General features: G+C 45.6%; 4 protein-coding genes across 18 annotated transcripts in view; 2 read left to right on the top strand and 2 right to left on the bottom strand.

The window, feature by feature from the left end:
* Positions 1–2469: 2469 nt before the first annotated feature.
* On the bottom strand, positions 2470–3420 carry LOC123928358 (olfactory receptor 10C1-like). Its single transcript, XM_045983477.1, has one exon. The coding sequence runs from the start codon at positions 3418–3420 to the stop codon at positions 2470–2472; it is 951 nt and encodes a 316-aa protein (XP_045839433.1).
* A 5970-nt stretch (positions 3421–9390) lies between these two features.
* On the bottom strand, positions 9391–34411 carry LOC123927666 (olfactory receptor 6N2-like). Of its 12 annotated transcripts, none has more exons than XM_045982369.1 (6): positions 34346–34411; positions 34196–34259; positions 27947–30882; positions 13707–13912; positions 12107–12228; positions 9391–11025 (listed from the first exon to the last, which is right to left on the bottom strand). In XM_045982369.1, the coding sequence occupies exon 6, from the start codon at positions 10545–10547 to the stop codon at positions 9603–9605; it is 945 nt and encodes a 314-aa protein (XP_045838325.1). In that variant the 5' UTR covers positions 10548–11025; positions 12107–12228; positions 13707–13912; positions 27947–30882; positions 34196–34259; positions 34346–34411; the 3' UTR covers positions 9391–9602. The 12 variants fall into 12 exon arrangements, with proteins under 12 accessions (XP_045838325.1, XP_045838323.1, XP_045838319.1 ...); XM_045982367.1 differs by having other exon boundaries at positions 27947–33528; XM_045982363.1 differs by having other exon boundaries at positions 27947–33986.
* A 90-nt stretch (positions 34412–34501) lies between these two features.
* On the top strand, positions 34502–45770 carry LOC123927665 (myeloid cell nuclear differentiation antigen-like). Of its 3 annotated transcripts, none has more exons than XM_045982357.1 (8): positions 34502–34688; positions 38059–38118; positions 38959–39243; positions 40357–40490; positions 40917–41150; positions 42129–42551; positions 44139–44327; positions 45554–45770. In XM_045982357.1, the coding sequence occupies exons 3-8, from the start codon at positions 38979–38981 to the stop codon at positions 45686–45688; spliced, it is 1380 nt and encodes a 459-aa protein (XP_045838313.1). In that variant the 5' UTR covers positions 34502–34688; positions 38059–38118; positions 38959–38978; the 3' UTR covers positions 45689–45770. The 3 variants fall into 3 exon arrangements, with proteins under 3 accessions (XP_045838313.1, XP_045838315.1, XP_045838314.1); XM_045982359.1 differs by having other exon boundaries at positions 38072–38118; XM_045982358.1 differs by lacking the exon at positions 38059–38118.
* A 21080-nt stretch (positions 45771–66850) lies between these two features.
* The window catches only part of LOC123927664 (interferon-activable protein 203-like), a 19250-nt gene continuing 15119 nt past the window's right edge, over positions 66851–70981 (top strand). For both annotated transcript variants that reach the window (XM_045982355.1, XM_045982356.1), the window contains exon 1: positions 66851–67079. The gene's annotated coding sequence lies outside the window, so the exon portion shown is untranslated. The remainder of the gene's footprint in view (positions 67080–70981) is intronic.

Here is a 70981-nt window from a genome sequence, read left to right on the forward strand (position 1 = left end):
TCACTTCCTCTGACGTGTGGCGCTCAGTCAAGGCCACAGACCTTCTGCTTCAGGTCAACATGGCAACTTAGAGGCTGTGCCCTGGCGATACGGTGGGAAGGGTTAGAAACCCTTGGTACTGTCCATTCCCAGCCTGTTTCTAAATTCCCATGTAACTTGGTCAGGTTATTTCCCACCTACTGACTTCACTCTTTTCTTCTGTAAAGATAGAGGGATTTTGACAGATGGAGGGTTAGACCCTGCCTAACCCTGAAGTTCACCTACTTGCAGGCAATATCTGTTCCAAGTAAGTCTTCAAACGTTCTATGTTGGCTTAACCTGGGCTTGAACCTTGTCCCCTTATCTCAGCAGGATAGACCCCTCCGCTCCCCCATCCACTCCCACAAGGAAGCAACAGTCACTTTGACTGGGGATGGGATAGGGTCACAGTTCGATTTCTGATGTTGTTACTCCCATAAGATTAACCTTCATGGTTTAATAAGATTAAAATGAGTTTCTTCTTACTGAGGAGCCCCCCACACCCAAAGCTCGGAGCAGATAATGTAGTCCCTATGCAGGCTGGATGGTCAGGGAAAATTGACCCGAGACCAAGGCTACATTGCCCTTAGAAAAACCTCAAGTTGGACCGTCCATCTTCATTTACTTAAGTGGGGGTTCCTAAACATTCTATAGCTCTAGTGAGGATTACTGATTAGGGAATGAGGCCAGTGCTATGATATGTCACCCCACATGCATTTTCCTCCCAGTAAAATAAGTTAAAATAAACACCAAGTCATCCTTGCATTATAAATAAAGTATCTCAACATCATTAGGAAAAAATAGGAAATCCAAAACTCGTTTACTCTTATGTTTTTTAAAATGCTCCCCAGAATTATTTTAAAAATGTTTTCTTTTTGTATTTTCAATAGAGCTGCTGCCATGTTATCCTGAGACAAGACATCTCCTATGAGGATCCTACAGTTCCTCATCTGGTCTGAAGTCCCATCTACATCCCCAGAGGATTGGGATTCTGAGGTCTGAGAGTTGGGAAAATATCAGAATCAACATCTATGAAGCTACTTTACATTCCCTCAGTCCCTTTCTGCCAATCCAGGCACTACTTCCCCCCTTTCATGACCTCCCACCACCACAGAGGCACATAGAGCAAAACACAAATGTTTATTTATTGATATTAGTCCATATGTCACTCTTAGTGATGGAGGTGGTGATGGTGGTGGTGGTGATGATGGTGATGATGATGATGGTGATGATGGTGATGATGATGATGATGGTGATGATGGTGATGGTGGTGATGGCGGTGGTGATGATGGTGATGGAGGTGATGATGGTGATGGCGGTGATGATGGTGGTGGTGATGGTGGTGATGGCGGTGGTGATGATGGTGATGGTGAAGATGATAGTGATGGCGGTGATGGTGGTGGTGGCCGTGATGGCGGTGATGGTGGTGGTGATGGTGATGGTGGTGATGGAACTGATGGTGGTGGTGGTGGTGGTGATGGCGGTGATGGCGGTGGTGATGTTGGTGATGGTGAAGATGATAGTGATGGCGGTGATGGTGATGGTGGTGTTGGAGGTGATGGAGGTGATGGTGGTGATGGAGGTGGTGATGTTGGTGATGGTGAAGATGATAGTGATGGCGGTGATGGTGGTGGTGGCCGTGGTGATGGTGGTGGTTTGACAAGAAGGGGAAGGGGAGGGTGGGAGAGAGGGAGAGGGATGGAAGACCAAACCTTCAAAACAAAATAAAAATTCTCTGAAAACAGAAATCGTGCCTTCTTTTTATTTTCTCCTCTTGCTTCCCAGAGCTAGCACCAGACTCACAGGACACTAACCATGATGTTGCCCTGACGACTAACTGACGATCTCAAGCTTACAGTGCCAGGCGTATTTCTCTGACTCTCTCCTAACCAGCAGCAACCCCAGCACCCTCATCTCTAAACCCCACTCTTCCCCTCTAAAGAAGAAATTCCCAGCTCCAGCTTCAAATTTTTGTACTGTAGGATTCTGGGAATATGGAGATGTGCTTCTACAAGCCATCTTCCCAAGGTTTTACAAGCCACATCGGAACATTCATCAGAGAATCCTTTCATTTTTTTGTTTGCTAATGACATTCCCCCCCTTTCTCGGAGCTTCCCCAGGAATCCCGTCCTGAGCGTAATTCCACAGCCAGCTTTGGTTCTTCCAAGTTCTTTCAAACACAGTTCCATCGCTCTAAGTTTGTCCAAATAGATGCACCTACGTCCTTACTTTTGGTTATTTTTTTCTCATCTGCATCCTTTCACCCATGTTATGTAGATATGGGTTTAGAGGCCATGTCTCTCCGTTCTCCACAATGTTCCCAGTTTTTCTCAATCCAAGAATCAGTCAACTTGAATTGGAATATAGAGTGTGTTTGAAAAAATTATTCAATTGATTGTTTTATCAACTAACCAACTAAATTCTACAGTCACCAAATGACTCTATAGATCCTCAGGGTCCCTTCAACTTAGCCCTGATCCTCTGGATGACCCTTCTGACAACCTCCTTCACCTCCTTGTTGCGGAGGGTATAGATGATGGGGTTGAGGAAAGGGGTGAGAAGGGCGTACACCAGGGCAATACGCTTATCTGTGCCCTCAGCATGACTCCCAGCTGACCCGACATAGACAACAAAGGCAGAACCAAAGAAGAGGGCCACCACGGTCATGTGGGAGGAGCAGGTGGAGAAGGCCTTGGCCCGGCTGGTCGCTGATGGCAGCTTCAGCACAGTCCTCAGGATACTCCCGTAGAGTCCTAAAATGAGCACAAGGTTGCATATGTTGATCATGCCAATCACTACAATATACGCTCGAGCGTGCCAGCCTGTGTCCACGCACGCCAGCCGCATCAGCGGGGCCAGGTCACAAAAGTAGTGGGCCACCTCTTTCCAGCAGAAGGGCAGACTGGCCGTGAGGCCGGCTGGTACTAGTGCCGCGGAGAAGCCGGCCCCCCACGTGGCCCCCACCAGCCACAACCGCACCTTTCTGCTCATGAGGGCGTGGTAGTGCAGCGGGCGGCAGATGGCCAGGTAGCGGTCCAGCGCCATGACCCCCAGCAGGTAGCACTCGGTCATGCCCAGGGAGTGGAAGACGTACAGCTGGATGAAACACGCAGCGGCCGGGATGGGTGAGGGCCCGTGGAGCCACGTGTGCAGCAGTGTGGGCACCGTGGTGCTGACGTACCAGAGCTCCAGGAAGGAGAGGACGCTGAGGAAGAAGTACATGGGCGTGGACAGCGCCGCATCTGCCCGCACCAGCACGATGATGAACAAGTTCCCTGCCAGCGTGAGGACGTAGACGCACAGGGTGCCCAAGAACGCCAGAGGCCGCAGCGTCCTGGGGGCCGTGAAACCGGCAAGAAGGAAACTCAAACTCGGGGTCCAGGTGCGGTTCAACAGGTCCATGACTCCTAAGAATAAGGGACAAAAACAGAAGATTCACTAACTTTGGAATTCTTCTTTTGAAAAATTTCCCCAAGCCAAAAGTATGGAATGAATAAGCCTGACAATAAATGAAATGTCATCAAGAACACTTTTCAACCCCTCACTCTTCGAAAGAGGAACTGAAGGCGGAAGGCAGAAGAAGTCTGCAAGTCACAGGCTTGCTGACAGCTGGAGTGAGTCCAGGTTCCTGCTGCTGTCGGTGCTTTTTGGATGGACAGAATGTGACCCTAGAGTCAGGACCCAGGGCTTCCTCCCACACTCCCCACCAGGGAACAGTAGAGACAAGAAATCCTCAAGGTCATCCCCTTATGTTCCAGATGAAACGTCCCTCGATCCTTTAAAGCATCCACACCTGGACCCCCATACCCAACAGTCAGTCGTGCTAACCTGTGCAAGAAGGGAACACACCTTCTCAAAAGTGCCTGCTGAGTCTGCTGGGGGGAACTCTCTGGAGTTTGGGGGTATTCTCAGCAGAGGCTGGAGGAGGAAGCAGTGAGAGAAGTGTTCTCTGAGAGCGCCCTCAGAGCTCAGAATGGTAAGGCCAGAAGAGGAATCAGTGAGTAGACTCGGTGCATTCTGAGGAAGGGTTGTCACAGAGAATTCTGTACCAGGAGGTCCCTAAGGCAGGTACGTGTGAGCAGATGAAGTCAGGACTCTATGGGATCGGTCTAGAAGAGCTGTAGCATAAGATAGAACTCGTTCTTTTTTTGGAATTGGCTTTCTAAACTTGTGTTACCACCAACTCAAAATGAACATCGAGCCTGTCCATTTCTCCTCAACTTCCTCTTCTCTAAAAGGTTAAACAGATGTCGTATAAAGGCCTTACAGCCTTGGTATCTGTGATCCCGTAAAGCTACTGAAAAATATTTTGAGAGTGAGGGCTGAGCTCGGTGCTCTACACTTAGGTCCCCAGAGTTCTCCTCCCACACCCCACCTCCTAATGAGTCTCCCCTCGGAAAGACCAATGCCTTCCCTTTGTCCTCCACTTCCCTACTTCACCTCTGCTGCCTCCTCCCTGCCCATTACCTCTCAATGCTCACAGCATCTTCCTCAGCATCCTCTCTACCCCAAGACTCTCCCCTACTTATAGCTCATGTACCCAGACACACGAGTCTCCCTGGGCTCCTTGCTCTGTGCTCCCCGGGGTTGCTGGGTGTGACTGGATCTCCCCGGGGGTTCCTCTGAGGCAGGAAGTTGGGTGCAGGGAGATGAGGCAGATCTTCTCCAATTTTCAAGCGATTTTTCTCAACTGTGCACCCCTGGCTGCTGGACTTGGAATCCAGTCTCAGGGGCGTTCCCTCCAGTGGGTCACCACAAGTCTGTGCGAGTTCCCTGTAGCTTTCTCTGAGGAGAGACAGCCCCTCTCACATAATTCTATGCACACGAGGACGGTAATACCTTGAGCATCCCGGAAGTTTGGTCTTCTCACATCTTCCTTGCAACGAGATTCCTCATCCAACCTCTCTTCCTGGGCACCCCTCACCTTGGCACCATACAAGCCCAGTGAATACAAGCACTATGATCACTCTGTGCCCAAGATCACCACCTCCATGTTGTCATGTTTGGTTTCCCTGTCATTCACGGGTCCAGTCACGGTTCACTGCACACCCACTCTGCTGCCCTGAGTGCACGTTCGCAGTCTCCGTCCAGCACGGCCGCCGTTACTTACACTCCATTATGGCTACCCAGGACTTCCTTGTGAGGCTTATCTACTCCTTCACGATTACTTTGTGTTTATATCCTCAATATTTTCACCAAAAGCCTTGAGATTAGCGTGTGAGCCCTGACCTCACCTGAGCACTATCTGTGAGTATATACATGAACGAATATGGAACTCAGAACAATCATAGAAGAAAAGTATTTATCTAATGAGAGCAAAGCGTTTGAATCATTCATAGATCCAAATGTACTTATACTTGGAATCAAAGGTGGGGACAAGACAGTTGCTGATTTAAATGTAAGGTAAAGGGATAAGCATAGAAGATGAACAAGGACATCAACCCTGAGGTGGACGGAGCCATTAAATGTTCTAGCTTCCTTCTGGGACCGAAGACTTTGGAGCAAAAGGAAAAGAAGATATTTGCCTTTGAGTGTGCTCATGCAATTTCAGGATTGGAAGAGACTCTGAGGGGGAAATCTCAAGTATCTGGACAATCAGCCAGCACCGAACCAGCATCCCGCTTCATGAGAAGGACTGACCTTTCTCCAGGTAGAGAGTTTTGCAACTGGCCTTTTACTAAGTTATTGTTTCCTCTGCAGTCCCAGATACGAAAACACTCTTCACTGTTATCTTCATTTCATGGGTCCATATAGACCAGTCATCTCTCTAACCTCTTCAAATGAATGGTCCTGCTCTACCCAGAGCGGTCCTATTAATACTTATTTCTTTGTTGTCTCTGTATCACATCACATGGCATCCCTACACCCCCTTTCAGGAACCAGACTCTGAAACCAACGTGCACGTTCACTCGCAGAGCCTAGTTGTACACCCGGATGTCTTGGCATTGACTCAGGGTTAGAAGGCTGTCGGTGGGATGTAAGGACCCAGGTATAGGACTTGTAGACATTACCTGGAATCAGTAACAAAGAAATAAAAATATCTATGAAAGAGCCAAAGGCTTCCACTTGGCCTTGCCAAGCTAAGAAACTGTTTCTTCTCCTACCTGTCATCCTCTTGTAGTAGAGAGTGCTTCTCCAGCATCTATCCTGCATCAGGGATGGAACGAGAGAAAGACACAAGAATTCCTGACTCTCTTACGTCATTCATGATTCAGGCAGGGAGATGGCATCTAAAGTTATTTATGCTTAAAACACAAGTGAAAAAAGTAGGACTCAATGTGTGAAAAAACTCACAGCGTCTTGTTAATGTTTGGAAAAAGTGTCTGCTTATTAGAAATTGAAAGTGAACCGATGACTAATCATTTTAAGGTGATGGTATTGAAAGTGATTTAAAAATTTTATTCGTCTAAACATTTTTATGTGCTGTATTTCTGGATAAGGCCTTCTTAAAAAGCATGATTTAAAAGTTGGGAAATGGTGTCAAGTATCACAAAAATAATGTGAGAAATTTGGGAAATCACAGTCATTCATTATATCCCTTTATTTAATACATCTTTCAAACATCCTTAATTCCTAGGCCTTACGTAGAAAGTCGGCAAAATGAGATGCATGAAACACAGTCCTTTCCCCTACGGTGCATTTAGCCGGTAGGAAAAACCATCTGCGGGATAGAACGTCAGCCCTGATGCCCATACAGAGCCGACAGCCCAGTTATAGTGTAAGTGCTGGCTTGTTCTCACCCACTAGTCTCTCCTGATGGCTAGTATGTCAGCCGGGGAGAAACAGACAAAGTCAGGCCTTGCCTTGAGCCTCACCCCAGCAAGGCATCACCTCTCAACCATGTTTCTCACATGGCAGCACACAGGAAAATTGGCAATATCTGCAGAAAGCCCTTCGGTGAACAGAAAGGCTGCTTCTGCTGGGCAGGTGGCAGGGGTGGGAGGCAGCCCCTCAGCACCCCAGTTATTTGTATCAGTCGGGAAACTACACTGAGGGGACCTAAACTTTCTAGTGCAGGAGAGTGGGAGAGGGGAAAGGTTGTAAAATGAAGGTGAGGGGGAATTGGGAGCAGTGAAGAGACCTAAGTAAGATCCTGTCTCCTGGGGTTATAAGCAGGCGCCGGTCTCCGTGACACTCATTTGAGTGAGTTCACTCAGGAGTTCATTCATTGCTCGTGTCTTGGTTCATAAATCCACTGGAATACTAAGTACTAGAAACCAACGGGGCTGCCTTGAGCTGTTCGTTAACTACGTGTGTCTCCAAAATGGGAGGGTGAGTCCCGAGGTGCACCACGCACTTAACTTAACCCACAGAGACGGGATCCACGGGGCTTTGACTTAGTATGACTCGAGCCATGGCAAGGACAAGCAACCCTGAGCCATTCCTTGGTGCTGCCCCCACAGGGAGCAAAGTTTCCATTGCGCTCGCCACCACACCGCACACGGCTGTCTGAGTGAGAAGAGGTGCAAGAAGAGAGGAAAGACCAGAGCACGGAAGCAGGGCTTAGCCGGTCAGCAGCGCGGGATGCTGCCCCTTGCATTTGGGAGGCAACGTGGACTTCACGCAGGCAGGGGCAACTCCTCAGATTGTGCACGGTGGGTGCTGGACATGGATCAAAAGGAGATGCCTCCTTTGGAAAGTTACCTGTTCTACTGGCTTCACACAAAATAAAAATGGGAGATACGTGTGAAACGAAGCATTTTCACAGAAAGAAATTTCCACTGCAGAATGGATGTGGGAAATCTCTGAAGTGATAATAATGTTTATACAGTGCTCAGGGTTCTATGACTGTCCTCATATTACAGATCAGGAAACTGAGGCACAGAGAAGTTAAGTGCATCATCGAAGGTCACACAGCAAACAAATGGTAGAATTCATGTTCAAGCTCAGGCAGACGGGTCGTAAAGGAGCTCGTTGTTTTGTTTTGTTTTGTTTTAAAGATTTTATTTATTTGACAGACAGAGATCAGAAGTAGGCAGAGAGACAGGAGGGGGGCGGGGGGGTGAACAGGCTCCCGCTGAGCAGGGAGCCCGATATGGGGCTCGATCCCAGGACCCTGGGATCATGACCTGAGCCGAAGGCAGAGGCTTTATTCCACTGAGCCACTCGGGTGCGCCGGAACACTTTGTTATAGGATTTTTTTTTTTTTTTTTTTTAAGAAAACAAAAGAAGTCCAAGAGCAATTGCTCTTTTTTTTTTTTTTTTTAAATTTTAGGATCTTAGTCAAAAAGCCAGCAAAACTGGGGTTTGGGCCAACACTCCTGCCCCCCCACCCCATTCTGGATATGCGGATCTCAGGCCCTCCTGTCTCTAGGAAGTGTCACAATCACAGGATCAAAGCTCCTGAGCAGGAAGGCATGTGAGCAGCCAGACGCTGTGGTTCTCATTGGTCAGAGAGGATGAGGCCACCGGTCTCGTCAAGGTCATGCCCACCAGAGAGGACCCACCAACTCTCAGACCCGCAGACCTGGGCAGGGTCTATGACTCCTCACAGCAGCTCCAGGAACGTTTCTATCCTCCTCACATAAATGTTGGGGTGGTTCTTCCTTCTTCAGGGTAATCTCACAAAGATGAAAGAAAACATTTGAAAGCAGCTGTCACTGTTCTCCGGCCCAGGGCAGACGTTAACAAAAAGTCATTGGATTGACTTTTTCAGTAGTAATTTGTATAAAACTGAAAAGGAGGGAGGGTATTCAAGACCCATTCAGTGGCCTGGTCTCCACCAGGGTTTGGGGGCCGTCTCTCTCCCTAGGTCTCTGACACCCTTTTCCAGACACTGGACCAACAATTCACGCATCAGCAAAGTCCAGAAGCTGAGCCTGAGCGTTAGTTCTCCAACGTGGCTCAGCAGAAGACGTGGGTGCGGGGTGGAAGGGAAGGGCTGGGGCGGGAAGAGGGCGCAGAATGGAACCCGACTTCCTATTTCGACCTGTTTTCTGCTTGGCACGTGTGTGCCTAGCGTACCAGACAGGCAAGGCTCTTTGCTGCTTGGTTTCTGTTTCTGTTTCTGTTTCGAAACATGATGCTCGGTGAGAACGCAAACAACACCCTCATCGTCCCTACCTCGCTCGTGCCCCAGGGGAGAGCAAGCCCTGACGTCCAGCTCCCAGCCTCACCCACAGGGCCGCCTGCTCTGCCCGTGCTCACCGCCTCACATCGGGGTCAGAGCTTCGGGCCGCTGCTTTCTGCCGCGAATCCCTTCCTCTGAGACACGGCCCCCCTTAGCTTTAGATGGTCTCCCGCCCAGGGCTGTGCTCTCTCCCCAAGTTAGGGGTTCAACAAAATCATTTACATTGAGCCCCTGTCCCCCCGCCCTTCTCTTTCGTGGCGTTTCCCCCCCCCCCCCCCCCCCCCCCCCCCGTGAGACTGGAATGGAATCAAAGACACATCTCCCTTCCCTCTACATCTTCCGAGTCTGATTATCCCGGACTACGTCCTCCTGAGTCGACCGTCTGCTGCATGTCTGACAAATAGACCGAGGGATTTGCTCCCTGGTATTGCCTGTCACTCTGACCAGATGACTGACTCAGCGATCAGCTGCTTCCCACTGTGGCCAGGCAGCTGGGCTCTGACAATACAGATCCTCAGTGTCCCTCCAACATAGCCCTGATCCTCTGGGTGACCCTTCTGACGGCCTCCTTCACCTCCTTGTTGCGGAGTGTGTAGATGATGGGGTTGAGGAAAGGGGTGAGAAGGGCGTACACCAGGGCGATATGCGAGTCCATGCCCTTGGAGCGGCTCTCAGGCGGCCCCACATACACCGTGAAAGCAGAGGCATAAAAGAGGGCCACCACGGTCATGTGGGAGGAGCAGATGGAGAAGGCCTTGGCCCGGCTGGCCGCCGACGGCAGCTTCAGCACAGCCCTCAGGATACCCCCGTAGAGTCCTAAAATGAGCACAAGGTTGCAGCCAGTGGCCACACCAATCACTGCTCCATGGACTCGAGCGTGCCAGCCCGTGTCCACGCACGCCAGCCGCATCAGCGGGGCCAGGTCACAAAAGTAGTGGGCCACCTCTTTCCAGCAGAAGGGCAGACTGGCCGTGAGGCCGGCTGGTACCAGTGCCGCGGAGAAGCCGGCCCCCCACGTGGCCCCCACCAGCCACAACCGCACCTTTCTGCTCATGAGGGCGTGGTAGTGCAGCGGGCGGCAGATGGCCAGGTAGCGGTCCAGCGCCATGACCCCCAGCAGGTAGCACTCGGTCATGCCCAGGGAGTGGAAGACGTACAGCTGGATGAAACACGCAGCGGCCGGGATGGGTGAGGGCCCGTGGAGCCACGTGTGCAGCAGTGTGGGCACCGTGGTGCTGACGTACCAGAGCTCCAGGAAGGAGAGGACGCTGAGGAAGAAGTACATGGGCGTGGACAGCGCCGCATCTGCCCGCACCAGCACGATGATGAACAAGTTCCCTGCCAGCGTGAGGACGTAGACGCACAGGGTGCCCAAGAACGCCAGAGGCCGCAGCGTCCTGGGGGCCGTGAAACCGGCAAGAAGGAAACTTGGGGTCCATGTGCGGTTCAGCGGGTCCATGCCTCCTAGGAACTAGAAGCCAAGGCCCCCAGCCCCAGCCCAATCCTTTCCTAATTTATAATATTGGTTTCTAGAGAGCCGGGCACCTGGATTTTGTATCCATTCCACCATCAGGAAATAGGACACATAGGAAAATTCCTACCTGTATCCTTCCTACACTTTCCAATGATGAAAAGACCAGCAAAACTGGGGTGTGGAAAAGAAAGGAGTCATCCCCCAAATGTGACTGTCAGAGATTCTTTCTGGAAGCCCCGCTGGTGCTTATGGACTGTGCCCACAAGCTCTGGAGGGAGAGGTGGGGAATGACGGAGCTACGGGGGCTCTGGGAATAGGCCCTGACATCTCAGGTCCGTGGTGCCTGAAGGTGGCTCCTTCAGCAGACACGCTGGGTCTTTTGAAAGATGATCTCCACAGGAGAAATGCAACAGGAATTCTCATGGAGGAAAACCGTGAGGTCAGAAGTCGCCAGCAAGAAGTCCTGTGGTATAAAAAGAAGAGGCATCTCTGAATCGGGGATTTGGCTTTGGCGCGTGCTCTATCGATGACCGGATACGCACACAGAGCTAAGCAACTTCTCACATATGCTTCACTTCTTCTCTAAAATAAAAGAAAAAAAAAGTTTGAGCAGATGTTTTCTAAGACTCTTACAACACAGAAAATGTACGGTTCCCTAAAATCACCGAAAAAGGTTTTTGGTGTGAGGGTTGAGATAAGTGACCTACACTAAGGTCCCAGACTTCTCCTCCCACCCCCGACACCCTAACGGTCTCTCCCAGGAAAGGTCAGTGCCCTCCCTTCGTCCTCCGCTTCCCTATGTTCACCTCTGCTGCCCCATCCCTTCCCATTACCTGTCTGTTTGGATGACATGAACACTCACGGCATCCTCCTCAGCATCCTTTCTACCCCAAGACTCTCCCCTACTTATAGCTCCTGTACCCAGACACACGAGTCTCTGGGCTCCTTGCTGTGTGCCCCCCGGGGTTGCTGGGTGTGACTGGATCTCCCCCAGGCTTCCTCTGAGGCAGGAAGTTGGGTGCAGGGGGGTGAGGCAGATCTCCGTTTCTCAAGCAATTTTTCTCAACTCTGCACCCCTGGCTGCTGGGCTTGGAATCCAGTCTCAGGGACATTGTCTCAGTGGGCCACTACAAGTTTGTGCAAGTTCCCCATAGCTTTCTCTGAGGAGAGACAGCCCCTCTCACATAATCCTGTGCACACGTGGACAGTAAGAGAAGTGAGTGTCATCTTCCTAAAAATTGCCTTGTAAGACTTCTTGATCAGCTTCATTGCCACCAAGGAAGACTGAACCATCAGTTTGTCCACAATGAGTCTTGGCATGGTTTGAGAAAGGTCAATAGCCACGACATTCTTCTTTGGCTCCCTTCTTGTCTGTGACGACCATGATGACCACCAGCAATGGCTGTCCACATCCGCTATCGCCCATTCACCGATGCACTCGTCATCATGTGCCAAGTGCTGGCCCAGACCACCGCCACCACCTCCACCACCCCTGCCATCCCCCTTAGACCACCGCCACCATTACTACGAGGCGGGACACCTACGTGCTCCTGGTCCAGCTTCCTGTCATCCCTCTCCGGTTATGGCCATCAGTATCACCTTCATAAAGGTCCTGCGGTCAGCATCTGAACCCTGACCTCAACGGGGTACCATGCATGTATGTGCCCTGGGTGGATATAAAGTCCATATAAATAACAGAAATCATTAATCCATTGGAGAATAACAGATTCTCACTTGTAGATGCAAATGTGGTTTAACATTTAGGAATCAGAGACACGGGATAAGATTATAGCAAAACTGAATGGGCCCTGAAGACATTAACCATGAGAGATTTGCACATAGACTATATAGACCTAGAACCAACCATCGTATCTCTTTGGGTCAACTGAGAAAATCTTCCTGCGAGAGCTAGTGTAGTTTACTTGTTTTTGACAATTTTACTTTAGAAAACAATGTAACCTCAAGATCAGAAGAATCTCTACCTGAGTAAATATTTCTCAGATCGTTGGGCAGTTAGAGGTTCTCAGTCATTTCTAGCCCTGACCCTATACTCCCGGTCACCGGAACACCTGCCCTTCCTCCAGGATGGATGTTTGCTACTGCCATTTGGCAACGTTGCTGCATCCCCCACAGTCCCAAACACCAACACCCTGAATTTGCAGCCTCATTTATGGATCTGTGAGATTCTGAGACGGACTTGCCCGTGCTCTGAAGTGCCTGATTCTAAAGCAACTGTCTGGGCAATGGAGTATATTATATTGACTGCATTTGCCTTCAGAAAGTAATCAGTGAGACATGTGCATTTATAAGAAGCTTATACACAAACCCAGATCGATGCAATAATTTGTGCTAAAGATTTGGCAGTGATTAAGTTAAAAGTAGCAAGAAGAAAGAATATGAAAGTTGGAGTGTTCAAAGTACACGCTTTGCTTGGCTAAGGAAGACACTTGTTTTCTCCACGTCATCCTCCACCAGCCGGCTCTGCTCACCTAATATTTATTCTGTATTAGCAGCAGAGCAAGACCGAGAGGTACCTTCTGATGCCTCCACCAAGCATTTACAATGTAGCAAAAGGGAACAATGTAGCAACTGAGGACCAAGCCAGGGTGTTAAGTGAAGAAAGTAATATTTCCAAAGTGTCAACATTTTACAATATGATTGTTAATATTTGAAGAGAAAAAAAGCCTATGTACGGGAAGCAGTCCGAAATAAAAGATGAGTAATTGTTTAAAAAGATTGTATAAGTGAGTTTTCATTTTTATTCAACTAAATATCCTGTATTATGGACATATTTATATATAATATTGTTCTTCAAGGGGGGAAAAAAGGGATCCAAAGGTTAAAAATGGTGTTATCAAAAGTAGCTTAAATGGTATGAGGAGAGGGAAAACCACAGTGATTCTGTTCTTCATGAATTAAATGTTTTTATTAAGTGTTTTTTTTTATTTTCCACACTATTAAGAAAAGTATGAGATGTATAAAATACAATCCCTTTCCTCAAGATGCTTAATTTGGAGTGAGTAAGACACACCCCAAAATAGACATTTATAAAACAATGGGGGCACTTAAATGTATGAAGAGATATTCAACCTGACTCATAGTAAGATTCATACAAACTTAAAGACATTGAGATGCTTTCCTCACCTTTGGATTGACAAAGATCCGGAAGTTGAAACATACCCTTTGCTGGCGGGGCTGCGGGGAAACATTCTGGTGCATTGGTCATAGGAGGACGGAATAACTTGATCCATTTGGAGGAAAATCTAGCAATACTTAGGCTCACTGCACATCCTCTCTTATATTCCCCCAATGAGTCACATGGATGTGCGGCTTCTGACTTCTTTCCCTCTCTTAGTGGAAGAAAAAAAGCAGTATTTGTAAGATGCAATGAGGTGTACAGAAAGGCTGCTTGCTGACCCATGCACGTGGCCCAGGGGGCTGATTTCCTGGGGCTCTCGTTTCCCACTCAAAGGGAGAGGTGCTGGGAGAGGAGTCAGACTCTCCCCTCATGTCTGCATCTGGCAGGAAGCCCTGCTCTAGGGACGACCAGAATGGAAAGACCTTGAAAAGCCCATGAATTAAGTGGGAGGGTGAACCCAGCACACTGTCCTGAAGTCCAAGAGAGGAAGGATTGCTGGCGGGGTTGGGAAGGGGACCTCCTCCCCGTCCTCCTCACTAGGTCTTCAGAAATTCTAATCATTCATTCATTCCTTTTTCATTTACTGTCAATGGACAGATACATAGGCTCCATATGATGAGTCGGGTGGGACGTGGACTTTCCGTAGTTGTTGGGTCAGCACATCTGTCCCCACGGTGGTACTGCAGTCCCAATGGCTTGCTGTGTGGTACTGAAGAGTAGGACCCAAACATTCGCTGGCGGTGATTTTGGCCTGCCACTGAGCAATGCCCTGACCTGTGAACTCCCCTCAGTAAGAGATACTGAGGGAGCATAGTGCAGGCCAAGAGAAGGACCCCAGAGCCATGCATTAGAGCAAAGGGTTAATTTTGCAAGGGCAGGGAGAAACCCACAGGAGGCTCCAGGGTGATTTTGGAAACCTAGACCCAGAGAAGATGCTTGATTTGGAGTCTTACCAATTCTACTGACCCACACATGATGGCCATGAGAGGTTCATGCAAAACGGGGCTCGCTCGGGGAAAAGAATTCCCACAGCAGAAACCTATGTGGCCGATGTTAAGCATAGGAGGAGTCAAGATGGTGGAGAAGTAGCAGCCTGAGACTACATCAGGTAGCAGGAGATCAGCTCGATAGCTTATCTAAACATAGCAAACACCTACAAATCCAACGGGAGAGCGAAGAGAAGAACAGCAACTCTAGAAACAGAAAATCAACCACTTTCTGAAAGGTAGGACTGGCGGAGAAGTGAATCTAAAACGACGGGAAGATAGACCGCGGGGGGAGGGGCCGGCTCCCGGCAAGCGGCGGAGCAACGGAGCACAAAATCAGGACTTTTAAAAGTCTGTTCCACTGAGGGACATTGCTCCAGGGGCTAAACCGGGGTGAAGCCCACGCGGGGCCAGCGTGGCCCCAGGCCCCGCAGGGTCACAGAAGGATCGGGGGTGTCAGAGTGTCGGAGAGCTCGCAGGTATTAGAACGGAGAAACCGGCTGCAAAGACAGAGCCGAGGACTGAACTCTCAGCTCGGGGTTACCTTGAACTGGTCGCGGGCTGGGTGAGCTCGGAGCGCGGCTAGAGGCTGGGGATACGGGAGTGATTGGGTGCTGTCCTCTGGGGGCGCACTGAGGAGTGGGGCCCCAGGCTCTCGGCTCCTCCGGGCCGGAGACTGGGAGGCCGCCATTTTCATTCCCGTCCTCCGGAACTCTACGGAAAGCGTTCAGGGAACAGAAGCTCCCAAAAGCGAACCCGAGCCGATTACTTAGTCCGGCCGCCGGTAAGGGCGGTGCAATCCCGCCTCGGGCAAAGACACTTGAGAGTCACTACAACAGGCCCCTCCCCCAGAAGATCAACAAAATATCCAGCCAGGACGAAGTTCATCTATCAAGGAGAAAGCAGATTCAATTCCTAAGACAGCAGAGCAATTCCAGAGGAGGAGAAAGCAAAGCACGGAACTCATGGCTTTCTCCCCATGATTCTTTAGTCTTGCGGCTACTTCAATTTTTTTTTCTTTTTTCAATTTTTTATTTTTTTTTTTTTCAATTTTTTTTTCTTTTTTCTTTTTTCTTCTTCTGCTAAATTTTTTTAAAAACTTTTACCCTTTTCTTTTTTAACGTTTTTTGACTAGTTCATCTAAATATATATATTTTTTCTTTCTTTTTTATATTTTTTTATTTGTTTTATTTTTTAAATTTTTTTTTTTTTCTTTTTTTTCAGAACCTGTTTTTTATCCCCTCCCCCCCCCCCACAATTTGGGGTCTCTTCTGATTTGGTTACAGCGCATTTTTCCGGGGTCTTTGCCACCCTATTAGTAGTTTATTTGCTCCTTCATATCCTCTTATCTGGACAAAATGACAAGGCGGAAAAAATCACCACAAACAAAAGAACAAGAGACAGTACCGAAGGCTAGGGACCTAATCAACACAGACATTGGTACTATGTCAGATCAAGAGTTCAGAATGACGATTCTGAACATTCTAGCCGGGCTCGAAAAAGGCATGGAAGATATTAGAGAAACCCTCTCTGGAGATATTAAAGCCCTTTCTGGAGAAATGAAAGAACTAAAGTCTAACCAAGTTGAAATCAAAAAAGCTATTAATGAGGTGCAATCAAAAATGGAGGCTCTCACTGCTAGGATCAATGAGGCAGAAGAAAGAATTAGTGATATAGAAGACCAAATGACAGAGAATAAGGAAGCCGAGCAAAAGAGGGACAAACAGCTACTGGACCATGAGGGGAGAATTCGAGAGATAAGTGACACCATAAGACGAAACAACATTAGAATAATTGGGATTCCAGAAGAAGAAGAAACAGAGAGGGGAGCAGAGGGTCTATTGGAGAGAATCATTGGAGAGAATTTCCCTAATATGGCAAAGGGAACAAGCATCAAAATCCAGGAGATGCAGAGAACCCCCCTCAAAGTCAACAAGAATAGGTCCACACCCCGTCACCTAATAGTAAAATTGACAAGTCTTAGTGACAAAGAGAAAATCCTGAAAGCAGCCCGAGAAAAGAAATCAGTAACATACAATGGTAAAAATATTAGATTGGCGGCAGACTTATCCACAGAGACCTGGCAGGCCAGAAAGAGCTGGCATGATATATTCAGAGCACTCAACGAGAAAAACATGCAGCCAAGAATACTCTATCCAGCTAGGCTATCATTGAAAATAGAAGGAGAGATCAAAAGCTTCCAGGACAAACAAAAACTGAAAGAATTTGCAAACACCAAACCAGCTCTCCAGGAAATATTGAAAGGGGTCCTCTAAGCAAAGAGAGAGCCTAAAAGTAGTAGATCAGAAAGGTACAGAGACAATATACAGTAACAGTCACCTTACAGGCTAATAATGGCACTAAATTCATATCTCTCAATAGTTACCCTGAATGTTAATGGGCTAAATGCCCCAATCAAAAGACACAGGGTATCAGAATGGATAAAAAAACAAAACCCATCAGTATGTTGCCTACAAGAAACTCATTTTAGACGCGAAGACACCTCCAGATTTAAAGTGAGGGGGTGGAAAACAATTTACCATGCTAATGGGCATCAGAAGAAAGCTGGGGTGGCAATCCTTATATCAGATCAATTAGATTTTAAGCCAAAGACTATAATAAGAGATGAGGAAGGACACTATATCCTACTCAAAGGGTCTGTCCAACAAGAAGATCTAACCATTTTAAATATCTATGCCCCTAACGTGGGAGCAGCCAACTATATCAACCAATTAATAACAAAATCAAAGAAACACATCAATAATAATACAATAATAGTAGGGGACTTTAACACTCCCCTCACTGAAATGGACAGATCATCCAAGCAAAAGATCAACAAGGAAATAAAGGCCTTAAATGACACACTGGACCAGATGGACATCACAGATATATTCAGAACATTTCATCCCAAAGCAACAGAATACACATTCTTCTCTAGTGCACATGGAACCTTCTCCAGAATAGATCACATCCTGGGTCACAAATCAGGTCTCAACCGGTATCAAAAGATTAGGATTATTCCCTGCATATTTTCAGACCACAATGCTCTGAAGCTAGAACTCAATCACAAGACGAAAGCTGGAAAGAACCCAAATACATGGAGACTAAACAGCATCCTTCTAAAGAATGAATGGGTCAACCAGGAAATTAAAGAAGAATTGAAAAAATTCATGGAAACAAATGATAATGAAAACACAACAGTCCAAAATCTGTGGGACACAGCAAAGGCAGTCCTGAGAGGAAAATATATAGCGGTACAAGCCTTTCTCAAGAAACAAGAAAGGTCTCAAGTACACAACCTAACCCTACGCGTAAAGGAGCTGGAGAAAGAACAAGAAAGAAACCCTAAACCCAGCAGGAGAAGAGAAATCATAAAGATCAGAGCAGAAATCAATGAAATAGAAACCAAAAAAACAATAGAAAAAATCAATGAAACTAGGAGCTGGTTCTTTGAAAGAATCAATAGGATTGATAAACCCCTGGCCAGACTCATCAAAAAGAAAAGAGAAAGGACCCAAATCAATAAAATCATGAATGAAAGAGGAGAGATCACAACTAACACCAAAGAAATACAGACAATTATAAGAACATACTATGAGCAACTCTACGCCAACAAATTGGCCAATCTGGAAGAAATGGATGCATTCCTAGAGACATATAAACTACCACAACTGAACCAGGAAGAAATAGAAAACCTGAACAGGCCCATAACCAGTAAGGAGATTGAAACAGTCATCAAAAATCTCCAAACAAACAAAAGCCCAGGGCCAGACGGCTTCCCAGGGGAATTCTACCAAACATTTAAAGAAGAACTAATTCCTATTCTCCTGAAACTGTTCCAAAAAATAGAAATGGAAGGAAAACTTCCAAACTCATTCTATGAGGCCAGCATCACCTTGATCCCAAAACCAGACAAGGATCCCACCAAAAAAGAGAACTACAGACCAATATCCTTGATGAACACAGACGCAAAAATTCTCGCCAAAATACTAGCCAATAGGATTCAACAGTACATTAAAAGGATTATTCACCACGATCAAGTGGGATTTATTCCAGGGCTGCAGGGTTGGTTCAACATCCGCAAATCAATCAATGTGATAGAACACATTAATAAAAGAAAGAACAAGAACCATATGATACTCTCAATAGATGCTGAAAAAGCATTTGACAAAGTACAGCATCCCTTCCTGATCAAAACTCTTCAAAGTGTAGGGATAGAGGGCACATACCTCAATATTATCAAAGCCATCTATGAAAAACCCACTGCAAATATCATTCTCAATGGAGAAAAACTGAAAGCTTTTCCATTAAGGTCAGGAACACGGCAGGGATGTCCATTATCACCACTGCTATTCAACATAGTACTAGAAGTCCTAGCCTCAGCAATCAGACAACAAAAAGAAATTAAAGGCATCCAAATTGGTAAAGAAGAAGTCAAACTATCACTCTTCGCAGATGATATGATACTATATGTGGAAAACCCAAAAGACTCCACTCCAAAACTGCTAGAACTTGTCCAGGAATTCAGTAAAGTGTCAGGATATAAAATCAATGCACAGAAATCAGTTGCATTTCTGTACACCAACAACAAGACTGAAGAAAGAGAAATTAAGGAGTCAATCCCATTCACAATTGTACCCAAAACTATAAGATACCTAGGAATAAACCTAACCAAAGAGACTAAGAATCTATACACAGAAAATTATAAAGTACTCATGAAAGAAATTGAGGAAGACACAAAAAAATGGAAAAATGTTCCATGCTCCTGGATTGGAAGAATAAATATTGTGAAAATGTCTATGCTACCTAAAGCAATCTACACATTTAATGCAATCCCTATCAAAATACCATCCATTTTTTTCAAAGAAATGGAACAAATAATCCTAAAATTTATATGGAACCAGAAAAGACCTCGAATAGCCAAAGGAATATTGAAGAACAAAGCCAAAGTTGGTGGCATCACAATTCCGGACTTCAAGCTCTATTACAAAGCTGTCATCATCAAGACAGCATGGTACTGGCACAAAAACAGACACATAGACCAGTGGAACAGAATAGAGAGCCCAGAAATCGACCCTCAACTCTATGGTCAACTAATCTTCGACAAAGCAGGAAAGAATGTCCAATGGAAAAAAGACAGCCTCTTCAATAAATGGTGCTGGGAAAATTGGACAGCCACATGCAGAAAAATGAAATTGCACCACTTCCTTACACCACACACGAAAATAGACTCCAAATGGATGAAGGACCTCAATGTGAGAAAGGAATCCATCAAAATCCTTGAGGAGAACGCAGGCAGCAACCTCTTCGACCTCAGCCGCAGCAACATCTTCCTAGGAACAACGGCAAAGGCAAGGGAAGCAAGGGCGAAAATGAACTATTGGGATTTCATCAAGATCAAAAGCTTTTGCACAGCAAAGGAAACAGTTAACAAAACCAAAAGACAGCTGACAGAATGGGAGAAGATATTTGCAAACGACATATCAGATAAAGGGCTAGTATCCAAAATCTATAAGGAACTTAGCAAACTCAACACCCAAAGAACAAACAATCCAATCAAGAAATGGGCAGAGGACATGAACAGACATTTCTGCAAAGAAGACATCCAGATGGCCAACAGACACATGAAAAAGTGCTCCACGTCACTCGGCATCAGGGAAATACAAATCAAAACCACAATGAGATATCACCTCACACCAGTCAGAATGGCTAAAATTAACAAGTCAGGAAATGACAGATGCTGGAGAGGATGTGGAGAAAGGGGAACCCTCCTCCACTGTTGGTGGGAATGCAAGCTGGTTCAACCACTCTGGAAAACAGCATGGAGGTTCCTCAAAATGTTGAAAATAGAACTACCCTATGACCCAGCAATTGCACTACTGGGTATTTACCCTAAAGATACAAACATAGTGATCCGAAGGGGCACGTGTACCCGAATGTTTATAGCAGCAATGTCTACAATAGCCAGACTATGGAAAGAACCTAGATGTCCATCAACAGATGAATGGATCAAGAAGATGTGGTATATATACACAATGGAATACTATGCAGCCATCAAAAGAAATGAAATCTTGCCATTTGCGACGACGTGGATGGAACTAGAGCGTATCATGCTTAGTGAAATAAGTCAATCGGAGAAAGACAACTATCATATGATCTCCCTGATATGAGGACATGGAGAAGCAACATGGGGGGTTAGGGGGATAGGAGAAGAATAAATGAAACAAGATGGGATTGGGAGGGAGACAAACCATAAATGACTCTTAATCTCACAAAACAAACTGGGGGTTGCTGGGGGGAGGTGGGATTGGGAGAGGGGGAGCGGGCTATGGACATTGGGGAGGGGAGGCGAACCATAAGAGACTATGGACTCTGAAAAACAACCTGAGGGTTTTGAAGGGTCAGGGGTGGGAGGTTGGGGGAACAGGTGGTGGGTGATGGGGAGGGCACGTTTTGCATGGAGCACTGGGTGTTGTGCAAAAAGAATGAATACTGTTACGCTGAAAAAAATAAATAAATAAAAAGGGAAAAAAAAAAAAAAAAAAAAAAAAAAAAAAAAAAAAAGAAACCTATGTGGCCAATTTGAAATAATAATGACAATCTCATATGTAGGGTTTATTAGTCTACATGCTTTCCAGGTATAAAATAATGGAGCCCTCACAAGATTTACTTAAGTAAGATTCCACTGTGGTGGAATTTTCATTTCCCAGATGGAATTGAGTGCCTCATGCAAGATCATGGAAAAAGAAACTGGTAGAGATAATGATTGATTGAATCAGAATCAGGAATCCGGGCTTCAAAGGCCCTTCCGGAGCCAACCCACTGCCCTGCCTCTGGGATATTAAGGCTGCTTATTATTTATGGACACCTCTGCACTGTCAGGAGCACTCAGGGTTAGGCAGCTTGTATGTAGTGTTTCCTTTAATCCTTATAAAACTGTGTGGAGATCATTATACACACATATAACATGATGAGAGAATGGGTGTTTGGAGAGAGGTTATGTGTTTTACAGGCATAGAGGTGGCAAAGTGGTTTAGACCAATACCTCCCCCACTCTGTTCTGGATACGCAGATCTCAGGCCCCGCTTTCTCTAGGAAGTACCACAGTCACAGAATCAAAGCTCCCTGGGCAGGAGGGAATGAGTGACCACGCGCTGAGGCTCTTAGAAGAGAGGACGAGGCCATGGGTGTTGCCAAGGTCAAACCTGCTGGAGTGAACCAGGACCTGGGTTTCGGTCCATGTCTCTCCACACAGCAGCTCTAGGAATCTTTGTTTATTTTTTTTTTTAATCTTTACAGAAAAGCAATTAAAAACAATTTTATGAGGACCGAGACCTGTCTCTGCCATGCCGCAGTCCTGTCTTTGTCACCAACAAGCCATGCACCCTCAGGACGGCCCGTCACCTCCCGGGCCCACAGTTCACTGGTCTGAAGAGCGAGAAGACAGAACTCTACGACCTCAGAGGAGGGGGAACTAGTGAGGGGTCAGGGGAAAAAAGCAGGTGTCAGGAGTGGCCGGGCCTTCCAGTCTCCATTTCTACTTTCTCCTGAGTCTGTTTTCTACTTTGTGCATATCTTCTTCATATATTATGGTTCTAATATTGTTTGTTCATTTGAAAATATGGGACCAGATGATTTCCTGGGTGTCTTGGCTGACTCTCCAAGAGGGTCTGCTTCTTGTTAGGCGAGGCTACAATTGCTGAACAGACACGAAGAAGGAATGAGCATCCCCATCCCCGGTGCCTGCCCACCTGTGGGGGACTCAGGTCAGGGTGCATCCTGAACGGTGAGACAATGCAGCGTCCCCATCAGAACAAACAAGAATTAGGCCTCAGGCATCTGGATTGGGGTCCAGGAACCAAGGGCTGGATGATAGTCTACTGGCAGGGGGGCAGCAAGGATGGGGAGACAGGCAGGTCTGAGGACTCTGACACACTAATGACTCTTCTGTTTCTGCCATGCCTGGCATGGAACCTGGGTGCGTTAAGAGACCAAGAATGAGTTTTTTCAGCTGATCTGGAGCCACAGGTCAGGGCAGGTGGAACCATAGTAACGCAGAGCACCAGTATTTTCTGAATCTATTGTTTTTAATTGTGTCTCCTGCTTACCCCCTGCTTGTGTGCTCTCCTCTCCATCCATTCTGGGCTGCCCCTAATCATGGAACCCACCTCCTTCCTACCTGTATTGGTCCTTCACCTAAACTCTCCTCCTCCGCTCCCCACCTCCCCTGGGCATGAGTACCAGATCCATCCTTTTCCTAGACTAGTCTTGGAACATTCTGAGCCTCAGTTTCCCTAGTATAAGTGTATATAACACTTCAGTGGGCTCTCAAGTCACATTTCTGCTGTCCCTACTAATGTGTTGGTGGTAGACTTACAGGTATTGAATAAAATTACTGATGACTGGTCTGCAGGGCTGAAAGATCCGGCAACTTTGAATGTCATTTCACGTGGCCTTCCATAACAAGGGCTACAAATCCCCCCACTTGTTTAGCCAGTGTCCCTTCTGGGTAAATTCCCAGAGCCTTGGACCTCTGCTTGCTACATGGGGAATCAGCACATGTCTTGTCCTGCCTTGCTTGGTGCGGAGGCACTCCTGAAACGGGGGAATGCGTGGTGGGCAGTACAGCGCTGAGAGAGTCCTTCTGGGTGTGGGCGGGGAGCCCAGAAAACTTCCAAGGATGGAGTGATGGTCTAAGTTAGTTAAAAATCCCTACGAATGGTGGGGAACAGCGAGGATGGGGAGACAGGGCAGGGTCTGAGACCTCTGATACGTCAAGTCTTCTGTTTCTGCCATGTGTAACACAGAGCCTGGGTGCATGGAGAGACTCCCAGCTCACACCTAGCAGAGACGGTGCTGCCAATCTCTGAACAGCATGTCCAAAACCAGCCTCAGCTGGTACCCTGGTCCTCAGTGGATCTCAGACAGTAGGACTGAATTGTCATATCCTTAACCAGACCAGGCTTTTCTTCCACTCCACTTGGGTCAAACAAAGGCACCTTGGACCTACCACTGAACCTTCATGCCACACAGAGCCTGTCTGAAGGACCTGGATAAGCTAGATTTCCCACAGAGAAGCAAGACGGCCAGACCCATCCAGCCAAGGAATCCCTCCTGCAAAACTTTTCTTCTGAGCAGCTCAGGGGACAGAGAAATGTGCTAACAAGTTTGTTAATGAGAAGGCAAACAAGCTGCTTAATTAAGCTGGGCAAGCGAGAGGGTGAGGCAAGGGTACTGCTCCCAGGGGCTCTGCCTGCTTAATGAGGCACAGTCTTAACTTTGGTAATTATCAGCATGACGTCTGCAGAGACCTCCCCCTGCCTGAGTTGGGGAGCGGGCACTTTGGGGAGGCCCCTGTCTTCTCTGCTTGCCTCCCTCATTTCATACTAATTGGGAACGTGGGAATGCAGACCAGGATGTCAAGGAAGCAGCTGTAGTACACCAAACTTCCGAGAAAGTCCCTTCCCCAGGCCCCGTCAGGAGACAGCAGGGTCCCAGTGTCCCCAGAGCCACTGTCTGTTCCCTGTGCTCACGGGAGGAGCTGTGGATGTACAGGGTTGGGGGCCAACAGGCCTGAGTATGAATCTAGGCTCTGCCACCGACTAACGGACTCAAAGTCAGTCTAACACTTTCTCTGACCCCTATTTTTATAATACTGAAATACAGAGATTGGATTTTGTGAATTCCAAGATTTCTTTGAACTCCAATTTCTTGAACTATGATAAATAATGTGTTTTTCATTCTGGTACCCAGGAAAACAGCATCAAGGATCTAGAGTAGTAGACTAACTCATGCCTTAAAAAAAAGAAAAAAAAAGAAGTTTCTTGAGAGTGAAGGAAATGAGGAAGAAACAGGGACTAGCATGACAGACAAGGGTGAGCCCAGCCCCCACAAAGAGGGCCGTACACCATCTGAGTTCCAACACAGGAAGGTGCTGCCACACTGTTTGTTCTTTCAGATTATTTTTTTAAACTCTCGTTTCCTTTTTAAGAAAAAAAAAAAAGATCATTTCCTTCTAAAAAAATAATAAAGTGGGTTCTGATCACCTGCCTGTCAGCACACCCCTGCTTGTCCGCGTCTGTCTACCCGCACGTACAGGGCGCTGTGTCTCCTGGCTGCCGGGGTTGTCAGCGGCGAGTTGGCGCATCAGTCAGAAAACCCAGCATTTGAATTCCACTTCCACAAATCGGCAGTTAGGGGACAGAGTGCAATTTAGCTAAGCCCTTCCTGCCCCGTTTTCAGAACTGAAGATGTGAATCGTATCTACTTCTAAGGTGGCTGCAAGAATGGAGCTAATTCCTGCTGGCACGGAGTGAGTGGTTCAAGAATAAAATCTACCTTTGCTGATGGCTGTTGTGATCAGTTACAGGAACACCCCTAATTCCAAATAGAACCGAAAAGATGACCCCAGTCCATGGAAAGGCTCAAGAAAGGGCATAACCCCGAACAAGTTGTAGGTCTGTGGAGTCCCCGTGTCCGTTCAGAAGCCCTGTGAGCACATCCGCACTAATTAAGAAGTGGCCACTTAGGACACTGAGCCAGACCGTTCCCTTGAAGGATCTGAACTCTTTCTGACAAGGGGCAAAGCACACCAGAGATCCCATCTAGAAGCGAGGGAGGTGTCAGCTAAGCCGAACCAGCCTTCAGGAGTTGCCGGGGGAATCAAGGGACCCTGGAAGGGAAACTGACCAATGCCTGGTGTAGAGGAGACGTTTAGTTAATGAAAGTCCCGGGGCGCCTGGGTGGCTCAGTGGATTAAGCCGCTGCCTTTGGCTCGGGTCATGATCTCAGGGTCCTGGGATGGAGCCCCGCATCAGGCTCTCTGCTCTGCAGGGAGACTGCTTCCTCCTCTCTCTCTGCCTGCCTCTCTGCCTACTTGTGACCTCTGTCTGTCAAATAAATGAATAAAATCTTTAAAAAAAAAAAAAGTCCCTGTCTTTTTTTTTTTTTTAAAAGATTTTATTTATTTATTTGATGGAGAGAGAGATAACAAGTAGCAGAGAGGCAGGCAGAGAGGGGGTGGGAAGCAGTCTCCCTGCAGAGCAGAGAGCCCAATGAGGGGCTCAATCCCAGGGCTCTGAGATCATGACCTGAGCCGAAAACAGAGGCCTAACCCACTGAGCTACCCAGGCACCCCTGAAAGTCCCTGTCTTATTGACAAATAAGACAAAATATTCAACCCCCTGTCACATGTCTGCTGACATAAGTGGGCATTTAGAGGAAAGCTTTGTTTTTGTCCACTGGGGGTTGAGAAGGAAATCTGGTGACTGGTATTGGGCCTGGGTAGAAGACAAGACAGTAGTATGAGAAAATCATCATGAGCTGATATCCAGTAATCAGGATACAACGCCTATTGTGTGCATTAATACTAAGGGGTACCCCAATTTTAGAGTCGCCCCTCAGGAGACAACCTCTCACTTCCACAAACACAGTTGCACCCAAATGTAACTTCTTTACTTTTTCACGAGTCTGTTTAATTTTGTTTTGAGTTTCATTCTGCAACAAGGGACAGAGGTATTATCTCGACCCTTTTTGGATGGTTCCTCTTTTACTGCGTCACAGACAACTTTCACTGGTGCCAAGGGGTAAGGAAGAGTCTTAAATACATGACCCAGTTGGGGATACATTTTGACTTTGTGTGGCCTGACACGTGGTGAACATTTTGTTACTATTCCATGTGTGTTTGTGAAGAGTTTATGAGTGTGGCATTCCACATCCTGTAAGTTTGGTTAAGGTTCTTAAGCTTGTGACTTGTGTTGATCGAATCTAAGCCTAAATCTTCACTATTTTTCACCTTGTTCTTTCAGCAATGGAGAGATGGTGAAATCACCCCTTCTGAGGGTGTTTGTCAGTTTCTCATTGTCATTCTCTTGATTTCAGCAGTGTATTTTACATATAGCTTGCGTATCTATGCAAGTGTGTATACTATGTGGTTCCATATTGAGTAAAATGATAACAAATTATATACATTTTTATTATTATATAAATACATAATTTAACTTTTGTTTTCTTGGGGATTGAATATTTTGTCAATATGTAGTGAACTCCATCCGTACTGACATTTTCCCCTAAAGCTTTATTATAAGCTACACTACTAAACTGGCTTTCTTCAAGTTAAGCTTTGAATAATATAACTTGTTCTAAGTTTTTGTTAAGCGACTTGATGCTTTATGTGCATTTAGTCGAGGACATATAGGTGTATGTATTTTTAATCCAAATTGAAAACCCTTGTCTCTGAGCGGGGGATTTTGGCCCGTCTATGTACCTATTCTGTGAATATGTTTTAATTTGATTCTGCCATCTTCGTTCATTTCAGTTTGCTTTCTTTTTCTCCCTTCTTGCCAAGTTTCTTTTAACAATTTTTTATCTTTCTTCTCCTTAAAGACAAATGTCTTAAGCAAACTCTCATAGCCTCTGGCTCCTAACCTCTGTTACTATGTGGATAGACTTTCTGTTTTCTTCTCTGTGGTTCTGCCTGGGGTGTCTTTGTAAGACTGCTGATGAGGGCATGTGTTCACTTACTTCCCTCTGGGCCCCCAGCGCTTCTTAGACTTACTCTTTTCTATTGAATAGTTGTTGCCAAAGGGTTGTCAGTGTGGGTCTTTGCACTACGCTCTTGCTGAAGCTTTGAATCTGAGATTAATTTTCTTTGTGGAAAAACACATCTCACATAAAATTCACCATCTTCACCATCGTTAAGTCTACTGCTCAGTAGTGTGGAGGGCATTGACAGGATTGTGTGACCACTCCCAGACCTCTTTGCACCCTGTCCCTGACAAGCAGCAAGGTCCCAGTCTCCCTCCCACAGCTCCCAGCAAATGCCAGAAACACTGCTTTCTTTCTCTGTGAATGGGAATGCTCTTGGTACCTCATACGACTGCAATCATACCTCATTTGTCTTTTTGTGACTGTCATACTTCACTTAGCCTAATGTCCTCAAAGTTTATCCAGGTTGATCAGGTACCAGAATTTCCTTTCTTTTTTTTCCCCTTTTCCTATAAATGATCACATTAATTTATTTATTTTCATTCAAGTGTAATAATATACGGCGGTACAGTAGTTTCAGATGTACAAGAAAAAAGAGGCTCTTAAATGTAAAGAACAAAATGGTGGTTGTCAGAGGGGAGGTGGGAAGGGAATGGGGGAAGTTGGGGGTGGGATGAGGAATGCACTGATCGTAATGAGAATTTCCTTCCTTTTTAAGGTGGAATTATTGATATTCCATTGCATTACACACCAGGCTTCATTAACCCACTCACCCGTTCACGGACACCGAGCGTTCATGGGTTACTGCGAAGGCTGCTGTGATATCCAGGGTCTGTCGATGTTCCTTTCAGATTCTGCTCTCACTTCTTTGTGGCTCTGAGCCTAGCAATGGACTTCCTGGATCACAATGATTCTATTTCTAATTTCTTTGAGGCTTCATATTCTCTGCATAACGGCTGCCTTGTTTGACATGTCCAGCCACAGTGCACAGGGGTTGTGACTTGTCTGAATCCTGATGGTTCTTGCTGTTGTCTGCTTGGGAGCGGCTGTCCCAGCGGACGTGCTGTGGTAGCTCACTGTGTTTACTTCCATTTCCATAACGACTATTCAATGAGTATCAAGTATTAGGGCCCATTTTCTCCTATGATCATTGTCCATTCGTATAGCGTTTTTGAAAAAAAGTCTATTCAAATTTTTTGCCCACTTTTAAACCAGGTTGGTCATCTGTGTTTCACTGAGTTGTAGCGGTGTTTCTGCATTAATCCCTCACGGACAGATACACAATTGGTGAACAGTTTCTGTCTTTCCGAAGGAAAAGGTTTCCTTTTCACTCTGTTGCTCTTGTAGTTTGATGCACTGAAGTTTCTCATTTTGATGGGCTCCAAGTCACCTGTCTCTTCTGTTCCCAGTACACTGTGTGTCACACGGAAGGACCCATTGCCAACTCCAGGGTCATAAACCTTCATCCTGATGCTTTCTGAGAGTTTTATCATTTTAGCTCTTGTATTTAAATCTTTAATCCTTTTGAGTTAATTTTAATATATGGTCTAAGTCCAATTCCATTCATTTGTATATGAACGTCCTGACTGCCCAACACTATTTTTGAAAAAAAAATAAGAAAGAAAAGAAAAGGAAAGGAAAGGAAGGGAAGGGAAGGGAAAGGAAGAGAAGGGAAGGAAACAGACTCACAAGTGCTGAGAACTGACGGTTGCCAGAGGGGGACGAGTGAACCATAATGGGGATTAAATGGCACAAACTTCCAGGTATAAAGTTAAGAAGTACAGCACTGGGAATATAGCCAGTAATACAGTGACAGCTGGGAACTGCCCCTCATGGCAGTGAGCTCTGCATAATGTATACAGTTGTCTAATCACTCTGCTGCACACCTGAAAGTAAGAAAACACCACATGTCAAGTCTACTTCAATTTAAATCGTGTGATTTACAAAACCCCGTTGAGATACCACCGTACAGCAGTTAGAATGGCAAAAACTGAGAAGGCAAGAAACAGCAGACATTGCAGAGGCTGTGGAGAACGGGGAACCCTCTTACGCTGGTGGTATGAATGCAAGTCCTTCATTTGGAAATGAATGGAAAACAGTGCGGAGATTCCTCAAAAAGTGAAAAATAGAGCTTCCCTATGACCCAGCAATTATACTACTGGGTATTTACCCCAACAATACAGATGTATCTGGTCTGTGTTCAGAGGTCTGGTTTGTTTATTTGTTGGTCTCTTTTTTGTTGTTTGCGTTTATATCTGAGTTGTAGGTTAGTTTGCTTTTTAAATAAAAAGTTCATCTTCCAGTCTCCTGTTCTCTGGAACACTACAGTTTACCTATAACATCCAAAAAGTCAATAAATAAAATTTTATAAAATTTATATTTTTCTGCATTTGCTAAGAATATTATATTTTGCATATAAAACAGTTGTACTGCAAAAATATAACACTTGCTTTTACAAAGGGCATCGTCTGCCAAAGTCTCTCTAAACCAGCAGTGAGCTGTGTGATTGTGGTGGGTCTGTGTGCTGTGAGCCACCGGCAGGGAGTAGGGGGGTGTGCGGCTCTGGACCTCACCAACATGGGGGTCTGTGTGCAGACTGTGGCTTCCAGAGGGCAAGGTCCTCACTGGGGTCACCTCAGGTGATGCAGGTCAGTCCCACAGCCTATCTGAAGATCAGTGAATCCTGGACCCTGGAGAAAGGTTTATTCAGTTCTCTCCCCCCCCCCAAAAAAAATAACTCCTTTCTGCACTTATGCTCTCGGAAAGGGAGCATTCATGTCATTGGTTTCTCTGGAAGAAGCACGATCGCTGATTTATACAGAGAGGCCAAGATTTTCAAGACGCTTCCCTATCTCCAGCGGCGGCGAAGTGCCGGGTCACCTCCCCCGATCTGCCCATTCAAAAACGGGCAGTTGAACTAAATAGACATTTTCCCAAGGGAGACATAATAACAACCAACAGGTACATGAAAAGATGCTCAATATCACTCATCATCAGGGAATGCAAACCAAAACGACAATGAGACATCCCCTCATACCTGTTAGAATGGCCACTATCAAAGATACGAGAGATAATCATGCTGGCAAAGTTGTAGGAAAGGGAACCATCATGCACTGTCAGTGGGAATGCAAACTGGTGTAGCCACCGTGGGAACGGTAGAGGTTCCTCAAAAAACTGAAAATGGGACTACTATATGAATCAGCAATCCGACTTCTGGGTATATATCCAAAGGGGACAACAGGATATCAAAGAGATACACATTCACCTCCATGTTTATTGGAGCATTATTCACAATAGGTAAAATATGGAAACAACCTACGTGCCCATCAGTGGTGTATGGATAAAGAAAATGCGGTGTCTATGCACAGTAGAATATTAGTCAGCCATGAAGCAGAAAATCTTGCTATCTGTGGCAACATGGATGGATGGATTTAGAAAGCATTAAGCTAAGTGAAATAATTCAGACAGAGGAAAACAAATACTGGATGATCTCACTTCTACATAGAATCCAAAAAAAAAGCTGAACTCACTGAAACAGAGTAGAGCGTAGCTTACCAGGAGCTGGGTAGGTGCAGGGAAATGAGGAGATGTCGGTCAAAGTCTTAAAATGGCAGGTACAAACCAACGGGTTCTGGGAGTGTGGTACACAGCGTCGTGACTGCAGTCAGCAACACGGGTCACATACTTGAGAGAGCAGACCTCGAACGCTCTCAGCACAAGAAAGGATGGCAATTAAGTGATATGAAGGAGGTATTAGCTAAGGCTCAGGTCAATCATTTTGCAACATGTAAGAGTATAAAATCAACAGACATGCCTTAAAGGTACACAGTGGTTTGTGTCCGTGACATTTCAATAAAACTGAAAAACAGTAGAGGCACAAGACAGCAAACAGTGCTGGGGGACATTGCAGATGGCTGAAGTGGAGACAGAAACTCTTGTCATCAGCTTGACACCAGAAAGCCTGGATCCTGGGAAGAAGGCCCAAGCACCGGAGTAGGGGCTGTTATGAAACACACCCCAAGAAAACCCAGACCAATCCCTGACATGAGTCTGAGTTAGAGTCATGAAAAATAAGCGGGAGCAGGAAAACAGTATGGGAGTTACACAGATCCACTTTAGCCAAGGCTAAGCCAAGCTCTGACATGAGTCAGAGAAAGCTGGTGAGAGGCAGGACAAAAAGAGAAGCTTGAGAATTATCTTGGCCAATTTATCAGAAATTTGTAGTCACTCACAAAATGCATTTAATTAAAGCTTCAAATTATAAAGCAAAACTTTAGCTTTAATAGATTATAAGATAAATCAACAATCATGGATATTTAAAACCTCTGACACAGTAATTGATAGAACAAGAAGAAAAACACCCTTCTGCTCACCAAAGTAAGACATAGGCAGGGACTTAAAGTGAGTCTCAGTAAAACTCACCTCTGAAATCTTAGAGCATATTTCATGACCACAACAAGACTAAATTAGAAATCAACAATATGATATCTAGGACATTTTCAACTTGCTTGAAATCATGTAACACATTTTATAATAAGCCATTACTTAATGCCAAAGATGATTGAGGATGATAAAATCACACCCTTTAAGACCTAGGGAACTAGGCAAAAGTAGTGCTAAGAGGAAAAAATGTTACCTTAAGTGTTTTAATTTAAAAGAAGAGAGCACTGATATAAATTGACGTCTTCCAACATTAGGGGGAAAAAGGAGCAAAGCAAATGATAAGTAGTATATAGAAATAACAAAGCTATAAACAGAAGTCGATACACAAATTTGATTTTGTATATTGTGAAACAGAGGAAAACAGACAAAATAAAAGAGTAAACAGCAAACAGACAAACAGTAAAATAGACAAAAACACAAAGAAAATTAATACAGCCAAGTGTCGGTTCTTGTAAGATACTAATTCTGGTGCTGGATAACTTGGTAAATGGGTAAAGAGCTTGGTTGGCTCAGGAATGGGTTTTGTTCGGGCCCTGAAGTACCAGAGATGGAGAGTTTCGACTGGATGGTACTCGGTCTGATGTCCGCCCCCTGCCCCCCAGTTTTCTTCTCTGAAACTACAGCTCTCTAGACCTTCATCTGGAGCCCGAGGTCTAATACGGAATTTAAGGACCTGCCTGTTATTTCTCGGTATAGATGCCCTCTCCCTGCTCTAGCTCCTCCCCGTAGGAGACCTCTCTATCAGCAACACAGACAAAGGGCATCAACCTGGTGGTGACTCTTGACTGAGGATTTTAAGGGGTCCTCTCAGTCAGCACTTGGGAATAGGACTTGAGATGACGGGATCACGCACATTTCCCAGACATTCCCACCCCAATATTAAGAGTTCTTCCATTTCCCAGTGGGCTGATATCATTACAACAAGGAAGCCTTGCAAATTCTGGAACACTGATCTTTTACTGGGTTGAGGGCCTGGTAAGTCAACATGTATTTCTAGAATGACCCAAGTCACCGATTGTTGGACCGCTGACTAGGGGTCAGGGAAAAGCTGTATCTGTTTTTCACTCTTTGGGTTGCCTTTTATACTTCTGAGTGCACAGATGTGATGAGGGAGCAGAAGGCAAGCTGAGGACAGGGCACAAGCTGACACCCCACGACCACCCCACCCCCACCCTTGGATATGTGTGACATTCCTCAGGCACTCCCAGCTGCCCTAAAGCTCAGGGAAGGGGGGAAAACTGTTTAACTAACAGAGATCACAGTCTAGCAAAACAGGAGGCTCCCTCAGTCTTACTGATGTCTTACTGATTTACAAATCAATAGGCTAAGTTTCAGAGACCCTTAACTCAATTTCCTAGAGCCCTAACATCACCCTCCCTTCCATGAGTGATGTGGGAAACTGAGGCAGAAGGAAATGTAAACAAAGTTAAATTTCTTCCTGACCTGTAGCCTACAGACAAGGACTAGAGATGGGAGAGGATAGAATGGTTCCACTGGGAAACTCCCAACCGTCTCAATGTTATTGCTTTGGTAGACGGGAAAACTACTTTAGCTTGACAACAGCCAGGCCTCCAGTATCCTGAGGGTCTTTAACATTTCAAAGTCCTTTTGGACGACTCCCCTTTTCCTTACCACCCCCAACTCCCAAGTATATAATCCACCATTCCTCACAACCCCAGGGCAGGGCTCTTTCTGCCCAGGGGTCCCGTCCCTGCACTTTAATAAAAATCACCTTTTTGCTCCAAAGATATCTCAAGAATCCTTTCCTGGTCGTGGCTTCCAGAGCTTACCAAGATTCTAAACCTACATCATAAGGATGCAGGCGTCTTGTTCTGATTTCCCTTTGGGCCAGTAGCCTGTGTGTTTTCACTGGAGAAACAGTGGAGGGCATCACCTCCACGGAAGTTAGTTTCTAGTACAGGGAAAAGAAAACATCCTGAATTATGGATATTCCTGTCCTCCGTCTCCTGGCCTCTGGTTTGGGGCCCTCTGACCTCCCTAGCATCCCTCCACTCCTCATGTTAAGAGCACCCAATGCACCCACGTAAGCAGAACCTAAGTCTGTAATAAAGCGTCATGACAACACGCTGATATTCTGGGCACCAGCCAGACCCCCCCTGATTTTGCCTGACTCACTCCTGCATATTCAAAGGTTTTCAAACCCAAACGGCAAGACTCCTCCTCCGCAAACTTGGTTCCAATTAACTCAATCAGTTTTCTTCTCCCTTCACATGCCCTGGTCTTCGGGGCCACTTTTCGTTTCCTGGCCCCTTCCTCCTTGCAAGTCAGACAGTAGGGCACCACCGCACTAGGGGCTGACGGCTCCATTTATCCCATGTCTCAGGATTACAATTCTCCAAACGGTATCCGCTGCCAGATACAGAAAAAACATTGTAGGCAACAGTCTTTGTTGGGCCCTCAACTCTTCTAGAAGCTTCCTGCCCCGCGAAAAATCAAAGCAGTTATTGCTGAGATATGAGCCTGTTAGTCACTCTTGTTTACCCATGAAAAATCCCCCACGATCTCCTCCTGCCCTGGTTGCTATGTGAACGGAGAGGAAGTTGGGGTTGGTGACTCACTCTTCCTTCACGGTCTCGGAGTCTCACTGAGCGGGCTCTGGCGTCTTCTGACCCACACCTAAGTCTGCTGGTTAAGAAAGTTATAATGTTGCAATTCCTTTCAGATATTTGTAAAAAAAAAAACATACAATAAAATAAGTGATAATTTACCTCAGACTCGGACCTTGATGAGAAAGCCATTCAGCCCCCCTCTGACAGGGAGACACAGAGCTGAAGGCCTGGATGGGAGGAGTCTCAGACTCAGTTTCGTAATCGCTGCCTCTGGGGGCTGAGCTCTGGGGAGGCAGCCAAGGCGGGCTCCTCTGTGATGCTCCCCACCGCCATTTTCTCATCTCAGAAATTATTTCCTCAGCTTTCAGGGGTTTGCAGCACCCTGACGTTCAGATCCTGAGAGCTTGGCTGATTTATCTTCCTCCTCAAGCCGAACAAATACTGACTGCTGCATTTCTGGGGGAGATCCCGGGATCTGGAATACAGGAGAATCCTCAGGGAGGTGAGTCCGGTTAGGCTTTGTGTAGAGGACATGTGGGTCCTCCCTCCATCTCACAGGATCACAGGAGGCCAGTGAGTGTTTGAAACTTTGGGGGCGAGGGGCGGGGAAGGACCGGCATCAACTGTATTCTGCAAAGTGGAAATCTCAGAGCCTTCATCCTAATCCTTCTACTACCTGGGACAATAGGTATCTCGGGCTGTTGCAGATTTTAGAATCCATCCTGCGGGTGTTCACGGTGTGAGCTGATGTTTAGAAGTGGGCTTTGGCTTTCTTGCCTGGAGGGGACCCAGGGAACTTGCCAGCAGTGGCGGGCGCTGGGGTAGGGCACAGGGGGGTGGGATGAAAAAAGTATTGGGCTATGATGTGAAGGAAGAAAACACATCTGGACACAAACTATATTCTGTGGTATTATCCCTGCTTCACAAAACAAGAGAACACACGCACACACACACAGCAGGACGTTTCTCGAGTTCACGGGCACGCTCACTCAAGCGCATGGCGCCCTAGCGTGTGCTGTGCGTCCTCTCTCCCAGGGCTGGCGGACAGCATTTCAGGTCGTGGTGGCAGACAGGCTCCCCGGGCTCCTCAGAGGCAGAGGCAAATGGTCAAGTTTGTGGAAATGGTGGAGTTTGTGGAAAACAGGTGGTGGGAGACAAATCTTAGCCATGTTTTGGAAGATGCTTTGGTTGTTCTGTAGGGCTCAGTACGCAGACATTTCATGTACATTGGAGAGAAATGTAACATCTTAAATACAAGTTTCGGGATTTCCTAAGTGTTAGATCAGTTTTTTACTTAAGCTGAGCAGTGTTGGTCAACTTTTCTAAGTATTTTCTGCTTTTTTTCTTGCTTTGTTCAGTCACTAACATATGCTAGAATCAAACTATAATCACGATTTTGTCCATTTCTTCCTTGTAGTTCTCTCAATTGTTAATACATGTATATGGATATATAGTGAGAAATACGCTCTATGACACTATTTGTAATATGAATAATAGAAGCTCATAATAAAAAATATATATTATGACCGTTAGGCCAATACGTAACTAAAACTGCTGCGTCTTTCTGGAAGGTAGAGCCTTCGTCATGCCCTGGAACTCCAGTCCCGATTGAAACCTTTGTCGTAAGGTCTGTTGAAGGCTGTACTGACAGATCCATTGCTGTCTTGAATGTTTCCACCTACAGCTTCTAGCAGCAACGTTTTAACAAACTTTTAGTTACTTTTTGTCAACCACACATATGTAGATTTTTTTAAAATCCAGTTTAGACATGTTGCCTTTTAGTGGTTTTATCACTTGATGTGCACCCGGTGAACTGCTGTGTGTGACTGACTTGCAACACTCACCTACACTCAATTCTGTGCTCTCTTTTTCTTTGCAACACTTTCAAATTTATATCTTCGACCCCGCCTAACAGGCCATAGCTGTGTGGGCACATCCTCTTTCTTCCCTATCCACCCCACCATGCTGATCTACTTCCTGTTTTGTTTCGCTTCAGTTGGGGCCCTATTTATTTTTAAATTATTGGAAGAGTCTACCAAGGTCTTGTTCTCTCTTTTTAGTTGGCAGCTTTTTTTTTTTTTTTTCTTTTTTCCTGACCTCGTGTATTTTCGTGGGGAACACTGTTCCCAAAACACTGCTTGCTTGGCTTCTTCTTGTTACACGTCTTCTGTCTATTGTGTTGGTCAGTATCACAGATTCATCTTGTTGCATTTCAGTGCATTGGACCCAGACACAGAGTTCTGGTTTCAAAATTATTTTTTCTTCAATTTATGTTGGCGACACCTCTCGGAAACATTTGGGTTCACATATGTTTTGAAATTTGGAATTTGAGTGACTTAGGAAGGCTGTCTGGGGCACATACCACATCTTGTGGATTTTGTAGTAAGACCTGAGTGCTGGTTCTCAGCTGACAGGCACTGCCAGTTGTAGGGCAATGCTGTGGGAAACAAGGACCAAAAAAAAAAATAATGTAGATACAATTAAATGTGCTTGTAGCCTGCCGCCCTTTGAGCAGGACTTGAGGCCAGCAGAGGATAACCTTCCTCCTTGAAGCTCCCAGCTGTCTGGGTTTTTGTTTTTGTTTTTGTTTTTAAGCTCCTTGCTGTCTTAGTGGTAATGCTTTGCCAGAGGGGAAAACAACCTTAGTTTGGCAAAAGCTAAGCCTTCAGTAGCCTGCGCCTCTTCTGTAGCATATGAAAGTCCTTTTCGAACTTCCCTTATCTTTACTTCCCACAAACCTAAAGTTTGCCTTCGGTCACCCCTCAATCCCAGTGCAGCCGCAGCTCTTTCTGCCCATGAATCCTCCTGGCCCCGTGCTTTAATAAAACCGCTTTTTGCACCAAAGATGTCTCGAGAATTCCTTCTTGGCCCTTAGCTGCAGGCCCCAACAATGCCACTCAAAACCACATCAGCAGGACGTGTGAGCACCTGCTTTAAGGTGGAATTTAAAAAAAAAAAAAAAAAAGAAAAAAAAATCTATCTAGGCTCCTGAGATCTCACATCAGATATTTTTGTAACAAATTTTGTCATCAAATTGACACGTACCCACACAACTTTTTGTTTTCATAGTTTTGGGAAATTTCAAAAGTGTGGATATAGAATTTGGGTGAAATACTATATGTAGGTACTCCATGCCAGTTTGCTGTTAAAAATGTGATTCTGAAACTTTGTAAATGATCCACTCTTTTCCTCTGGACGTCAAATTTTTCTTGCTGTTTTGGATATTTTTCGGTTTCTCTACATTATGTTCTGATGTGGGTTTTTCCTGTCCTTTCATTTTGCTCTCTGCTGGCCAGTTCCTTGAGGATGTTCATGTTATTTTAATCCCAAGAAGTGTATCTCATTATTTCTTTAAATATTTTCTCCTTTTCATTTTATATTTTATTCTTTCAACAAGTAACAGCATATGGGTGTGGACAGTCTGACCTTGTACCCTGAGAGTTCTCACGTGGGTTTTCTATCTTCTATTTCTGAATCCGTTCTGTCTTCTTATGGGACAGGCTTCATTCTCATCATACAAATCACTCACTCACATTCAAGTTTATCTGTTGTAGTATGTGGTCACATGATTATGATCTAGGAGCTAAGTCTTCTGAACTCCCAAGTCTAAGCTGTTAACAATCATCTTCTGCTTATAGAGTCATGTGTTGAGGGAAGATATGAGAGAAAAAAATAATGACAAAAGCGGCATTTTTTCACACGTAGTGATTTTCATAAGCTGAGTTATTAGATTCCGAGTTTAGGACACTATGTAAAAATATCCAGCATAAGAATGCGATTGGATTCAGGCTGAACATATCTGTGCCTGCACATAACTTGGCAGAATGTGAAGTTGCATTATACTAGTTTCCTGAAGACCATATATTCTCTAGATTTACCTTTCAGGGAAAAAAAGAAGAAGAAGAAGAAGAAGAAGAAGAAACAAAGAAAAGGTAAGAGGTACATTTCATGCAGAGAGCTTGACATAGCACAACACCATGCAAATTTCTGGAGCTTAAATATGAACAATGGAAAGGGGAGAAGTCAGGAAGACACAGTATTCAAGGCCTCCAACCCACGCTAAAGATCAAGGAGTACTTCCCAAAGTAAACAGAGAACTATTGAAGGATTTCAAGATGGCTAGAAGTGTGGCATACAGAGAGATAACTGAGTAGATAAAGTAGCCCAAAAGGAGGAAATTCAAGCAACTCTTACGTAATTCTGGCCAATCAGGGCTGTGATTCTGCATGAGAGAACAGGGGACCAGGGTACAGAGGACACGGAGAACATAGCCACAGCCCCAGGGAGAGAGGATGTGAGAAGGACTGACTAGGGGAGAGTCAGGTGCGCTGGGCAGGTACCCAGTGGGGAACGGGGGGAAGACGGTCACTGGGAGTGAGACGCTGCAGAGTCAGGAGCCAGCAGGCAGACATCCAGGGGCAGACTGCAGCCCCAACACGGGATGGCGGGAGGCAGCAGGGACTCTGACTCCCTACAGCCCACACTCCACACAGGGCATCATCTGCCTCTTTCCAGACCTCCTGCCACCACACCCATCCCCAACCCAGCCCAACTCAACTATCATTACTAAAAGGAAAGAATTGCTTAGAAGTCCCAAATACAGCAGTTCTCAACCCATTTCCCACAGTGACACACCTGGAAATTAAGTTCCTCTTTGTCACAGACACGTAAGGACGACACCTGGGCATGGGTGCCTCGCTCACATAGACACAACCGAACTTTTAAACCATCTGGATGAAGGTATAACACCGTATGGTATTTTTCCCTTTCAGGCTCAGCCACACCCGGAGAGATGGGGAGTGACTACAAGAGAATTATTCTGCTGAAGGGACTGGAGGTCATCAACGAGTACCAGTTCAGCATAGTCAAGTCCCTGCTGGCCCGCGATCTGGGACTCACCGCCAACATGCAAGAAGAATATAACAAGGTCAGGATTGCCGACCTGATGGAAAAGAAGTTCCCAGGACCTGCCTGTGTGGACAAGCTAATAGACCTATTCAAGGACATGCCACCACTTAAGGACATTGTTAAGCAACTTAGAAATGAGAAGATGAAAGGTAATAAGGAAGACCCGCACCTGAGGCCTCCCCCTGATCCCCCTTCCCCACACTGAGTAGAAGAGTACTTGGTTGGGGCTGGCATGCCCTTTCCTAGGGCACGACTCAGCGACTGGGACCAACAGGACGCGGGGACCAACATGCTGACAGCCCTGGGTGTCCCCTTTCCCGGGAAGGGGACTGATTGATGGATCTGCGCTGGAGGGTGTGTTAGGATGAGAATGAAAGATAGAGGGAGTACATGAGACCTCGAGGCTTCCAGTGCCTTGGAAATGTTAGCAAATTACAAAATAATCATCAATTTTAAAATAATTACATTCGACCAATGAATATGCCTTTTCTTTTTTTTTAAGATTTCTATTTATTTATTTGACACAGAGAGAGAGATCACAAGGAGGCAGAGAGGCAGGCAGAGAGAGAGAGGAGGAAGCAGGCTCCCCGCTGAGCAGAGAGCCCGATGCAGGGCTCGATGCCAGGACCCTGAGATCATGACCTGAGCTGAAGGCAGAGGCTTAACCCACTGAACCACCCAAGCACCCCTGACTGTGCCTCTTCTACTAACACTGTTTGCCACGTGATCATCTCCCCTCTGGTAACAAGGGTGCCGTGTTCTTAACATAAAACCTACTTCTCAGAGAGATGGACTACTTGCCTCTGGTAGGCAACACAGTGAAACAATTTTTTTTTTTAAATCCAAAGGCCAATGTCGCCATTTTGTCACCTCACCAACCTGTATCTTATGTCATTTCATTGGTTTCTGTTATTTTAATAGATCCTTTGAAGAACATGACCAAGCAGTCAGTGTCATGAAGACCTTGGATTTTTAAGGAAATGATGGGAGAACGGGCCTGGGAAAGGGTGGGATGGAGGCGCATGGGAAGCCAGAGGATGGGGAGGACGTGCTCAGTGCACGGGGAGTGAGTTCGGACAACACCACGGAGCGGGCGGCAGTCTCCCAGCCTGCGGTGTGGCCGTCAGTCCCCCTGGGTCAGGCTGACTCCTGCAGGGCAGGCACACTCGAGGGTACCTAGATCCCAAGCGGCAGCTGAGAGGACTTGGCTTTGAAACTGCTTCAGCTCCGGGTTCAGTGTGTCCTCCTTGTTTTTGTATCAGTTGCAAAGAAAACGAAAACAGAAGAAACTCCTAAGAAAAAGAGGCAGCAGGGAGGAGCGGGCCCCACTCCAGCTGCCACCGCCACGAGTAGCGCTCGGATGTGCGACACACAGGAGGGGACCGCCACGTTTCAGGTAAGCCGGAGGAGGACCACGGGCTTCCGGGCCCGGCCAGGAGCTCTGCCACAGGACTCGGTCAGCTTCCTAACAGCGCCCATTTGCCCAGTGGAGGCGTTATGGGTCACGTGCTTCGTGCCTCGTGCCGGCAAAGGGAGGCACATAAATGTGATGGCGTCACCTCGTTTATGCGGATTTTCTGGAGTCTGGAGCTCCTCCGGTCCCGACTCGGGCAGCCCCAGGAGCGACCTGTGTGCATCCTCCCGGGTTGTCAGCTCTGCCCGCCCTCACCCACTGCCGGTCTCTCAGGGGACAGCCGGGGACACCTGGCGTTTCTCAGGACACCACGCTCCCTGTAAGAAGAATCTGCAGCAAAGTAATGAAACTGTGTTGTGCTTCTTTTAATACTGAAAACCGCTAACAGGAGCATTAAACTCCTTTCAGAAAAGAAAAACGGCCACCAAAGGGACGGCCGCGACCAAAAAGAATAAGGTGGCCCCGCCGCAGAGTGGGCCGGTCGGCGGTCTGGGAGGCAGCACGTTCGCAGCCGTCGGCTCAGCGTCAGCTCTGCACACTGGGCCGGTCGGCCATCTGGGAGGCAGCACGTTCGCAGCCGGCCGCTCTCTTCCACAGCCCCAGGCCTCAGCGTCAGCTCCGTTCTTCCCCGGCCCTCCCCAGGTACCGCTTCCCGCTTATCCTTGCCGAGTCTTTCCGCACCCAGGAGCCGCCGCCGCCGTCAGTCACAGGCATCCCAGCTCGCTTGGGCAAAGGGGCTCCCCTTGTTATGGGTAGATTGGTCACATGAGGAGAAGCCACAGCCACGGTCACCGTGTGGCCTACCCCGGGCCAGACCAGTCTAAGTACTTTGGGGCCGTGGGATGAATGGTTCAGCTCCACGTTCCATGAACCCAAGACCCATCTTTGTCCGCCATACGCAGGGCCCAGACAAGGTGGTTTCCTCTTCATGGCATGATTCGCCGGCTCCTCATGCAGGCCAGGCCACAGGGAGCAAGGGGACTAGAGGTGAACACAGCTGCCCTCCTGCTGCCACCGAGCACTGCTGTGGACTCACGGTTCCAGCCACCTCTCCCCCCAGAGCCAAGGAGAATGGGGAATTGGGAGCCCCTAACAGCCCCTTTTCTCGAGCGGGGATGACATCAGCTGGACCCTCAGCAGGGCCCCAGATGCACCGAGAGCGCTGAGCCTCTGTGGCTTGTGTGGCCGCCGGTCCCCACGTCCAGGGCCGTCCCCGCTGTTTGCTCTTCACGCTTTGTTTTCTTTAGTCGTTCGTTGAACACTAAACGGGTGGGGGACATACTTGAATAAAATACTTGAATCTTCCTTCTGGGCGAGGCTCTGGTCATCCCCGATTCCACGAGGATCAGGCTTTCATTCAGAAAGATTCTGTTAAAATGCGGGTGTTCGGGCTCCGGCGCCGCTGTCTGCTGCCTTGTCTGTCTGCTAGAGAAGCCACCGGTACGTCAGCTTTTCCTTTCTGTCAGGCAGTTTCCTTCTAGCTCGGCTCCAGCTCCAAATGCCTGTGAGGGTCGCTGCGGTCCCCCTGCTCCCATGGAGGCTTCGCATGTGAGAAAGTGACCTGCTTGGAATTCCCTGCCCAGACTTGTAAGTCTGTTTCCCTGTTTCTGTCCAACACAGAACCAGATGGTGAAGGGCCCTCATCAAGCTGCTCCTAGAGGACGTGTCCTTCAGCAGGGCCCCTTGACGGTCCTGGTACTGAAGGCAACGGAACCATTCGAATACGAGTCCCCAGAAGAGGGCAAAACCAGAATGTTTCATGCGACGGTGGCCACTCCCACTCAGTTTTTCCATGTGAAGGTTTTGAACAGCAACCTGAAGGAGAAATTCACAAAAGAGAATATCATTACCATATTAGATTACTACGAGTGCAAAGGAATCCTGGAGATAAACAAAACCTCCTCCGTGTTCGAAGCAGACCCTTTCCAGTTGATCGTGGTCCCAAACAGCATCATCAAAAGAGCAAACGAAACCCCCAAGATCGATAATCTTTACAAGCAAGCATCAGGAACGTTTGTGTATGGATTATTTCTGCTGTATGAGGTAATCCCTTAGAATGGTTTTTATTCTCTCTATCTGTACCTGAAATTGAGTGTTTTCACTGGCCAGGCTCTGCACATGGACCCGGGGGTGGAGCCTGGCTCTGGCCTGTGACCCGACCGCAGACAGGAGGTCGAGTGTGCCACATGGCAGGAAACAGGGCCTGCTCGTCTGCTAACCGAGATACCTTCATGCAAGTTCTTTGAAAAAGAGTCCCTAGAAACCTTGTCATTTCACCAGTAGTAATTATTTTCACCCTCCATGAGCAAGGACAGCAGAGGGTATAAATCATAATTATATCGCTGAGCTCCTCCATGACTGTATAAATCTTTTTTTTTCTTTTTCCTTTCCCTTTGAATAACAGATTGCCCTCACCAAGATTAATTCTGGCTGTAACACACATTCATTGCGATAAACATTATTGGCTTCTATTCTCCTGAACGGGAATACTTTCAACATGCAGGCAAATAATATAATCATTCAAGGCTGTGTCCTCTAACCTGTTTATTTAATACATTATTTATGAAGAGTTGAAGACTAAGCTTTCATATTGCATGATATTTGGAGGATGTGACAGTCTAATTCCATGATTTCCCGAAAAGGTGGAGGGATGGCTGGAGAGTTTTACTGCCATGCCATGTGCATGAGTACTAGTCTATGATGCATTCAATAATCCCAGAATTTGCAAACCGTCCCGAGCTCCTCTGGTATCCCAGAGGATCTCATACGATCTTATGTGCTTCATGATCCTAAATGGCTCTCTTCTGAGATGGCCCCTTAATTTACTCCCATTCCTTTCTTACACTGTCTTTAAGAGACCACAGAAATGCATTTATAGAACTGAGGAGTTATAACTTAAGAAAGTGAGAAGCCGTAGATTGTGAACTGCGGGATTCTGGTCAGTGGAGATAAGATTTTGAGAAGAGCGGGTAAAGGAAGAAGGTTCAAAAAGAGACTGAGTTACTGGAAACTTACTTCTTATATCAGTTTCTTATAACTGACTGAACGAATAGTCATGGTCGTGTCTGTTCCTTTCTGCCTACAGACAGGAGCTAAAGGAGTCCGCCAGAGTTCAGCTCCTCTTGATTCCAGTTATCTTTTTTTTTTAAAGATTTTATTTATTTATTTGACAGACAGAGATCACAAGTAGGCAGAAAAGCAGGCAGAGAGAGAGGAGGAAGCAGGCTCCCTGCTGAGCAGAGAGCCCGATGTGGGGCTCGATCCCAGGACCCTGGGGTCATGACCTGAGATGTAGGCAGAGGCTTAACCCACTGAGCCACCCAGGCGCCCAGATTCCAGTCATCTTAAGCAATCAACGCTTCCCTTGTGGTGACGCAGTAGAAAATAGGAAGAAACCTCATTGTTCTAGAATGGCAGATAGAAAATATCTAGAACGAGAAAGGGGAGGAACATATGAAAGCAGGATAATAAAAGGCAAGTTCTCTGAGAAGCCCTTGCCCCAGCAGTGTGTGCATCGCGCCTGTGATTGCTTTCTCATGTCCAGCCTTTCCTGTGCCACCAGGTGCTTCCTCGTACATGGGAAAGTCACTGCTGTGGCTTCAGAAACTGAAGGTTGCCTTTCTGTTACAGAAAAAAGTGAATCGGAAGACGACAGTGTACGAGATACAGGACAGCACAGGAACGATGGAGGTCGTGGGGAACGAGCGATGGCACAACATCAAGTGTGAGAAAGGAGATAAGCTTCGACTCTTCTGCTTTCAGCTGAAGACAATTGATCAGAAGCTGAAACTGACATGTGGAACTCACAGCTTCATCCAGGTGGGGACTGGACAGAGGAATGTTGGTTTGCCAAAAGAGGCAAATAATTTTGTTCAGGTTTTGAGGGCACCGGGTTCCTGTTTTCGGACACATAGGGTCCAGCAGGTGGGAGGAGAACGCAGCCATGCCTTGCGTTCATTTTTAAGTGGAGGATTTTTAAAAGGCTGTGAGGAAATGATATTCACATAGATTTCAAAAAGATAGGACGCTTAAGCTAAATAAGGAAATATTTGAAGATGTTAGGAAGGCAGGGAGGCAACTTCTCATAATGATTGAGGGCAGAGCTTTGAATAGGACGGACGTGATTAGAGTCCTGGCTTCAGGACTCACCACTTGCCTGATGCTGGGGAAGGAGCTTTGAGGTCCTCTGAAAGGGTCACAGTCTCTGCGTCATAGGGTTGATGTAAGACCATACATGGTTAGGGGAGACCATACACATTATCTAACTGTCCAATGCAAAAATGGAAACCAGTCTGCACTAGGTAGTTTTCTGCAGCAAAGCAGACACTGGAAAGAGTTCTAGGCAAAGTCAATGATGGACGCATATCCTCAGAACTGAGAGACAACACAGTTTCTGTACAACCGAAATGCCATGATGCAGAGACGGTGGCAAGATGAGGCCAGGGAGTAAAAACAGGGGCCAGGAAGCAGATGGTGTCTTTCTTTTGTCAGAAATAAACGGAAATGGAACATTCATTGTGGAAGTAAGTAACCACTTCAAAAATTTCATGCAGAAGAATGCCTGATGACTTTGACATTTTAGCAAAAAGTATTCTAGTAACTCTCTGGAGAGATGCATTAGGGAGAGGCCGGGTTTGGAGGCAGGGACAGCAAGCAGCAGCAGCACTTGCCAGATTAAGGATAATTCTTAAAGTCATGGGTGTGAAGGATATTGCACGAGAGAAATAATACTATAATAACGTGTATATTCATACGCATAAGAAACCGCCTGGCTGAGGGCTTACTGTGTGCTGGGAACTGAGACAGTGACGAAGACACAGCCATTCTTCCCGTTTCTTTGATAGAGGCCCTGACTGTCATTGTCATTGAAAGGCAGGCGACAGCACTCCTGGGTACAGTGCAGGACACAGGAGAGAGAGAAGGAGCCTTCGAGGGGACAGGGGGCGTTGACGGAGCCAGAGACTCGGTGCCGGTGGGAGGAAGCACTGCACACCTTCGCTGCAGCCCCTAGGGTCTCACCACGTCTTTCTCTTCTCTCCTCTAAGGTCGTCAAGGCTAGGAAAAGCAAGAAGGAACCAGTCAATTTTGATGTAAAGGTGGAATTTGATATGATGAACTCGCCCCTGGATCAGTTCATGGACTTTAACAGTGGTCTGGTTAAGACTGAGGATTTCTATTAAAGACAGGTGCGGCAGGAGTAGCCCAGCACATTAAGGGCTTTTTGTATCTGCGTTGTAGATTATATTTCTTTATTTCATAAAAGTTACTTGTATTTTTCTGTCTTTTCTAAGAATATTACATTTTGTATCTAACACAGTTATAGTGCAAAAAAATAAAACTTCCTTTTACAAAGGGCATCGTCAGCCGAATTCTCTCTAAACCAGCAGTGAGCTGTGTGATGGTGGTGGGTCTGTGCGCTGTGAGCCATGGGACAAGGGGGTGCGGCTCTGGACCTCACCAACATGGGGGTCTGTGTGCAGACTGTGACTTCCAGAGGGCAAGGTCCTCACTGGGGTTGCCTCAGGTGACGCAGGTCGGTCCCACAGCCTATCTGAAGATCAGTGAATCCTGGGCCCTACAGAAAGGTTTATTCGGTTTCCCCCCGCAAAAAATAACTCCTTTCTGCACTTATGCTCTCTGAAGGGGAGCATTCGTGTCATTGGTTTCTCTGGAAGAAGCACGATCGCTGATTTATACAGAGAGGCCAAGATTTTCAAGACGCTTCCCTATCTCCAGCGGCGGTGAGGTGCCGGGTCCCCTCCCCCGATCTGGAGGCAAGCACGCTATTACCCTTCAGTGGTGTTTTCTTATTCTCACATTTTAAGTGTGTGGATTCCAGACCATGTGACCCAAGGAGGGACATGCAAAGAGCACAAAGTTATAAAATAGTGACCGGCATCTACTCTGAGTGCCGGCACACATCACCTCAAGAAGTTAAATTCCTAAAATCCGTATGTAAGTACACAGTTGACTCCGCTTCTGGGCACTGCCGAGTAGCCTCCCCCCAGAAGCAACAGCGTGACTCCATCCTGGGACGGGGGTGAGAGGAAGCAGACTCAGCAGGTAAGTACCACAGACGCTCCGGGGGTGAGGGGCTTACCTGGGAGGGTTTCCTGACCGCAGCCAGAGAGCAGGTGTCCGAGCCGAGCCTGGGAGCCACGCCGCCACACGGTGTACATCACTTTGCGTGGTACCTACACAGCTGGCATCCGGAGAGACGAGAGCTCCGCACAGGGGCCTCACCGACCGGCTGAGTCCTGGATGCACTCGCTGGGGCTGGGATCAAGGGAGGCCCAACAGGTGCTGTGGGGTTGAGCCCAGAGCAGAAGGATGACGCTGTGCCGGCTGGCGAGTGTTACCCAGTAAGACTTATCTTTCCAATCTGGGCAACCAGCTAACCAGACAAGGAGGCTGCACATTAGGGGTAAACAGCAGAGGGGACAGCTCCAGACCCATCCTGCCGAGACTGAAACCAAGCCTCAACCTGATTGAATAGGTCTTTTCACTGGACCCTCTCTGAGGTCCTTAATGTTCCTCTTTACTCTTTTTTTTTTTTAAGATCTGTATATTTTGGAGAGATAACAGGAGTGGGGGAGCAGTGCAGAGGGGCAGGCGGAGATGGAGAGAGAGAATCTCGAGCAGACCCCTCACTGAGTTTGGAGCCCTGTTCAGGGCTCAGTCTTGTGACCCTGAGATCATGACCTGAGCTCAAATCAAGGGTGAGACGCTTAACACACTGAGTCACCAGACAGCCCTATTCCTCTCTACTCTCAGGACTGGGTCAGTGCAACCTCATAAGGAATATTAAAGTCTGTGATAAAGAAGCATGAAAACCCACAGATTTTTGTAGGACTCATGCCAATCGCCCTTGACTTCTGCTGACTTATCCACGCTCTAGTAAAGTAAAACAGTTTGCAAATTCAGACTTCATCTTCTCTTCCATGTCACGAGCCTGAATTAACACAATCAGTTTCTTCCTTCAGATGACTGCAATCTCTGTGATTAGCTGTTATGTGGGAACCCTATTTCCAGTCGTGGCCTCATCCCTGTAGCCCAGATAACAGCTTACTACAATACCTACTCCCAGTGGGTTCCATTCACTTGACTTCTTGGCTTACAGTTCACCGAAGTGCATTCCTGATCCCTGACAGAGAAGTAAAGTGTTTTTCAGAGCCTCCCACAAGCTCAGTGCTCTTTGGGAATATGAAAGCTTTATTGTTGTGGTCATATGAGCTCATTACTCACTTGCGTTTTCTGTGTGTAATTAAGAAAAGCAAGGCTAATAATGAAATTCAATCACTGAAATAATGGATCCTAGGCATAGTCAAGAAGGCAACCAGTGAAAAAGACATTTATAAATATTCCAGGAAGGTTCACATGTTCTTGGTGTTGTGCCTCTGTTAGTGTCCAGGAATGCCAGCTGTTAATAATTAGGAGAATGGGTCACACATTACTGAAACCTCAAGGAGTTCAGAGCAGACCTTCCTCTACCTGGGAGGCGCCATCAAGGGAGGACAATGACACATGTTTCTCCCAAGAGCTCCTCCTGCCACAGCCATTCTGAGAACAAGGAAGGAGAGACAAGCAGTTGCGTGACTCACCTTCCCATTTGGGTCTAATATAAGGGACTTGATTTCTACTGACTCACATTTAAGGTTCCTGGATGAGAAAGGTCTAATGTTGTAACTCTTTTCAGCTATGAATATGTTTCAAGACAAAAGAGGGTATTTCTGCTATCATTTCATTCATCTTGAATAAGATACTTGCAGGAGGCAATTGGGGTTTTCCTAATAATATCTAAAACTGTGAACATTGGTGGGTGGAGTCTCTAAATCACCTCCTAAAAGATCAAAACTAAAAGATCAAAACTCTTTTTCTGGGAGAAAAGCAGAGGGGAGAAAACGATTTCATGGCACTCTATGACAGAGCCAACATAAATCAGCCCAACTAGTAGGATTTTCCATTGTAATTTTTCAAAATACTTCATTTTCTTAGGATTTCACAAGACTTTAACATTCTGCACTTCAGTTTCCAGAGGTTTTCAGTAATTTGTCTTTCTACTCTTAAAAGCAAACAGCGATTTCTGCCATTTCTAAAGACTATCTCAAGGTCTAGACACCTATAGGAAGTCCCATGTGGTAAGGGATTTGTAGAGAAAGATCCATGTTAAAGATCACATGTTCACAAGAGCATTTTCTCTTAAATAAGATATTTTCTTCTCGTTCCTCCTTTGCTCCATTTTTATTAAAACATATTATTGTGTCTGAGTCTTAAAATAGCATCTCATTTTGTCTTCCACAAAAATAACTCCAACTGTCATTTTAATCAAATGCATATACTGAGTATCATCCCTTGGTGAATTTGACATTTCTGACCTCGGGAAGTTTTCTGTCTTTTGCTTTCCTGGCAGAAGGAGAGAACTACGCAGCTTTCACAAGAATACATGTGAGCAGGGCACCGGGTTCGTTGTCTACTGACTCAGTCTCTCAAAGGTTTTCTCTTTGCTTTTGACCCAGAGTCTCTTCAATACACTACTCCCTTCTACTGAAGGACTCACACAACATTTTTCATCCCCTGGTTCCCAATTTAGTGTCTCCTTCCCAGGAAATCCTCTTGTAGGTCCTGTCTTGGGCTAGGAGCATCGTCTTTGTATTTACTGGCATTGGACCTTTTTTTCCCCTTTTCTCCCAGTTGTGACAACTGTCATTATCAGTTGTCATTTCACCCGCACTATAAGCTTCAAGAGTAGACATGCCCTTTCTGTCTTTTAAGGTAGGTTTATCCAAGTGACTAACTCAGGACCTCCTCAGAGTGTGCTCTCAATAAATACAGTTGCCTAACAAAATAGCACCACGTACAAGCTAAGAATTCCACAGGGTCCAATGGAGCATCCACAAGGGTCATCTAATCGAGGCAAGAAGTAATACATAAGCTGAGATCAAAGATGTCCACCCACAAACCCAGAGCTATACACGAAAGTACAGGGGAAAACCCAAGCATTTAAGGGTCTAGGGAAATGTAAGCAGAAGGAAAACCACACACAAACACCTGGAAATAAAAAAGAGTAACCTGCATTTTATACTTGCATGATTTTATTAGTTCTGATTATATTGCCCTGAAACCTGGATTTGCCAGACTCTTGCTCTGTCCCATAAATATGAAAGTGGTCTAATGGGTCATGGAAATACCAATGACCCCTCATGTAAAAGAAGAGAATTATATTCCATACAAGAAAAAGGGGCAAGCTTACATGGGCCAGAATGGCAAAACTATATCAGCTACAATTTCTTATCTTTTCTTCTCTTTCTTTTTTTTTTACTTTCTTTCTTTGCAATTAATACATAATTATCTTAGCAAAAAATGACTGAATCCAGACCACAAGTCACTGAAGCAAAACGTAACTTACCTGAAATCCCAACATCCAGGCAACCTCATGTCCACCCTTTCCAATCAACTTTTTCTGAAAATGGCATCCTACATTAATCAATAATCTGTAGCCTATTTTATTTTTTAAGACCTTATGATCATCTTACGAGTGCACCGGAGAGGGAGCAAAAGATTTAAGGAGTAAAATGTAAAATGCATGGGTGTCTTGAAGTGCATTTGGAACGATGGTAGTCTCGTGGAGTATGACTTTTCAAACCCTGTGTTTCAGTTATGTCTGTCATGCACATATGACGTTCTCCACAGTCTTATTCCATCACCCCGAGGAGCTGCGCAATTTCTTCCAGGCTGCACTCCACTGTTACTCTTGTTACTTTCATCTAGAAATCAGTACTGCTGATTCACTTCCCTGGGAAAGTGCTTTCCTGGGTCCTGGTAGATGGGTCACATCGACGAGCAGGCAGACACAAGTAAGGTCCAACCACTCAGGTGACTGCCCCGTGTGGTGTCCAGCTCCCGCCACTCTTTTTTTTTTCTTTTCCTGAAGATTCATTTATTAGAGAGAGAGAGAGAGAATGAGCAGGAGAGGCAGAGGGACAGAGAGAGAGAATCTCAGTCAGACCCATGTTGAGCACCGAGCCCGACACAGGGCTCGATCTCAGGACCCTGAGATCACAGCCTGAGCTGAAACCAAGAGTCAGATGCTGAACAGAACACACCCCCCGGGCGCCCCGAACTCACAGCACTCCTAAGTATCTCTGGTCTCAGGAGGCGGCCGGCCTCTCCGTGGACCTATTTCCCATCTTTGGTGTTCATGCTTCCTTCTAAAGATGAGGCGACTTTCTCTTCATAAAGCATCCTGACGCAGCTCGTGTGTCCCGAGGCCACTGTGGAGAAAGGATGAGGAAGGCGAGTCGGTCTGCTCCCGGGCTGTCTGTTGGCACGCTGACTCCTCCAACTCTGGCCTTGAGAAGTCCTGCTTACTCACGCTCAAGGCCACGGCTGTAGGAACAGCCCTGAGACGGAGGCATTCGGGGCCGCGTGGGGTCTGCCGGCACGTCTTTCTCACTCCTGGCAACACAGCGCTCTTTTGGAAATGGACACTGCAAGTTGGCCTCTCAGCCCCGTGCGCACTTGTGACAATGAAAAGCAGTTGCTGTTTGTGTCTTGCTGTGGTCTTCAGTCTCCAATTTCAATGCTATGCAAGGTGGGCTTTGTTTTTCTTTTTTTCTTTCTTTCTTTCCTTTATTTATTTATTTATTTATTTATTTATTTATTTATTTTTACTGTTTTTGTTTTCCTTGGCCACTTAAGTGGTTAAAAGTATATTTAAATTTATTGGGGCACCTGGGTGGCTCAGTGGGTTAAAGCCTCTGCCTTAGGCTCAGGTCATGATCCCAGGGTTCTGGGATCGAGCCCCACATTGGGTTCTCTGCTCTGCGGACAGCCTGCTTCCTCCCTCTCTCTCTGCCTGCCTCTCTGCCTGCTTGTGATCTCTGTCTGTCAAATATATAAATAAAATCTTTTAAAAAAAGTATATTTAAATTTATTATTCTTTTATCTAGAGAGCAAACAAGATTTCTAAGATCAATATTATAAACTTCAGGGACAATTGTGAACGGGTTGTTCAAGTTCATAAGGCAAGCCATCCAACGTTTGCTCAGTTGTCTTCTCCAACACATGGAATTAGAAGTTTTTACTTGCCAGAGGGAGCTTTGGCTGGTAATTGAATACAAAAAAGCAGAACTATCTTCTGACCCTCTCTCGATGGTGGTGAAGTCTTCCCACTTGGCAGGGTATGGATTGGAGGCCCTCTTAATACACATTCTCCCGAGATATCTCCCTGAAAGTTCTACAGAAAAAGATTCATTAGGCAACCGTGGCATTTAATCAGCTATGATTATCTATTTTTTGCCACAATGATCAATGACAAAAGAAGGACAGTCGATATTTGTGTCTATGAGATACAATCTTCTCAAGCCCAACTGAATTGTATCAATAGTCAATTTATTTTCATTTGAATAATGCATTTCCAACCAAGCTTGGATGTCGGTTGTGATGTGCTGTCAGAATGAGAAATAGACTGGCTGCTGTTCCCTGGGTTGGAAGTACATTCAACAGTTAAGCAAGTGATTAAACATTCAGGACTGTTGCCGCTGCTTAATTATAGTTGGAAGGAATATTTCAATTCATAAAACTATTTGCACGCCGCTGTCATCTCAGCTAACTCTTATATAATCAGCAGCTTCATGACCCTGCCATACTGGTCTCCTGGGATAGTCCCTCCACGTTACCTTTATTATTCTGTGTGCAGTCTCTCATGGAGACCCTTGGTACAGAGCAATGCTCTAACTGCTGAGGATAGGCTCCTGAGGGTTCCTCTCTATCCTTACCTGAAGACCAGCCTGATGCACCCATCTGAGCAGGGTTAAAATCTGCCGTCAGGAACCGTGGAAACCCACAGAGGTCTCCCTGGCAGGTCTTCCTTGGTTTTTGCTGACTTACTACTGCTTTGGTGGAATTATCCAGACGGTTTCCAAATTCAGACTGCAACTTCTCCATCCCCCAGTGCAGATCAGTGCAGTAAGTTTTTTCTCCTTTGGATGACTTCACACCATATGCGAAATGCAGCTGGTCTCTGAGCACCTCCCTTCCAGCCAGGGCCGCCTCCTCCCTGAAGACCACAGAGCAGGTCACAACAATTCTGTCTCTGGATTCCTTCCATTTATTTGACATCCTGAGATTCTCCAGGGCGTCTCCCATGCCCTTCATAGAATAAAAACAAAAACAAAAACAAAAAACAAGGAAAAGCATTTTTCAGAACTTCAACCCTTTTAGAAGCTGGTGTCTTGTCGAATTCGGGAAGTCTTCCTGTCATGCTTACAGAAGCCGACTACACACACTTGACACAGTTGTTCTCTCTGTAACCGAGAAAGGCAAGACTAAAACCGGATCCAGTCGCTGAAGGCAGGTATCCCAGGCATAGGTGGGGAGATACACAATGCCCGATTCATTTACAAACGCTCCAGGAAGGATTCCCGTGCTTGTGAGGATTCTGTCCCTTCCTCGGGCCCCTCATCGGTGTGTCCCTGGCATTGAAACCAAAGGACCTTCCTCATCCAGGAGCTGCATTCAAGTGCTGGTAAGGACAGGCCTCTACCGTCCTCTCCCGCTGCCACTGGGACTCGAAGGAGAAAGAAAGGGGAGACGTGGCTGGGGGACTCACGGCTCCCCTTTGACATTGGAGCCCGGTTACGGGTGTTGGCGTCTGCGGATCCACGTTTAAGTCTGCCCACTGGGTAAGAAAAGTTCAGTGCTGCAACTAACTCCTACAGACCATTTTTTTTTTCTTTTTAAACAGCAACAAAAATAATTTAAGGAAAAAAAAAACTTGGCTGTAATTTTTCTTTGTGACTCAGATGTTTCCAGGAAGAAAACTGTTCAGTTTCTCTGGCTGATGAAACCGAAAGTTATAGATGTTGATGGGAGGAGGAGTCTCGAATTATTTCATAAGGACACACTCCTGGCCTGAAGGACAGCAAAGCTGGACACAGCCAGCCCTCATCGAGTGGCTCTAGCCATTGCCTTGCCTTGTCATCTTTCAAAACATTTCATTCTCCTCTGCCCTTCAGGCTACCCTAACAAACTGTAGGTCTGAGTGTGAGACCTTAACTGATTTCTCTCTCACTGCTACAAGTGGTGATTCTTTATTTTTCCTGGAGGCCTCAGGAGCTACATACCAGGGTAGCGGATTAGCCTTGGTTGTGTCCTGGAACATTCTCCGAATGGACGGAACCCAGTGTTTAGCTTGTCACCCTAAGTTCACAAGGGGCAGAATTCGGTCTGGTTCTTGGGGTGGGGGAGAGGGGACTGACTATGTTCAGGAAAGTGGAAACCGCAGTGGTTTCATCCAAATCCTTCATTTACCGGGAATAGAAGATACCACGTATTGTCCCACCCCTGAGGCCTGAAGACAACATTTGGCTGTTGCAGATTTAAGAATCCATCCTGCGGGTGTTCACAGCGTGAGCTGATGTTTAGAAGTGGGCTTTGGCTTTCTTGCCTGGAGGGGGCCCAGGGAACTTGCCGGCTGTGGTGGGAGCTGGGTTAGGGGACAGAGGGGTGGGATGAAAAAAGTATTAGTCTATGATATGAAGTAAGAAAACACATCTGGACACAAACTATATTCTGTGGTATTATCCCTGCTTCACAAAACAAGAGAACACACGCGCGCACGCACACACACACACACACACACACACACACACACACACAGCAGAACGCTTCTCAAGTTCACGGGTATGCTCACTCAAGGGCATGGCACCCTAGCATTGTCCTAAGGGTTGTGGGTCTGCTCTACCCTGGGTGGCGGACAGCATTTCAGGTCGTGGCAGACAGGCTCCCTGGGCTCCTCGGAGGCAGAAGCAAGTCTGGTGATGAAGGTTTACAGGAAGGAAGTGGCGGGAGTTCAATCTGTTACCTACATTGTGAAACGCTTTAGTTGTTCTGTCAAATCTGGTACACAACGGTTCCATGTGTGCTTGAGAGGAAGATAACATTGAAATGTAGGTTTTAGAATTTCCCAAGTAGTACATGAAGTTTTTTATTTAACCTCTTTAAGTCTGGGGTCAGCTTAAAAAAATATTTTCTGAGATTTTTTTTCTTTATTTTGTCTAATAAGTGAAAAATGCTAAAATCTTGAAACATAAGGAGGAATTTGTCTAATTTCCCATTCAGTTTTCCCAATTTCTAATATAAGTATTGCACATATATATATGTGTGTATTTATATATACGTATAGAGAGAGAGAAAAATGAGCTACAGCTTTTTTTTGTAATACGAAGGAATATAAAATGATAACAAATAATAGATTTTTACTACTATCAGGAAATACATAATTACAACTATTGTACATTTCAGGGTCTTCAAATTTCTAGGCTGAGGACCCTGTAATCAAAAGACAGATTAATGGGAGCAGAACAACTTTAGGCGCAAAGTATGAGGACCCCCACCAAGAAACGAGCCACAGAGGCGGCCCGAGGCCTGTAGACCATTCTGAGCTATGGACAGGGGCAGAGGTCTGAGGTCCCGAAGGCTGGCAGGTGATTCACAGGAGGATGAGCAGAGATGTTTGGTACCCACGCTTCGCCCTGTCAGGCAGGTGAGTGTCCCGGTTATCTCTGGTCATCTCTCCCCTTGGCACAGGTCTGCTCTCTCAATTCTTTTAGGCAGATAGAAGGGAGGAAAAGGACCTTTCCTGAGCAGCTCCAGCTCCACACATGGCAAAGTGGCCCATGGGGGCTGGGCATCCCACTGCTCTTCAGCAATGAAATCCCACTTCTGCCGAGGCTCTCTGTTTTACAGTCAAATTCTAATTAACCGACTGAGATAAACTTGTCCAATGAGATTACATCTCGCATGACAAAACTTCCCCAACTCTTCTTCAACACTCAAAAGACCTTTTGTCAGCAACATGTAGGTACATTAAGAGAAGATACTTCGTGTCTTCTTCCTTTATGTGTTTTCCTTTGAATGCTTTATTTTGGCTAACTTAGGCCATCTCTCTCTCTCTCTCTCTCTATATATATATACACACACACACACACACACACACACACACACACACACACATATACATATGTATATATATTTTTTTAAGTTAAGTTTATTTGCTTATTTATTTACTTTTTTTTGAGAGAGAGAGAGAATGTGAGCGGGGCGAGGGGGAGAGGGGGAGAGGGAGAGAGAGAGAATCCCAAGCAGACTCCATGCCCAGTGCGGAGCCTGACAGACCGGATTGCGCGACCCTGAGATCATGACCTGAGCTGAAATCAAGAGTCAGACAGACGTTCAACCAACTGAGCCTCCCAGGGGTCCCCTATTAAGTTTTCATTTTAATTCCAGTTAGTTAATGATGCAGTCTCTGTGGAAATCATTATTTCAATTTGTACCTTTATTCTATGCTTCCTACTTTCCTTTTTTGTCAATACGTTAACGTGTGTGTTCCCATCGGCCATAAGGACAGACAACTTTGGGAGCTCATCAGCATTCTCTCCTCAGCCTCGGTTAATCTCCTCTCCATTTTGTTATCTTCAGTCCGGGTGTGGGTTTTCCTGAGACAGTGACAGACCTCATTAAAGTGGTTGTTCATTCTTACTTACCTTTTATCCCAAATCATTTCCTGGCTTTATTTATGTGTTTTCTTATTAAATGTGATTTCCAAAATAGTGTTTTGGTGAGTGTCTTTTTTTTTCCCCCAAATCTTTGTGCTGGTTAATACCAGACAATCACTTTTTAGGTCCTCACATTAAAATATAATTTTGGCTAGATAGAAAACTCTAGTTTTTCAAAATTATTTTTCCTTTGACATAGGTTGTGGACACCTCCCTGAAGCCATTAGGGTTCCATAGGGTTTGGAATTCATATTTTGAGTAACTTAAGAAGGGGTATTTAATTCATACACTATACGTAGTGTATGATGTAGATGGCTCAGTGGTCTAGGTTATGACCCCAAATCAAACGTGCTGATACTTGTACAACAAAACATATAAATCCACTAAAGTGATCCCATTCCATAAATACTGCGATCCTGCTCTTGGGAGCAAGAAGTCCAGCAAGAGAACGATGGTGTGGCCACATGGACACAGAGAACGGGGTCCGACATCCAGTTTACCTTGGTAGGGTTGCCAGAGCAAAGAAACCCGGAGTCTAGTTCAGTGCCTGCCTCATAGGGACTCTCGATAAGCATATTTACTCAATGGAGACATAAAAATCGAGTACTACGAGATGAGTCAGCACAGCCAATAAAGGACAAGTAAGCGTCACCTTGTATTGAAAACCATTAGTAGGGGGAAATCTACTTTCCTCCCAACAACAGCAGACACTATCATACAAACATGACAGAACAATGGAATCCGTCCCAGGAGCAGAGCCGGCCTCTGGGGATGGTGGCAGTCAGTGCATTCCCAGCTAGGTCACCACCCCCCCATACTTTCAGATACTTACACAAACCCCATACATCACCTGCTTTGGCAAAGTACCCTCTTTCTGTCCCTGTTCCTTACACCTCCCTGAAATTAATTACAGGTGCGATCAAATCCTGAAAGAGCTTCTCATCTAGTCTTGGACGGAATACGATTCCTTTACCCCATCTCTTGTTCCTTTGTCAAACATGCAGTTGGACACACCACCAGACTCTACAACTTTTGCTATTTACAAGGTATGTACATTTGTTTATTAAGTGACTCCTGACCTCAAGACGATTCTTGTCTTTGGTTGGTCCAGGTTCAGAGGGAAGCCGAGGGGAGATGGCCAGACACGTGACACATAGAGGCGGCCACAGAGGACGCCTCATTCTTCGTGTCCCAGTACCCATTCCCACCTCTCCCTTCGGCCCACCCACATGCTTCCCACTCATGCTGCACTTTCCACCCTCCTTCCCACACTATGACTTTTGACGTGTGCTACTTGACTACTTTTCTTCTGCTTGGAATCCCTTTCTCTTGTCTGCTCTTTGTCCCAGTCTTTTCCAATGCTGACCCAATCCATTTTGGGTTAAGTCCTCCCTGATGCCCCACCCAGAATAGCTCAGAGACTTTTTTTTTCTTTTAATTTACTTATTTATTTTAGAGAGAGGGAGAATGTGTGTGCAAGCAGGGGGAGGGGCAGAGGGAGAGAATATCCCCAAGCTGACTCCACAGTGTGGAGGCTGACTTGGGTGGAGATCATGACCTGAGTCCAAATCAAGAGTCAGACATGTAATCGACTGCGCCACCCCAAGACCTAGCTCAGATCCTCTTACTGCCTCCTTTCACTGGCCTCTTTATTTTCTGGTAGGGGATTTGCCACAACTAATAAATCTATGGTTTTCTTTCCTATTAGAAATAAATTCAGATTATAGATTCCTTGCTCAGAGGCAACAGAAGCCATGTTGGAAGAGTGAGTCCACTCCCGTGTGCATTAAATCCTGTCCCAGCCCATACTCTGCTGGGCAATGCTATCGACTCTGCAGGTACCTCTATGCAGGGCACAGAAACCTGTGTCTGGAGTGAACTGGCAGGGGACTTGAGAGACAGGCAGGAGGGGCGCTAAGTCACTGTCGTATAATCTGGTTTCTAACCCGCACCCACGCTGCTCTCTGACTCAAGCTGCCAGCCTCCACCACCCCATATAACCCAGCTGAAGACAGACTGCTGGTGTACGTGATTTCTCCGTTTAAAAAATGTGTACTTTTATTTTGTTGTTAGTTCCAAGAATCTGTATTTCTTTTAGCAGTTTTAAACGTTTTATTTGTGGGACCGAGCAAGCATCCTGTGTCTTTTTATCATCCCGGCACCAGTAGCTATAGATAGAGTCCATGTCTGGTCATTACCATTTCACTTGCTACTTTAATGACTTCTGAGCACGTTAGGACAACTCAACTTTTCTCATGCACACTGGCTCGGAAGGGCCCCTGTCTCCCCGCTAGGATCCTACCTGCCTAGGTGGGCAACACAAGAATGTTTCTGTTTTTCTCTAACCACTTGAGCACAGAAAGGAAGAGTGATGTTCCTCCATGACACACCACAGATGTACATCGAAACACACCACACCATCATTTCTTCTTAAGTGTCTGGTCACCTGCACAGGAGGCCTGCAGAAAAATACCAGAATGCTTTCTGCATGACCTGCCAGCTGAACAGGAAATCCTTGCTCTTATTCTTCCTGGGTTCTGCCAAACATTTTGTCTATGATGTGGGTTCTTGATGTTTTTGTATTCGGAACTGAAAGCAGACCACCTGTACCTTTTATTTGTTCTGCCGTGTCTCCCTTCAAACCAAGAGCACAGAAGGGCATGAACAAACACGGAACAAGCGATGGTAGTCTACAAGGCATTACGCTGGAGGGAAAAATGATCAGTTGCCATTCTGAAATATTATGCAACCAAACTTTATCTTTGAGATCTCTAAATTCTATTGCTGTGATGGAAACATTTTATTTAACTGACTTTTAAAGGGTAATAATCAAGCCATTCCTGTTGATGGGATTACATTACTACAGACGACTAATGTGAATACAGAGACTTTTTTTTTATAAGGTGTTTCTGGGATTTCTGTCAATGGGGTCATCATAAACCATAAAACACTGTATATCAGAGAAGACACACAAACTCCTATCAGAATGTAAAATGACAATGACATTGATGTTATTTGCATTTATTGGGCATCTAAGGTGGGGGAGGGGGAGAACTCCAAGGCCAGTGCTCTTTCTTTACACACCGCGTTTTTCTCTTCATTACATGTCCCCATGAGCACTCTGTTGTTGCTGCTGTTTCACACCACTAGAGGATTTCCTGTTGCCTCTTAGGAGGTCAATGCATATTTACTGAAAGGATACATGGATAGGTGGATGGATGGCATGCTGGCTTCTCACCAAGGCCTCCATAATGCAGTTGTAAAATCTGGCTTGGGTGCCCCGGCTGATGGCCAAGTTCTACTTCATCATGAAACATCAAAGTATATTTAAAATATATTTAAATATTTAAAATACCGAGATGGTTATGGTCAATTATTTGAGATACTCTCACAAAGAAGAAGTGAAAAGTTATTCAATGTTGTTTCTGATAGAAATGAGTAGTCCTGGGTGCCTGTGTGGCTCAGTTGGTTAAGCGACTGCCCTCAGCTCAGGTCTCCCAGGATCGAGTCCCTCATCAGGCATCCTGCTCGGTGGGGAGTCTGCTTGTCCCTCTGACCCTCTCTCCTCTCATGCTCTCTCTCTCTCTCTTTCTCTCTCAAGTAAATAAATGAATTTTTTTTTTTAATGAGTGGTTCTGGGCTAAAAATAACAAGACAATCTTTGAATTTAAACTTTGAATTTTCTAGAAAGAAGAATGATTTAGTTATTAGAGCTGTTTAAGAGTAGAATGAGCTGTCTCAGGGGGCAGTGTGCTCTCTGACACTACCTCTCAGAGTAGAAAGTGGTCGTCTCTCTGTCAGGAGAATACAGAGAGATCTCTGCCCTCCGAAGAAGAGAAATTCGCCCTCCCCAGGGAAGTTAGGTCCATGAGACAGGTGTCTCAGGAGGTATGCAGATCAAGTTTCCCTTCCGTGTTGAGAGCATGGGAGAGACAGAGACTCCAGAGACAGGAGGGCATCACCACCACGTGACCCCCAGCACAGCAGCCATTACAGCTCACACACAGCGGTACCAAGGGAACATTCGTGGTACCGAGGATCTCACTCTCCTTGACAGTCAGTCAGGTGCACATTTCTCCTGCTTTCCTGTTACAGAGCTCTCACAGACCCTGATCACATCTCCTCTGAGCTCCACGCCCTCCTGTTTTTCATCTCCCTTCCCGTAGCTGTCTGTCCCCTCTGTCGACTATCGACTCTGACTCCACTCACGGTTCGCCCAGGTCTCCTCCACCGTCCACGAGGTGAGGTCATGGGCAGAATGGCACGCTGCACTCTGAGTGTGGACAGGCAGTGGCTAGGCAGGGAGAACATTCCACAAAGGAAAAGTGAAACCCAAAGGAAACAGAACAAAACCTGGTTTCCTACCAGAATAGTTCAGGGCAACTTGGATAAACGTTTCCGTCCAAAGTTGGCCTAAGAATGACCTAGGAAGGAATTTTAGTGCCATGTGGAAATGTAATTGACTTCCTGTACATGGGCGTTGGTAACTTCGTGCAGTTATGTGTAATTACTGCCACCCGGAAACCATCTCTAGGAGCTACAACTTCCAACTTCAGGTAGGAGACACAGTGCAACACACAATTGGTTTCCTTCTCTAAAGTGTGAGGCGTCTACAGGTGCACAGCACTGTGGGCATACACCATCACTTACATGGTTTCATTTGGCCTTCATAGAAATCATCAGAGAGAAGCCACATTATTCAGGACATACACAGACACACACTCACACACTGTTCAGGACATACACAGACACACACTCACACACTCAGATACACACACAGAGACACACGCACAGACACACATGCTCCCGCACACACACACAGATGCACAGACACACACAGAGAGAGTACTATATGAAAGTGGTCACGATTTTTGCTGTAATTTAGAACTGAACGCAGAATCTTAAACTTGTTAACATTTGTCGTTGGCTGGGGAAGGAGAGAGACCACGTTAGGAAGTATTTCATCCACAAACTTCTACCATCTTGCACGTCAATAATTTCTTTTGTTTCTTTTCCTTTTAATGCTCATAAGGTGATATCTTAAACATTTTAAGAACACAGAAACATTTATTTGGGTACATAGAGCTTCTTCTGTTGGGCTAAAGAGTCTTAAGCCCTAACCTGAAACTAAAAGGGAACACAACTCTGAGGTCAAACCTTTCCATCAGTTGTAAATTACTATTCTCGTCTCAAAGTTCCAATTCATTTTGTCCTTATTGCTAAGTAAATGTGCATAAATTGTGGTTTTAGTAATTTGTGGTAAGAATCTCCCAAATTTAGGTATTAATGGTGGGTTGGAAGCTCAATATTAGCAACAGTAAAGAATCTCATCTCCAATTTTAGAATAGAATCATATCTGGGAAATCTTGAGAGCAAAGTGAAGCCTGCAAATAAAAGCAGAGTAAAGGAACTTTGGTTCCAGCAAGGATCATCAGAGAAGCCTTCCCCAGAAGATGGTCTATCTTAGATGAAGTGATCAAATAAAGAATGGGAATAGCAGAGATAAAGGCAGAGAGGTGGGAAAATACACCTTGTCCTGTTAAATTGAGGGTCAGAGGATAGGAGCTCAGGTGAGTCAGAAGCTGTTACATTCATGTACTTTCCCTGCATCGTGCTCTGAAGATGAGAATAAGGTGTCCGTTTCAGGCACGTACAGGACAGATCACTCCATTCTCCTGCTCCACAGAGTCTCATTTTTATTCCAGTCAAAGTAGAGAAATCACCCACAGGGATACAGATGCACTTTCTGCCACCAGAATTTGTTTGCGTGTTATGGCATTGTTTGGGGACAAGAGAAAGAACACAGAAAGTTAAAACTGAGACACAGATTGCAAATGCCAGGGAAGAAGAGCTTAGTGGAAGAAGAATTCAGGTTGGAGAGGAAAGAACATCACCTGATAATTCAGATGAATTCCTACTTGGTGCTTGTGCCCCACCTTCCCCTCGGCCTAATGTGTCCATAACCTCTAATTTTCCTGTAGCCGTATTAGATATCAAGGTAGTCATATTTTGTAGAGGAATAAGAACACTATGAAACAGAGAATAATACGGAGAAGATATATGGAGTGGGGGAAGGAAAATGGTACAATATCAAGTGTGATGTAGTAGATCATTAACCCCTCTTTTGCTTTTAACTGAAAGGAACAAGCCAGAGGTCAAAGCTTATATATGGAATTTATAGTTCCATACAGGTGGGAGCCATATAGACCAACATTAGTTTTCCAAAGAGACAAAAAAAAATGGTGTAGACCTTAGGAAAACTATATTCCTGTGGTTTTACACATTAAGTTCAGCTGACACCAGACAGAAGTATGAGAGTGTCAACAATGTGCTAATAAATTAGATGAAGAATTTTATTAGGATATATTAAGTAAGGATATGTAAGCTTACCTTCATATAGACTTTATTTTTTTCCCTCAAGATTTTATTTAAATTCTAGTTAGTTAACATCTAGTGTAGCACTGGTTTCAGCGGTAGAGTTTAGTGATTCATCACTTACATACGACACACAGTTTCATCACAAGTGTCCTGCTTAATGCCCATCACCCATTTACTCCATCCCCCACCCATCTCCCCTCCAGCAACCCTCAATTAAGAGTCCCTATAGTTAAGAATCTCTTAGAGTTTCCCTCCCTCTTTGATTTCATCTTATTTCTTTTTCCTTCCCTTCCCCTATGTTCATCTATTTGTTTCTTAAATTCCACATATAAGGGAAATCATGTGGTATTGTCTTTCTCTGAGTGACTTATTTCACTTAGCATAATACACTATAGTTTAATCTACATTGTTGCAAATGGCAGTATTTCATTCTTTTTGTGGCTGACTTATATATAAGTGTGTGTGTGTGTGTGTGTGTGTGTGTGTGTATCACATCTTCTTTATCCATTCATCTCTTTCTATATTTTAGCGATTGTGGGCATTGCTGCTATAAGCTTTGTGGTGCAGGTGCCCCTTCAAACCACTATGTTTGTATCCTTTAGATAAATATAGTAGTGCTATTGCTGGGTCATAGGGTAGTTCTCTTTTCAAGTTTTTGAGGAAGTTTTGAGAAGTGGCTCACCAGTTGGCTTTCCCACCAACAGTGTACAAGGTTCCTCTTTCTCTGCATATTTGCCAACATGTTATTTCCAGAGTTGTTAATATTAGGTTTTAAAAGGATATGAAACTTGTGCTAAGTGATAGATTTCTAGACATGAGCAGTGTCGGGAAGGACTTTGCTGGGTGGTTAAAAGCGAGGGCTCTGGAGTCAGATAGGCCTGGCTCAGATCTGGCTCCATCAATCACTCCTTGTGTTGTGTGTGGAAAAGAGCTTGAAAGGACTTCTCTCACGTGGAGAAAGGCTCTCGCGCACAGGTCGATCGGAAAGTAAGTGAGAGAATTCATACGCATCACTTATCACAGTCCCCGTGGCTCATCAGTGCACAGTAGTGTTGTTCTTGGCAGGGTGGAGGAATGGGAGCTGTTGGCAGGTAGAGGAAGCATCGCGTGCAGACGCTCGAAGCATGAGGCGGTGTGAATGGGGCCCTACCACGGAAGCTTGATGCATGTGAGAGGGTATGGGGAAACTAGGCTGCAGAGGAAAAAAACGTGTTTCATAGTAACCTACTTTACATCAGAAAGAAACTGGGTCTTCACTGTAAAAAGTGGGTAAGTAATTGAGAAGTTTTCTGTAAAAGAAATTATTTGGGGGCGCCCAGATGGCACAGCTGGTTAAGCGCCAGACTCTTGTTTTCTGCTCCGGTAGTGAGGTAGTGAGGCTTTCCTGCATATCCTTCCTCAAAGATGGTCTGTCTAGTGGGGCTGCTCATGGTGGCCACTACGGAGATGATGGAAATGACCACTTTCCGGGGGCACTGCAGCTCCTACCGATATCTAAAATATAATAAAAAAAATACTTAAACAACTTGAGGACAATAGATTTGGTTACTAAGTCCCAATGGCCAAAATTCCTATAAAACACAACTTACTGAAACTGCCTCATAAAGAAACAGAACATCGGAATGTCCCTATATCTACACACAGAAATTCATTTGTAATAAAAATCTTTCCACAGTAAAAGCTCTGGGAATAATCGCTTGATGATTCTATCAAGCGACTAAGGAGGAAGTATTACTGATCTGAGACACGTGCTTTTAGAAATGCCAACATCACCATCATACCCAAATCAGATCAAGATCAAGCAAAAAGAGACATAGAGACCAACATCCCTCATGAAAGTAAATGTAAACATACTTCCTTAAATCCTTAAAAATTGAATCTAGCAATGTGTAATAAGCGATAGGGAGCCTTGGGACCCTGTGCTTGATCTCAGGGGTGCAGCACTGATTCAACAGGTAAACCTCTATCAGGCTTTGCGTTTCCGTGGAGGGAGACATTGACTGCCCCAGGACACCCAGCTGTTTGGGTGGTCCTGTGAATTCATAAATCGAGCCGGCCAAGGCTTCCACTCTGGTAGGCTTCCTTTCAGCTCTTGAAGATAAGGATTTTGCCACTCTCCCCACACCCCTTTGCTACAGCTGCCCTAACAAAATATACAGACTGGGGGGTGGGGGGGGCTGCTTAAACAGCAGAAATCTATTTTCTCAGTGCTCTTGAGGCTGGAAATCCAATATCAAACGGTCAAAGGTTTGCTTTCTCCTGAGTTCCAGTTCGCAGGCCGTCACCTTCTCACTGTGCCCTCACACGGTGTTCACCTGCGTGTGCGCATCCCTGCTCTCTGGGTAGGTTAAAACCTCCTCTTTTTAGAAAAGCACCAGTCCCATTGGATTAATGCCCCTCCCTTAGGATGTCACCTTAACTTACTTGCCTTCTTAAAAGCCTAATCTCCGACCAAATACAGTCATGGTGGGGACTGGGGATTCAACACATGAATTTGGGGGAACACAGTCCAGCCTATACCCTCCCTTTCTGTTTCTATCTCTGAGATGCAAACTTTGTCATTAAGCTTTCCTCCATGAGCCTAATGTGGATTTGAGAAGGCCTAATCGTGGTTTCCTGATGTGATTGTTCTTTTACTTACTTCCGCTTTTCTCCCTAGATTCTCTCTGCTGTCTCCTAGACTGATGACTTAGGGTGCAGGTTGACTAACTTTTTTTTTTTTTCTATAAAGAGCCATAGAGTGAAACCCTAGGCTCTGTGGCTGATCTGCTCCACAGGGGCACCGTGAAGACAGGCATAGACAATGCATAAGTAAATGAACATGTCTGTATTGCAATAAAGCTTTACTCACAAAAACAGAGAGTGTGTTAGCTTTGGTGCACAGGACACCAATCCAGTGGGGACTTCTCCTGAAGATTTTGACTATGTGAATTAATACTTCGAGTAATGAAGACTCATGTAAGTGTATCCGTTCTCTGTAGCAAGAGTTCTTCTGTGTTCTGCTAGTGAGCTTTCTGCATGACAGCACAAATCACCAATTGTTTGACTACTGCCTATTAGGAAAAATGCACATTTTTAGCATTCCTTTGTTTCATCTATTAAAATTCCAACTGCACTGTATGAATTATGGGGCATTGCTCTGAATTGTCCTTATTGAAGACAGTAATCCACGTTTGCATGCTGGAGTCCCAACCAAGGACATTATTCCACCTGATGACAAGAAAAGGAGCAGGAAAATACCCTGATGTGGTCATTCCCATATGATCTCTGATCTCTGGGATGGGGACCTCTCTGACCTCCCTAATGTCCCTCTCCACCCATTACCTTAAGAGCATCTCCACGAATCCATAAAAGCTGCAACCTACAGCAAAGAAGGAGGGAACACCCACATGTGTTTGTGGACGTCTCGTCAGATCCCCCTCGCCTTTCCATGACTTACTCACACTTTGGTGGAGTTTTCAGACGCTCCCACCTCTAGACTTCAGCTATCCACTCCACGACTATTGTTTGGATTAAAACAATCAGCTTTCTTCTCTTTAGATGACCTTGGATCACCCACCAGCTGCCCTTTGGGACCCTTTTCCAGCCGTGGCTCCATCCTACTTGCAGATCAGCTGGTGGGTTACAACTATCCGGTCAGCCAACTGGTGCCAGTTATTCGACATGGTAGGGTTTACGGTACTCTGGAGTCCATCCACTGTCCTTCGCGGAAACAACACTGCAGAGTAAGAGGTTTACTAAGCTCCCTCAGTCCAGAGGTTCAGTGATTTCCAGAAAGAGCAAAGGCTTATGCTGTCGAGATAGGAGCTGACTACCCATCTGTCTTTTCCACGAATAGTGCAGGAAGTGTGAGTGATCATTAATTTGACCAGTGAGGTAAAGTAGCCTAGACACAGCTGAGAGGGCTGCCTCTCTGACGAAGAACTCACACATTGGTAATGACCTTCTAGTTCTGCCAAGCTCCGGGTAGGTCAGTTACTAGCTGGGCGAATGCTTCAGGCTCTCGTTAAACCGAGAGTGATTTCATAGCCGACCTACCCTCTTCCAGGAGATACAGTCAAGGGTGACCAGAGAGAGACACCTCTTCCAACATCTCCTCCTGCCACTCTGAGAACAGGAAGTGAGGGATAAGCAGTCTGGTGACTCATCCTAACTTTTCTTACATTTGAGCATCATCCACGGGAATGCGGGTCTCTAAGGACACACCCGCAAGTGTGCTGGAGCTGTAACGTTGGAACTCGGCCATCTACTGACAGTTGTGAAAAACACTCAATTGTGCCTTTGCTACAATCTTTCATTTTGATTAGGCACATACAGGAAGGAAACTGTTGATTTTCTCTGACTAAGGAAATCGAAAGCTAACAGCTTCGGAGGGAGGAGTCTCCACATTGTGTTGCAACTTCTCAATCTAGGGGGCAGCTCCGTGTGAGGAAACCCCCGCCTGTCCAGTTTTCTGGGACTCTGCGTAGCGCCATCTGTACTTGCTAGCTTTCCAAATACCTCTTTTCTCTCCGCCTACCAGGAGGTCATCACACCCTGTGGTTCATCCTCTGAAGGTTTCGTGGACTTTTCTTCCTCCTCAAACAACATAAGCAGAGATTCCTGAATTTCTGAAGAAGACTTCAGGATCAGCAAGGTGAGGCTTGTGGCTTTCTGCAGACAGCTGTGGGCACCTGCTGGCTGAACACAAAACCACTGGGGAGTGGGCAGGGGTTCATGTATGAAGAATTGGGGTAGGGGGGCTGGTATCAACTATAGTTGGGGACATGAAAACATTAGTAGCTGGATTCTAATCCTTTACTACCTAGACAAGGAACAGGCATGTTTATCCCACCACAGCTGACACCTGAATGAAGGGAGGTGCATTTTGACTGTGGAAAACTTTAAAATTTATTCCGCAGGTGACTACTGGCACTAGTTACATTAGAAAAAGGGTCTGGTTTTCTTCCCTCGGTGGTGTTCAGGAAGTTCTTGGTAGCTGTGGTAGAGTTCTGGGCAGAAGTCAAGCTAGGGGCATAAGGAAACTATCAGAACATAATAATAAGTAAAAAAAAATACATCTGGATTTAAAGCTGCATTGTGGGGGCACCTGGGTGGCTCAGTGGGTTAAAGCCTCTGCCTTTGGCTCGGGTCATGATCCTGGGGTCCTGGGATCAAGACCCGCATCAGGCTTTCTGCTCTGCGGGGAGCCTGCTTCCTCCTCTCTCTCTGCCTGCCTGCCTCTCTGCCTGCTTGTGATCTCTGTTAAATAAATAAATAAATCTTAAAAAAAAAAAGCTGCATTGTGGTCTTACCCTGATTTTAGAAAACACTCACACACACACATACATGCACAGAGCAGAAAAAGTTTCACTTCCCCAGACAGTTATGCAAAAACATGTTTACCTCTCGTAAGGCAGCTTAATTTTTATATTATACTCCAGATTGTACCACCAGAGCTGTTTTTCCAGTTCCTTTTAGCATTACCGTCTGCCTTCCTGAAAATTACTGATTTTCTTCCTAGTGGCAAAGTATAGGGGAGAGAGGAGGAGAGTTAGCTACAAGCAGAGTTTCAGAACTGTTGAGCGACTTTCTGTACGACCTGTATAACAATATTTCCTATGTGCTTGATCAGAGTGTGAGATTTTTTTTTTAAGATTTTATTTATTTATTTGACAGGGAGAGAGATCACAAGTAGGCAGAGAGACAGGCAGAGAGAGAGGCAGGCAGAGAGAGAGGAGGAAGCAGGCTCCCCGCGGAGCAGAGAGTCCGACGCGGGGCTCGATCCCAGGACCCTGAGATCATGACCTGAGCCGAAGGCAGCGGCTTAATCCACTGAGCCACCCAGGCGCCCCCAGAGTGTGAGATTTTTAATGCTGATTTTGGAATCCTATGTATGTCACATAAACCTGTTGGTTATGCTTATTAATAATGTTAGTCCTATTTCCTAAGTCTCTACTGAATTTTTTTTAAAGATTTTATTTATTTATTTGACAGACAGAGATCACAAGTAGGCAGAGAGGCAGGCAGAGAGAGAGAGGAGGAAGCAGGCTCTCCACTGAGCAGAGAGCCCGAGGCGGGGCTCGATCCCAGGACGCTGGGATCATGACCTGAGCCGACGGCAGAGGCTTTAACCCACTGAGCCACCCAGGCGCCCCTCTACTGAACTTTTTACCTTGTTTATTTAGTAATTAAGAGATATGTTAAAATCTCCTACCATAGGGGCTCCTGAGTGGCTCCGTGGGTTAAAGCCTCTGCCTTCAGTTCAGGTCATGATCTCAGAGACCTGGCTCTCTGCTCCATGGGAACCTGCTTCCCCCTCTTTCTCTCTGCCTGCCTCTCTGCCTACTTGTGATCTCTGTCAAATAAATAAATAAAATCTTTAAAAAAAAATCTCCTACCATAAAACTGTGAACTTTTTGTCCTGTAATTCTCTCAAATTTATATATACAATAACATAATGTACATTATATATGTAATTATGTATAGATGTACACATGTATACAAAAGTGTGTGTGGATGAGTGAGGAGAAACATGCTACATAATACTAAAAATGTAATTTCTATATTATAATATGTCAATCATATTATAAGATACAATATGTAACATTTGTAGCATTATAAAGGAATGTAAAGTAGCAGTAATATATATTTGCTATTAGCAGGTAAATGCATAATGACAAGTGTTTTGTTTCCCTAGGAGGTCAGCCTTTATGGTTGCACTCTGGGGATACTTTTCCTCTTCAGGTCTATTTCAAGCAACACTAGTATAAATAAACTGGTTTTCTTTTAGTTACTCTTTGCATGATGAAGTATTTTTCTTCATTTTCCCACCTTTACGTGATCTTTTGTTAACACTCTATTGGCAGATTGCATAAATGCATTTTCCCTCACAAATGCAATTTGACTAACTTTGTGGCTTACCTGGGTAGGCCATTTATGCATATGCTGTCTCTCTTGTCTTTGGTCAGGCTGTATTCATGTGGAAGGCCTAGGCACACCAGATCAGGCTCGGTTCCTGCTCTTACTGACCTTTGGGCTTGTGGTATTTCTTGGCTCTATGTGTTATTTTTGGTGTTGAATATTTCCTCCAATAGATGTCTCTGTATAGGACTTTATCTTCTAAACTACCAAGGACTTGAATATCAGAGAATAATTTCTGAGGCCCTCACATTTAAATATGATTTGGGCTAGCTTAAAATTCACCTCTTAAAATTATTTTGCCCTCAAAATACGTAGACAGTACCTCTTCTGATACCCCTGGGGCTACATATATTTTGAAATTCAGAACTGGGGCATTTTAGAAAGGAAAGGCTATTTAACACACCTACTTTAAATACTGTAATATTAGACACCATAGTGGGATCTGGATCATTACTCTAAAATCAAACACACTAATATATATATATATATATATATTTATAAAATATATATTTATATATATATTTTTTCTATATATATATATATATATTTTTAAGAGAAAGATCACAAATTGGCAGAGAAGCAGGCAGAGAGAGAGGAGGAAGCAGGCTTCCCACTGTGCAGAGAGCCTGATGCGGGGCTCGATCCCAGGACACTGAGATCACGACCTGAGCTGAAGGCAGAGCCTTAACCCACTGAGCCACCCAGGTGCCCCAAACACACTAATATTTTAACAGTAAAATTTAGGAATGTTCACAGTTAGGTGGAATGAATAAAGATTAAACATAGCCTCCTGTCACCTGATATCTGGTTTTATTTTGCAAATAAATTATGTTGTCACACACACACAGAAAACACAAAAATTTCATTTTAAAAATTACTCGATTTTGAAATAGATAATGGAATTTGGATGAGTACTATGTGAAAATTGACCTTATCTTCCTGTGGTGGGCAGCTTTGCTTTGAACATCAGTTTCAATCTCATCCTTGACTCTTTACAGGTGACCCACTCTTTATCTCTGGAAACTTTCAGAGTTTTTAACTTTTTTTTTATAATCTTCAATTCCCCCATAATATATCTTGAGGTTTTGTCCTTCACTCTATGGGCCTGATGAATCTGGAAATGCTCACATTCTCTCAAGGAGGAATAATTCTTAGCCCTGGGAATTTGAACATGCTAATTTTACACACAAACATGCTGTCCCTAAATGAAAAGAATTTATGACTTTGAACAGAAAATTGGAATCCCTACTATGTACTGAGTCCCATGGAGGAAGTACATAAGGTGATAAAGAGGCCCAGAGGATGACACCCAGGCCCAAAAGGGGATTCTGGTGGTTTTCAGAAGACAAAGCCTCAGTGGAGTCTTGAAGGCTATAAGGAGGTGGTGGGAGAAAGAAAAGTGAGACTGGCTCTTTGGGAAGCAGGGAGGGAATTAGCAAAGTCATGAAACTTGGGAAGACAAGGTATGTTGTATATTTCTGAACATATGACATACAAAATACAAAAGTTACAGATGTAAAAATGATGCAGATTATTCAAGGCTTTCCAAGCTAGGCTAAAAAGCAAGAAATTTTTCAAAACCAAAATGGGGAACTATTGGAGGATGTCAACTGAGATAGAAATGTGGCTCCATAG

This window comes from Meles meles, chromosome 17 (genome assembly GCF_922984935.1).
Source record: "Meles meles chromosome 17, mMelMel3.1 paternal haplotype, whole genome shotgun sequence".
NCBI lineage: Eukaryota > Metazoa > Chordata > Mammalia > Carnivora > Mustelidae > Meles > Meles meles.

Bases quoted from the DNA above. Each gene is read 5' to 3' on its own strand.
- LOC123928358 (XM_045983477.1), bottom strand. From the start codon at position 3,420: ATGGACCTGTTGAACCGCACCTGGACCCCGAGTTTGAGTTTCCTTCTT.
- LOC123927666 (XM_045982369.1), bottom strand. From the start codon at position 10,547: ATGGACCCGCTGAACCGCACATGGACCCCAAGTTTCCTTCTTGCCGGT.
- LOC123927665 (XM_045982357.1), top strand. From the start codon at position 38,979: ATGGGGAGTGACTACAAGAGAATTATTCTGCTGAAGGGACTGGAGGTC. The intron at 39,244-40,356 runs GTAATAAGGAAG...TTTTTGTATCAG, and splicing joins TAGAAATGAGAAGATGAAAG to TTGCAAAGAAAACGAAAACA. The intron at 44,328-45,553 runs GTGGGGACTGGA...CTCTCCTCTAAG, and splicing joins GAACTCACAGCTTCATCCAG to GTCGTCAAGGCTAGGAAAAG.